A 65,454-nucleotide genomic window follows, 5' to 3' on the forward strand; every position below is an offset into this window, starting at 1 on the left:
AAGTTTGTCACTTCCTTTAGCCTGCAGACTAGGATTTCACCTCCAATATCCTCAGCATGCTAGCTACATATAACCCAAACTGCATGAATATACATGAGTTTTGCCTTCTGGCTTCATGAAGCTACAACAATACAATCTGTCCAAAAATGGGGAAATTATTCTTCAGTTAAGAAGGATTCGATTTTTTTTTACGCCCCCTGTCAGTAGTTTGGAAGTGATCGTGAAGAACAGTGATTTAAATCATACTATTGCCGGGGGGGGGTTTATCTGGTTTTACGGATAATTAGACAAACGTTAGAACACCACCCCCTCCCACAATATTTCCCTATTTATTTTTGATACTATCCTTATCTAGGGCAGTTTATTTAGCCCATTCCCCTGCAGTGTCCTAGAAAGTGTGGAAAAGCTATGGCACAGTCTCAGTGTCTAAGGATCAGGCAAGATCTCTCTGTTACTGCAGAGAAAACGAAGCTGCCCAACTTGCAAAACGTTTATGAAACTAGGAGTTTCTTCTGGCCTTTCAAATGTCACTTTTTTGAGTGTGAACCACGAGGTCATGTTTCTGGGTGAATTTAAATTTGGCTGGTGTTTGCCTTGCTCTGAACAGCCTCTGAACAAAAGCAGTGCAGACAGCAGACAGCATAGTATGAAACCAGACTATTAAATAAACTCTAATGAGAGAAAGACAGGAATTGTAACAGCTGCAATGTGTTACTAATGGCATTTAGAGAGATTTCAGTAATATAGCTATTTGTCTTAGCTAGCTGAACAGAGTAACTCACAGTATGAGAAATATGTAGCCTGGATTGATATGTATATGTATGACACATGTATGTGCATTACAATATGTTGCTTGGGTATGTGTGCAATCATTGATTATAATTTATCATCAAATATAGTTTCTGGGCCAAGTCTTGAAGAAAAGCTACTTGAGTTTGTGCAAAAAAAAAAAAAAAAAAACAAAACGTTGTGAAGGGAATAAAACGTGTCTAAAGAGTAGCCATGGGAGTCCACATGCATTTTTCATCCTCTGAATATAGGAGCATCAATACAGGCATGGGAAGACTGTGGTGAAAACCTGCTAGTAGGGAGGTACAGAAACAACAATATGTAAATAAGTGTTTCTGTTTACCTTTCCCGAGCTTCCTGCCCACACAAAAGACCAAGCAACAAAAAGCCAATCTGCTTTTCCATGCTCAAATGGCCTTGAGTTCATATAAGGAGTGGCCACCTTCCAGCTTGGCTGTGGGAACTGAGCTAACAATCTCTTTACTTAGTGCTTGTCAGATTCATCTCTAAAAGAGATAGTTTTTTACCTCCAGATTTATTTACATCAAAATGCCTGGTCCAGCTTCCACTGCCTGGAACAAGTTATTTTCATTTCAGTTTAAGCTGTTAGATTTGGAGGAGGGGTGGGGCTGACCAAATAGGAGGGAGAGTGAAAGGGTCTCTTCAGGCATTTGTGAAAGGTTCAGCTTTGCAAAGATGTTTATGCATGCTTAGACAGACAGCTTTTATGTACAGCCCTGTGTGGATGCCTATAAGCACCAGAAGCCCAAGGAGTCCCAGAAGAGCAGTACACAGGTGTGCCTGCCCGCTGCACTTACACAAACCACTCCTCCATAGAGAAGGTAGATGACCTGACCAGTAAAGTTCTTTATTTTTTTTTCTTTTCCTTTTAGGAGCTTGATACTATGTATGAAACTTGGAGGTAATCAGAGAGGTAAAGCTGAATAACAGAGAAATCCTAGAATCTTCCCTTTCCAGGAAACCTCATGGATTTAGGCTAAAATTTCTGAGATACTCCTGGCTTGGAGAATGGGGGCAGGTTCCCTCAAATTCCTCCCTGACTTAGTTTTTCTTTCCAACTGAGCCGTCAGGGATACAGAGGAGCTGCAAGCTGCTACAGAAACCCAAGACCTACCATGGCATGTCAGTGATCCCAGGACTGTAGCTGTTGAAATTGGATTACCAAGTATTTGCACAAATAAGCACTCTCTTGAGACCAGGACACAGATCTCAGGGCTCAGACTGTTGAAGTGCCAGGCGGTTCTCTGCCACTCCCCCCATGCAGCCCTTTCACCCCTGCTTCATGGCCATAAAGGCTAACAAAGTGTCTCTGCTCTGCACCCAAATGGCTGCAGCACGGACTCATGTTCAGCTCTGACCTTACTGCAGGGGTGGTAACCTCCAGCAGAAGGGAGGAAGCGTCTTGCTATAGCCTGATTTGCCTGAGCTTATCTGGAGGCTAATGAGACAGAGCAGACACTCAGCAGCCAGCTGCTGCTGGGACCTGAGGCAGAAAATCCAGCCCAGTAACCAACTACCTGCAGACTGATGCAGGGAATTACTCTTTTAATGAAGGGCAAGTGAGGCACAAAGCCTCACAGGGACCCTCATCTCAAAAAATTATATTCATCCCTGAAGTGCATATTAACTCTTTAGCCATTGAACCCTTACACAAATTCTAAATTGCTTTTTAATGCAGTTTTTTTGAAGCCTCTTCATTAGCCAGAGGCTGCTTTGGACTAATCTAGAAGTGAGACAAATATTAATAAAAAAAGCAAGACTGTGGAACATTGAAAATATATTGATCATAGTGCAATTGTACTTGAAATGTATTAGGAGAAGTAGCTAAAACAATCTCCACTCTGAAAAAGATGATTTAGGAGCATACAAGAGGGCCTCAGGGAAGCTGCCTCCAATTCTGATGAGAAATGGTCAGTCTGCTTTGGAGTATGTAAGGAAAAGGTACTTGAGTGAGCATGCAATGACAAATGTGATAATTACTATCCCACACATTTCACTTTCTAAAGCTTAAGCAAGCTCCATCTACATGAATACCAAGAAGTGAGTGAAAGAAATGCAGGAAGAAGCAAAATAATGTGGTAAGACTCACTTGTGTCTGAGAATTAAAGAACAGTTTCTGGACTTAAGATGTAACAGCAGGCAGGGAATAAAGGAAATCTACAGTTTGCCTTGGATACTGGTGATATAAAAAGCATGAATGTATTATATTTAGAATTAAAATGGCTTTTGCTTTGAATCTTGGAAAAGATATCTGAGAGCTACAGCTCCTAAGTGGAGGATCTTGTTTCATGATATAATAAAAGCCAGGGTCTGGGTGAGATAGTAATAGAATCCCTAATTAAGAGCCAGGATACTTTAAGCTTGAACATGAGCCTCTTGAAGGAAGAATCCAAAGAACCTTTCCATCCAAAATGTTAAGCTCTTCATTCAACAAGCCAAACATACTTTGGATGGTAATTAAAGGTGTGCTTCAGTCAAACTAGTGGATCTGCATTTGGGCCAAATTAAACCTTAGGTGCAAGCCTTCACTACTTCTCTTTATGTTTTAACATGTTCTGATCAAAACTTTTTGGGCACTAAGTCACTATTACCAACCAACTCAAGTGCTTTGCTTGCATGTGAGGGTACATGTGAGGGAATCCTTGTTGTGAGACAGATTGTATTGGACTGGTAAAATGAGAAACAAAGTTTAAAATATTTTCTTTTCCAGATAGGAATGTTAATTTGCAGTATCTATAGATTCAGCTAACCAATTGATTTTTTTCTTCTCCTGCTGTACTCAGAATTCATAACTCCAAAGTAAACCCTACTTTTCATTAGCTCTGAAAATGGAGGTTTAGGCATCTCATGGAAGATCTAACCAAAGAAGCAACATTCAATGCACATTCCAATGTTTCCAGGGACAGGGCTTCTATAGTCACTGTGGACAACCTGCTCCAGTGTTTCACCACTCTCACTGTAAAACATTTCCTCCTTATATCTTGTCTAAATCTCCCCTCTTTCAGTGTAAACTAAACATCACCCCTTTTCTTGCTGCAGCAGGCTTTGCTAAAAAGATTGTCCCCACTTTTTCACACAAAGCCCCTTTGAGTACTGAAAGGCTGCAATAAGCCTTCTCTTCTCCAGGCTGAACAAACCCCAACTCTTCAGAAATGAACCAGATCAGCAGCTCTCTGTGCATCCTGTTTGAAACTGCAGATGCCTGAGGACAATCAAAAGTAAAGCACATCCCCAGCAGCCTGTCACCAGTGTAACTCCTAGCAATCTTTGTACTTAACAGCCTTCAACAGATTTACTGCTTTTTTTTCCCCTCATGAATTTACCTAATCACTTTCTAAATCCTGTTTCATGCAGCACCATGAGAACAATAATCTGATTTTGATCTCTAAAAGATGTAATACAAAACCAATAGGAGGTCCAGACAAAAAATGAAATAATTTTGCCAACAGATATTGCAAAAGCAGGCAACGACTCCAGTCCAGTGATGAAGAAAATCACAAACCCCACGCATTACAAAATAACTCAGCACTTCCTGCTTTGAAAAATAATCTAGTCAGGCTACTTAAAAAAATAATAATTAAATACACATATTTGGTGTGGGTTTTTCTGCATGTCTATTTTTTATTTTATGGGGTTTTTAAAAATTCTATTTAATAATTTCCAGCTGTTCAAAGTGCAAATAGCTGAGTATATTGTGCACCATTTTATAAAGCTCTCTGTAACCAGGGTGAAAATCAGCAAGACTCCACACACCTATTTATTGCAGCTTCCAGACCATGTAAATAGCAATTTCCAAATTGAAGCCAAAGTAAAATATGCTCTTAAAGGCCCTTTTTAGATGGTATTAAGATGAGCCTGGGTGTTGGGTTTTTTTCTCCTCTACCTGACAAATTTACGTAATTTCCTTTGCTCAATGCCATTTTGTTACAGAACATTTTTGCACATCCTTTCTGTATTCACGTTAACACATTTGCTGCTATTTCCCCTTTCTCTTTTATTCTTGTTGAAAATGCTAAAACATGCCTGATTCTTGCTTCATAACTTGTCATTAAGATAACACAGCTCCTGTTGAAAATGTTCCTGAGAGAGGAGAAAAGCGATTACAGAAATGAACATTTCTGAGGCTCTTCAGCTGCCATCAGGTGCACAAAATGTGCCAAATTTCCCATTCTGCTTGTTTAACAGAAAATACTCAATTGAGACATCTGCAATGTGACTTTTATTTTTTTCTTTCTCCTCCTGCTGTTCATCCGGACCCAAACCCAAGGCTGCTATTGCCTTTCTGAATATATTATTCCTTATCTGAAAAGCCATTTAGTTGCAAATCCAAAACCTTTCCATTCTTACTGTATTAGCTATGGTAAAGGCCCGTAACAGAGCAGCTCAAATGTTGGACTAATGACCTCTCTGGTATTTCTATAGAAATGCTCTGTTAAACACCCAGGCATTTCAACTTGCAGTCACAAGACCTATAAAAAATTCATAATCTGAATCTCTAGTTTCAAACCGCAGTGCTATGCCATTAAGAGCCTTTCAATCCTCTCACCCTACACACTTTATAAAGGGGAAGGGGGAAGACAGCTTTTATCTTCCCAGCATTTAAATTTCACATTTTCTTTTCCTCTTGTTTGCATTTTTCAGTAGCTCTGGAAGTTGGCAAAGAAAAAAAATCCCAAATATGTGAGCTTGAGTTTTCTTTTATTCTACTAAAAGACAATGTTATCTAAGAATATTTTAGCCAAATATTTAACTATCATTTAAGTAGCTTTTGTCTTAATTCTGACTGTCTTTCAGAAACCATAAAACTTCTGTTTCAAGACTGAAAAAAAAAAGACTAGTCCTGACAAAGGGAAGCACCTATAAAAACAACGTGTAGCTACCACAGTGTATTCTCCAGCAGTATGTACAGATTTGATCTAGCCTTTAAATGAGCTTGCTGGATTAGAATAACAGAGGTTTTGCAAGTAAGTTTGTATGTTCCAGACAAAAAGATATGGTTACTTTATAACACTTCTGTAAACCAAATTTGAATAAAATGGTTCTTTTGGATTAGTCTCAAAATGTTCAAAACCAGCTCTTCCAGAGAGTCTCTGCACCTTCTTCCCACCAGTGTAGCACTTCCTCATGCCACGTTTCCTCATTCTATCCTTGTTCATTGTTTTCAATACAGTTTCTATAAATGTTTTCTTGGTCCTCAGGCTGATCAGCTGCCACTTGCCCTGCTTCCTGCATGGATTTTGCCTGTTTGCCTCCCCTGAATGGGTTATATGCTTCCTCCTTTTCTTGTCTCTGACAAGAAAGCAATGAAGCTGCAGTCTGCCCTATGAAGAGGTGGCTGTCCTTGGTGGTTGCAGTAGTTCAGTCCTAAACACAAGACAACAGCGATCTCATGGACAGCACAGGCTGAAACATGATGCTGCTGTGCAAATTTCTCCTATTTTCTTTCTATTCCACCCTGTATTGGTTGGGGGCTTTACTTTATTTAATGATATCTTTAAAGCAGTTGCAAATAGATCAAGAGCATGGAACCATATTTCTATCTTATCACCAATGAGAGCAGATACAGATGAATGTCATCTGTTAAGTGTTCTCAGCATCTCCTATCAGCAGGAAACCGAGAAGAGATTCTAGAACTCACAGAACTCCCATGAAAACAAATGTCGGCCCTCCCCCTCTACAGAGCAATTTTACTAAATCAATTAGCATCTGTCTGCCTATTTTGGAAAGGATTAAATGTCCTTTTTCTCTCATCAATCTTATGCTCCTTGGGCAACGAAGTGCCCAACGACACCAGCCCTCTTGCCCACAGGCGGGACGTTTTCCCTCTCCATTCCCCGGCTCTGCGCTGATGCCTCAAATACCGCTGCGGGCGACGATGTCCCAGAGCCCCCGTCCCGAGTGACCGTGTCGAGGGACAGGCTTTGGAATCTCGCCCGCTCTGTCAGAAGAGAGCGGCGGTGACCCCAGCGGCTCGCCATCGCCTACATTGCCCACAACGCACCCAGACAACTCTCGCCATGCGCATGTGCCCCACACCCTGTGCCACCACCCTGAGCGGCGCCGTGACGTAACTCCCTAGCTCCTCCAATGAGGCTGCGCGGAGGGCAAAGCCGTCCCGCCGTTGGCTGGCCCCGCCCCCGCCCCGCCCCCTGGCGGCCGCCACGGAGAGGGCGGTGGGGGGACCCGGATGAGGCTGCCTGGGGCGGCCGCGGCCGTTAAACGCCGGCCTGCGGGCGCGGCCCCCGCCATGGCGGCGGCGTGGTGAGGGCAGCGCGCTCGCGGCGCGGCGCGGGGCGAGGCGAGGATGCTGGAGGTCTATGTGATCCTGCTGTCGGCGCTAGCCGGTTGCTTCCTCACCCTCCTGCTCCAGCTCCTTCTCCTCTACAGGAAGAAGCCGGAGACCCCAGGGGCGGACGGAGCCCGCGGTCGCCTCCTCTACTCCCGTGTCGCGGCTGAGTGCAGCCTCAGGGACTACCTCCAGGGCACGGAGCAGGCCGGCAACCATTCGTCTCCGGAGCCAGCCCCTGCCTCGGCCTCAGCGCCGGCCGCCGCCGCCGCGGCTCCCGCCGCTACCTCGGGCCCGGAGCCCAGCGCCAAACAGCAGCAGCAGCCAGAGCCCCCTCCGGCCCCCTCCTCCCGTGAGGAGACGTGCCACTTCCTCAATGCCATCTTCCTCTTCCTCTTCAGGGAGCTCAGGGACACGGCCCTGGTCAGGAACTGGGTCACCAAGAAGATCAAGGTGGAGTTTGAGGAGCTGCTCCAGGCCAAGATGACAGGGAAGGTGCTGGAGGGACTCAGCCTTAGGGAGGTCTCTCTCGGCGATGTCCTTCCCATCTTCAAATCTGTCAAGCTCATTCATCCGGTGGCCTGCAACGAAGAGGGTACGCCCGAGGAGCTGGGCTTTGAGGTAGACCTGGAGTACAACGGTGGCTTCCACTTGGCCATTGATGCTGACCTGGTCTTTGGCAAGTCGGCCTACCTCTTTGTCAAGATCTCCAGGGTGATGGGGAAGCTGAAGCTGGTCTTCACACGCCTGCCCTTCACACACTGGTCCTTCTCTTTCATGGATGACCCTGTGATACTGTTTGAAGTGAAGTCCCAGTTTGAAGGGCGGCCCATGCCGCAGCTCACTTCCATCATAGTGAACCAGTTCAAGAAAGTTATTAAACGCAAGCACACCTTACCCAATTACAAAATCAGGTAAGATGCCCTGCGTCCCTCAGTGGTACTTTGTGTGGTGTGCCTTAGAATTGCTCTTTTGTCTTAATAAGTAAAAAGAGCTTTCTGTTGGCATTTCTGCAGTAGAGGTACTTGTACTTTGCTTGTCTGATAGCAAAACCTTTCTGTGACAGTAAGCATCGTTCTCTGTTTATGATGGGTGAAGAAGACATTACACAGTGAGATTGTGATACGCCCCAAACTGTGTAATTAAATGACAGAATTAGTAGGCATCTAATTTTGGGAATTTCTGCCAAGTGTCCAACAATAGGACCATGATATCCCGATTTGGAAAAGGTAGAGGGATGGATTCGTGGACAGCATGTGTGTTTGGGGTCTCCTTCTGTCAAGCTTTGGACACTGGTGAGCCACCTGGGCAAGACTTGTGGCTTACCTATAGAGGCAAGATGATTGTTACTTAATGAAAGGATAAAGTTCATTTTCTTGGGAATTTTTTTGAGGTCCCATGATAGATGATGTCCTCTTCAGGTTTGTTGAATTCCTTCAGTAACTTTGGGGAAACTAAAAGTTGATAAGGGAAGTATTGCCACAATTGTGGCAAGTAAAACCACACTGGGAGACTTCTTGTTTTTTTTGGTCTTTTCTTGTTTTTTTTTTTTTTTTTCCCCTGTAAGACTTTTTTTTATATATATAAATGCACACTCTGCAGCACAGACTGCATTATGCAGTGAATGTAGTGAGATGATCAGTGATACTTCTGCAGCATTAGTAGGAAGCAGCATCTTTAGTTTGATTCTACCCCCATTTCTGATTAAAAGATGTTGAATGTCTTAATCACTCTGCAGGTACCATGTTCTCTTTCAGTCATTTGTCTTATCACTCTTTTCCTGTCTCCTTTGTTCATTCTTTGTAGCTTGCATTATGTGTTAAGTAAGGATTTTTGTTTTATTTACCACATTCCTCTGAAATTCATCAGAGATGAGTAACTGCAAATGGCTATTTCAAGGGTAATTAGCTTTGAGGTGATGTAATTTCTAAAGCTGGTTCTGCTGCAGTCTATAAGAATTCTCATGAAAGTGGATGTGTGAAGTATCCAAGATTTGGAAACCCCTGACAGGACAGTAAGTAGTATCTTCAAGTAATGTGGTAGTGCTCTTAGATGTTGAAGTACTGAATTGAGCAGCTGCTGGACAGCAGGGAATCTGTCCAGGGCAAGTTTGTTTCCATTCTCTTTACTGTGTTGGAAAGAGACTGAAGGTGTTAATTGTGGAGAACCCAAAGGAGAGGCTGGGATGACACAGTGATGGTGCAGAGTGAGTGTGGCATATTAAGGGCATGACCCCCAAAGAAGTGAGCACTCTCAGCATACCTAGGAAGAGCAGGTAGAGCAGATGCTCTTTACACTCTCTAGACAAGTTTTTAGGGTGCCTGTAGAATCGATGATGTGCTCCTCCCCTTCAGCAAAGCAATACAGAGATCTTCATTCTTCCTTTGGGAGATACCTCTGGGCAGTAGGGTGCTCTCTTTATTTAGAAGCAATGAATTTTTCACATATGTGTCAAACTTTCTGAGGCAGAAAGAATGCATGAGGCATGTGTGAGCCACTGCCATGTTAAAGGGACTGAGGGGGGAAATAAGGAAAGAAGCAAGTGGAGCACAGTGTTTGAGACAGAAATGAGTAGAAGTGGGAGGATAGAAAGTAACTGACACTGAGAACAGTATAGGAAACATTAAATTATTATAGAACTAAGAATGAACTGTTATGTTACTTTTTTTTCTCTTAAGTTAGCAGGAGCAGGGAGTTTGTGAATGCTTGAGAGGGAAATACAATGTCATGGCTGTTTTTTACACTAGATAGTAACAGAGGGTGGCAGATGTTCAGTGAAACAATGTCCCACCCTGTATATGGTGCTTTTGACCTTTGAATTTTATGCCACGTTCTGCATACGTCATTCTGACATGCTCTGTGGTGAAGGGAGAAGGCAGGACACTAAGCTTAATGCTCAGCAATCAAATTGTCTTAAGGGAGGAAGATTGAGTCATTGGTTGTCCTAGCTGCCTAGAATTTTGCCTTTAAGATTGCAAGTCTGAGCACAGACCCCTGTGTGGCAGTTCTTAGCTGTCTAAGAGCCTTTAGCTGTCAACAGTTGCCCAAGGTTTTGTGGAACACAGACTGCAAATGTGTTTTCCAGCAGCATGTCTCCAAGTTTATGCAGGTAGATCCCTAGACAGCAACACTGGGTAACAGCTGAGTAGTATGACACTCCTACGTGGTGGCATAGTTGGGAATTGAGATGTGAGGAAGAAGTTTTTCACTGTGAGAGTGGTGAGATCCTGGAATGGGTTGTCCAGGGAGGTGGTTGAGGCCCCGTCCCTGGAGGTGTTTAAGGCCAGGCTGGATGAGGCTCTGGCTAGCCTGCTGTAGTGTGAGGTGTCCCTGCCCATGGCAGGGGAGTTGGAGCTAGCTGATCCTTGTGGTCCCTTCCAACCCTGACTGATTCTATGTCATGGTTTAGATGGTATGGAGAACTAACTTGGAAAATCAAAATCCCTGCTGATAAGATGCAAAGCTTGGTGTTTTAAATAGAATACCTTGACTTGGGGTTATGGCATGTTAATATATTCCTAAGCAAAGCGTGTATAGAAAGAAGTCAGGAGAGCTTCACAACTGCTTAATAGCCTCTTACCTTTCTTAAAGCTTAACAATTTCTCATCTACAGAGAATGTGCTTATCCTCCCTCCATTTTTTTTTCATGTGGCCTGTATGGCTTTTGTTGAAGTAGAGAGTATTTACTTCCATGTGTAGTTCAAAACCTTTTTGATGTCTCTCAACTCACGCTCAAGTAACTTTGTAAATAAAGCTTTGAAAAGCGGTAATTACAACCTTGTAAACAAGCACTTGGAGCTGAGGAGTTCCTTTTCAGTTGGTTAAAAGGGGCACTTTGTTACCTTGCTGGCTTTCAGATTGAAGGCCACTAGGGAGTTTTATCTCGTTTCCGGATGCTAAGTAGCATTAAAAATTAAAATGTGCCATTTACTGTGTGCTTCGGGCAATTTCTAGAGGTTATTACTTGGTAGTGATGGGCAAAAGAAGAGGACTTTAGCCAGTAGTTGATTTTGAACATCCTACAAGTTTGTGTAAGGCAAATTCCCCCCATCTCTGTTACTTGATTGTGAAATATGTCATTAAAAAACCCATTGTAATCACGTGTGTGCTGTCTCTTGCTGCAGCCAAATTACTACTCATACACTTTTGTATTCTTTCCAGTGAAGTATAAAATTTGATACAGCAAAACAATGATTAGCAAGATCATTTTCTCTTGTATAATCTGTTGCTAGGAGTACAATGTACATAACTGTGGCTTGAATGTGGAAGAAGGTATCTTGCATCCCTGGTGTGCTCTTAGATGTCAGAGAAGTTCACCTAACATTGTTATGTACAATTTTCTTTATAAAGCCAATTGTGTACTCATTGAAAAAGGAGGGATAAACAAATAAGTGGTAATTTGCATTTTATTCTAAACTTTTCTTTGACTCTAAGAAATGTGGTTGTGTCCTACAAAACACCCTATTTGGAAGCTGCTTTGCCACTGAATGGTGATTGCTCATGTAGCAGGATTTGGTTAACTCTCTGCAAGCAAGGCTGCTGGTAAAATTCAGTGAATTGTGGACTTTTTTTTCTGTAGTCATGGATGGGAAAGGGTTTGTGCAATTAATTTGAGAGTAGCAAGAGTCACTACTATTTATAATTCACTTTAATCTTAAGGTATTTTTTGTGCCTTTGTAATAGAAATGCAAACAGCTTTTCTTTAAACTTTGTGATCTGTCAGAAGTTCTTTGTTCAGATGTGGGGAAGACCTAAAATGACTTTTTTTCTTCTTCTCCAATATATGTAAGTTTTGGTGTACTCTTGAAAAACTAGATAACTGTCAGTCAAGATTTTTTTTTTATACAACTAGCTCAAACCTCAGTAAGGTAGAAAAAATTGTAAGTATCATTTATTTGGCTCTACATGTTCCATAATTCTTGAATTAACTGTTTAATATTTTTTTTCCTAAGACCAGTGAGTAGAGCTCGAGAATGAGCATGGAAAACCTTGACTGCCTCAATGGCTGATTTTGATGTTGACTATTGGTGTTCTGCAGAGCAGCCTTAGACCCACCAGCTGTCTTGCTGTCCCAGAATCTCTAATGCTGTCATTCTCAGGAGCCATACTCAGTCAGTCTTGCCCATAGACATTACTTGACTTGATCCTTTTTCACACAGGTTTCTGTTACTAGAGCAGGATACTAGAGCAGGTCGATACTGCTGGAGAGAATCCAACAGAGAGCCACGAGGATGCTTAGGGAACTTGAGCATCTCCCCTATAAAGAGAGACTGAGAGCCCTGGGGCTATTTATTCTGAAGAAGAGAAGACTGAGAGGGGATCTGATCAATGTCTATAAATATCTGAGGGATGGGTGTCAAGTGGAGGGGGCCAGGCTCTTTTTGGTGGTTCACAGTGATAAGACAAGGAACAATGGGTTCAAACTAGAACAGAGATTTCACCTCAACATGAGGAGAAACTTCTTTCCAGTGAGGGTGACAGAGCCCTGGAACAGGCTGCCCAGGGGGGTTGTGGTGTCTCCTTCTCTGGAGACTTTCCAAACCCACCTGGATGCATTCCTGTGCAGACTACCCTAAGTGATGCTGCTCTGGCAGGGGGGTTGGACCTGGTGATCTCTTGAGGTCCCTTCCGATGTCTGATATACTGTGAGACTCTGATACTAATGATCAGCACAAAGTGGAATTTTGTCTAGTGTCCTGGATCCAGCAACAGTTCTTTAAAAGTAGTACTATAGACATTGTTCATGCTTGGTTTAGTTTTTATATCATGTCCTTTTAATAGCAGGATAGTGATTAGCACTAAGCTGTAGTTGTTAGAATTGCCATAGCATGTTTAGTGTTCACAGATGCATAATGAGGACTGTTTCAGGTGTCCATTTCCTTGCTTATGCTCTTGTTGTTGTCATGGGGTCATCTCTGTTAGGTCTCCAATGAGCTGTACCTTGCTAATTAACCTATTATTAAACTGCTTAATGGCAAGCTTGATACTCTCCCCATCATGTTAGGTATATAGGTTGTTGTGCTGTCTAGCCTGGCCTTAACAGTTAGCTGTAGTTTTGTTTTGAATAGGTCCTGATCTTGCTTTGCATAGGTTTTGGAGAGTTTTGGTTTCAGGACAGTAAAAATACACTTTGCCATAATGAAGATAGAAAGCCCTTTGTGTGTGTGAAAAGGATAAGGAGAAAGTACTTTTAGTCTAGTCTCCCTCTAGACTTTAATTTCCCAATATTTCTTAAGCAGTGTGGGGGGAAAAAAATAGTCTGGCAGCTACAGGGTTTTTTTTAAATTTAAGGTCTTGCAAGTTCATCCATTTAGCTTCAGAGCAGATTATTGCCAAAGCAGTGAGTCAGTTCTGTACATTTTAAGAACACTTGGTTTCTCAGTTTGTTTTCTCAGTTTGTTAATTAAAAAAGCTTGTAATTTGTATTGATAATAGCCTGTTTGAGAAGCTATACTTTGCTTTACTTTAATGTATGCTACCACTGAGTGGAATAGCTCTCTTTTCCTTAGAAGTAATTCACAAAGGATTACTTTTAACACTTCTCTATCAGGTGTTTAGATGACTTCCTGAGGTCCTTTCCAATATGAATTATCCTTAGAACTGATCATCTGCAATATAATTAGTCATATTAAATAGTTTTGTGCTTTATTTGGGAGCTGAGGCTATATTGAATTTCACAGGGAAGAATAATTAGACAAGCCTATTTTAATTTACCATTATAGGATGCAATTTGAGAGTTACACAGCAGTTTTTTATTTTGGCAGAACTTTAGTAATGTAAGTAGCTATTGATTTGAAGTGTGTTTTATAATAGAAATGACTTCATAATACGGTAAGAGCGGTATTGGAAAAAGTATTAAATTAAAGAAAGTGTATATATTTATATATTATTCATATGATGAGGTTATACTGAGAGAATCAGAAATAATAGTAGAGCTTGGGAATGTGAGCATGTCTTAACTGCAGAAATCAGCAGCCTGTAGATCTAGCTGCTTCCCCTACAGCTTCTCCAAAAGGGAGAGGATATGGAGATTCTTTTCTTAAGTGGATTTCTACTGTAGCTGTGATAGGAATCTCTCTTACTAGTTAAATCTGTGTAAAGCACTCCTGTTTGTGAAGTTCTCATTCCTGTTGCTGCTGAAAGAGGAGGACTTTTATATATATATATATTTTTTTATTTTTTATTTTTTTTAACTTATACTGTGCCTGGTTTAGGTGCAGCAATCTAATATTTAAAAGCATTAATGCCCTCCTCCCCAGAATCTGAGTGTTTTTTCTGCCCTGCAAAAATTGCTGCAGTGCTGCTCCTGGGTAAAGTGATAGTTGTAGATTTTCAGACTGTCCTAGAGAGGTAATGCTCTGAATGAGCCAGCACAATGACTTGTTCCACTAATGGCAAAGCAACTATACTTTGAATCAGTAGGTCTGACTGTGGGCAGATCTTTCCATGTGTAGTAGATTACATTTGTAGCATATGGACAAGTAGTTTTTCTTACTCATACAGGAGCTAGATAAACGGATCTATAGGCAATTTGACACGCAGGAAACAAAACCAACCCCCAGGACATAACAGATTTGTATTTCTTCAGTATAGAAGGAAGCTTTTTGTAATGTAGTTTGTTACTGTCTTTATTCTGGGAGTGGTTTATCTCAGATATACATTGTCTAGAGGGCTGCTAAATACATGTTTCTTCACACTAAATGAAAGTATGTGGTACAAAGTATGTATGTAAATCTCCTTATCTAGATTCAAAACCTATTTGTTCTAGGGGTTTAAAATCCTTTTAGCCATCTTCCCCAGCTCCAGCAGAGCTTCACACTGGGAAGAGCTAATTCTGAAAGAAGGCTAGTGTGACATTTGTTCCAAAGACAGATCTAATGAATGATCAGCTACATACTGGACAATTTCCAGGGTACAGGTGGAATTCTTCTCAGGTTGGGAGTGAGCCTTTTCCTATGATTAGTTAACAAATGTTCCATTTTCTTTTTGTCTGCAAGGGTAGGGAAATGACTTGATGTCATTGACTTGAGGTTGATTAGTGAAGAAACTGGGAGATCAGAGACCCAAAAATAAATTATCTCAGTTGGAGGGAGAGATGGCTGAAGACATAAAAGAATAAGTTTTGCTGATTACTCTTTGCTTTTGCTGCAGATATCAATCCGATAAGCACTGAGGTTAATTGACCTGACAGGAAGATAAAACCTCCTGCAACTTGAAACAGGATATAAAGATTCTTTGTGCAATAGTAATGAAATGAAAATCACCTCATTTAACTCATTTGTTTTGTCTTTTAAAATTATGTGATCTTAGTCCTGCAGTGAACTTCTTTCATGTGGATAATGAGTGAAAGCTCTGAAAAATCTATTAAGATTCACTTGGTACTTCATGGTGTTTTGCATGCACTAGCATTGAGACTTAACACTTCTGTTCATCTGAACCCCAATCATGACCATTTAAGCTGATCTTGCTCAGTGAGAATACTTTTTTTTATTCATTTGTCATAACTTATATAGCTTTCAGTTCTTTGTAATCTGAAACAAGCAATTGTACTTTTTATCTTTTGAAAGGTAACTTATTTCAAAGCAAACATAGGGCATGCAGGAGTTAATCTCATTACCTGAGATACTGTAGGCATCCAGTGTGTGAGTTTGGCTCTGAGCCTGTCTGTTGGAGCAGGTAAGTGTGTTCAAGCACTAGAGTTGGGCTGAATTACCTTGTACAGGCTGTATTATGGCTTTTAGTTCCTGTGGATAGTTAGTATGACTAATGTTCCCTCTACCTGTCACACAAAACTGAACACTGGATTTTCCTTGAAGGAGATTACCTCAAACAGCAGAGGCACAGAATTTACCTGTAAAAATGGGTGGCTGATACAAGCTCCCCTTAGCTTATTTGATGTCAAAATGTATGACCTATTTTATCTATATTAAACACGTGAGATAGTTAATCTTTTTTTATTTAGCAAATGATACTTGATTATAAAGCTCTTAAGCAGCTTGGGTAAGGACAGTAGGTTTTAGTAATCAGTGTGGTGCTCCGTTGGTGGTGAAGCTTAGTCTCAGGCTGCTGATTTCACTGTTGGAGCTAGTCCTTTCATGTTACAGGGTTTCTATGGGGAACTGCTTATTCTGCATTCCTGCAGAGATTGCCTGAAGTCACCCAGTATGCTCCTGTGTTTACAGTTCGTGTTCACACTTGTTTGATTAAAACTGTTTCACCATTTGGTTGTTCTTGATATTACTGTTCTTTAGCAAATAGCAAAAGGCTTTCAATTAAAAACTCCTCAAGGATTAATACATTTTATTGTCTAAAATTAGTATGTTACATACCTATGTGCTTTGATATATGAATAGATAATTTGTGCCACCCCAGTCTGCTAAAATCCATTCCTTTGCAGAACTACAAAAAACCTTTGCATGGTGTTCTTAAACTGTGCCTTTGTCCAGAAGAAAGCAGTGATCCAATACTGTAAATGTTAGCTGGGAACAATTAGTTTTCTGAGCAGATTCCATTCTGTGTGCTCCATAAATATCAGTGCTCAGAAGGCTCTTCTGAAAGTGTCTGTTTGGTTGGTTGAGGGTTGAAGAGAACTTGTTTACAACAACAGAAAAATTCTCGGTTTAGAAATGAGTGTGGATGCCACTTCCTGGGAAGAGGATTTGGGAGTCATTGTTTTAGAAACATCTGTCAGGTTAATTGTGACATACTAAGGTGAACACAGAATTTACAATTAATGTCTTTGAGTAGTTTTTGCTGGGTTTCTGGTTAAACTAGAGACATGAGTAAAACCCACACAAATCTCAGAAGCTTTTCCTGTTGGTATTTACCTTCAATGTTGAACAAATTGCAGTTGTTACACAAGCAAATCTAACCTAGGCTAGAATTCAGACCTTCAAGATGTTCAGTGATTCCAGGCAGTGTATCTAGTAAATTAGTTAAAACAAAACAAAACAAAACTAAGGAAGACTTCAATTGACAAACATGTTGCAAAGAAAATCCCCAACCAGCAGTGAAGTGGTTGTGCATATAGTGTCATGGGATGTGGGTGCTCCTAAATTGCTCTACCCAGCAAGTTAGGTATATGCTGTGCTGGGTTTAGTAGCTCAGACTTCGGTATCACACCCGCACAAAGGCATTTCAGTGCATCTGCTTCCCTGAGCACTCTTCCTGGAAGGATTCTTATTCTTGCCCTGCCTGGGCTGGAGGGCTGGAGATTGCATTTCTTGTGTACTGCAGGACCCAGCTAGAACGTGGCAGCATTTGTGACCTGTCTTTGGCCATACATAGCTATGAAAACTGCTAAGGAGGTGCTAGGTATAGCAGGGAGGAAAAGAAAGGAAAAAAACCCTCATTTTTTGTGAGATGAGAGAACGGCAGAAATTGGTTTCAATTCTAGATTGGGTTCTGGAGACCTACTTTGTTGGTTTTTTTTTTTACCCCTAGCTCAGCTGTTTCAATTCATTTTAGTCTTAAAACTACATGGGAACAACTTACCTTTACAAATTCTTACTTCTCTTGTTCAGCTTGTAGCCACGGTACAGCTGAGCAGAGCAGTCTATGAGGAGCAGTGCACTCAGCCCTCTCCCTTTAAAGCTGTTTTGTGTAGTGGAAGATAGAGGGATCCTACTACAGCAACACAGTTTTCACACTTTTGAAGACTTTCCAGATGCCATAAAAATCTGTCTGCAATAAAGAGTGTGTTGCAGAGATCTGCTGATGATAATCAGACTGTTGCACTTACTCAAAGACAGTAATTAATTGCGAGAGATGACTAGCATAAAATTGAATTAGGAGAATCATTTGGGAGTACTTTTTTTTTAAGCAATTTTGTCTTGCTTAGCTGTAAAACTTACATAATTTTACACAATAAATTCTTCATTTCCATCCACTATTTTAAGATCATCTGGGGATGTCTAATGGAAATCATAACACTTATATAGCTTGTTCCTGGCTTTTTTTAACTTGCATTGAAGCTTGACATTAAAGCTATCTTTCTGTATCAGTTTAAAAGGCAACATAGCTATGAAAAATGCCCATTCAGAAGGAAATGTGTACAAATATTAGGATCTGCTTTTGTAATGGCATTAAGTACAAGGATCTGGTGTTTGCCAGTGTCACTGAAATTCAGGCAGATGCTTATACTTAACAATAAGTAATGTCACGTGTATAAGAAGCTTTAAATGATGCTAAAACATTTGAAAAATATCTTCTCAAATACACTTTATATGTAATATTTTTTTAACTGTAAACTGCTTTGTAGCAAGAGCTAAAATGGACTTTACATGAATGTCACTTGTGTAATAAATGACTTAAACCATTATTCCTGTTTGCCAGAGCTATGCACCAGGAAGACTAGAAATGGAAGTTCATAGTCTTGCAGTGACATGGCAGAAAGCTTCGTAGTGGTGTTTGACTCTCCGCTGTGAATGATCCGGTTTGGTGAATAACTCTTTAGTAATTAAAGAGTGGAAATGATGCAGTGTAACTCTGAAAACTTCAAGTTTGGTGTTTTGGTGTTTTGTTTTGTTTTGTTTTGTTTTTTAACAACTCTGCATGCTTGCTAACACTACTTAATGCAGTATGTAAGAATACACAAAACAAATTCTAATGTTGCCAAGCGAAGAGCCCAGTGGGTTACAAGGGGAGGTGGGGTGGGAACAGCAGTGTTAGGCAGTAGTATTGTTTTAAAACAATACTACAAAACCTCAGATTTTTAATTTTTTTCTTCCCCTTTCCTGTCCCTTTTGAAAGAAGGGAAAATTTGAGAAAATATCTCAATTCATTATGTGGAGGGTAGGAGAAGATCATAGTAATTTGAGCAGCTGGTTTTTCAGCTGTAATCACAGGTCCCAACTGTAGCTTGCCATCAGTGATGCACGATTTGCAGAGTGCAGGAACCCTTCCTAGTAATTTAATCTTGCAAGACTCTCCTGTATTTGATTGTCAACAGGTTGCTTCTGTGGAAATGCTGTGACTCAAATGGTGACACATTTTGGCTTGGGGACAGTTGACAAGTATGTGCCATTATGTGTCCCCTGGCCCCCATCAGTGCCCTTCCCACCACTGAAGTCTGAATACCCGAGCTGTCAGTAGAGCAGATTTGTAATTATTGCTGTTAAAATTTTCAGGTGAATTTACTGTCAGTAATATCTGCTCTGAAAAAGGTTCTATTAATCCTGAGCTATACTATCTCCACCACTTTGGAAAGCTTTGTGTGAACTGGGCCATCTCCTGTCTTGTCAGAAGTGACTGTATAAACGTAGATTGAGGAGAAGCTGCTGTAGCTCAAGCGTTTCTAAGAGGGGTGAGGATAAACCTTGGAAAGCTGTCCTGTCTAGGATTCAGAACAGATACAAATGTTTTTTTCACTTTTGGTTTACAGCTGTTGAGAGACTGTTTTCAACAGTGAGGCAGTGGTTTTCTGTTGAAGTTGTCCAAAAGGATGCTGTTAGTTTTCATATGGATGTTGGCTAGAGTTTAGAGCAGAGGATTAAAACTCCTGAACTCAATGAATGAGTTATGTACAGAGCTTAGGTTTCTATTAGATCATCAGCATCATTTTCCTCTTAACCAGAGAAGATGTTTGTAGAGAAACTTGAGACCTTATGGGAGAATATATTGCTGTAGTGAGAAAAAACTGGCGTTTTGCTAGCATCAGTTACTGGAACCAATCTGTAGTCCAACTGGCTAAAGGTAGATGTTTGGAGTAACTTGGGTTTATTTGGTGGGGTGTGTTTTGTTAGGTTTTTATTTGTTTGTTTTTCCTGCTCTTCCTGAATGCCTAAAAGGTGGTTGCTGAACCACACCTGCCTCTCATCCAGCTCTATGTGAACAAGAGCATATTCTGCATCTTCTGTCCCATTTGGAGCAGAGCCACAATGATTCAGGCTTTCTGGTCAGACAGGGAAATTCTGTCTTGGTCCTGTCTGAGACTGAAATATAGCAGGATTTGGTCTTTTCCTCTTAACTTGAACCAACACTTGGCTTCAGCAAGGTCATATACTACTGAAAAAAAAAATCTTCCAAAACCCAACACGTCAAAACTTGGAGATCAAACAGACATTGACTGCATTGAGTTAACTATTTCAGTATTTATGCAATTTAGACTTTGGGAAACTAATATTCTTAATATGCAAAGAAAGTCTGAGCATGGTCAAATTAATCTTTGTGCTGATAAGAAAGTAGCTTTGATAAGTGTGATTCAAGCTTTCCTTCTTACCCATGGGTATTTGAATACAGACAGCAATGGCAAATCTTTAATGCACATATTTACAATGACTTCTGTCACATAAGCAGGAAAAAAGTGATGTACAGCCTTTTTGAAAGGAGCTACTTGACTATTTATGTTTTGCTCTTTTATTTGTTCTTGTAGGATGGGTCTTAGAGTGTTTAAATTGCTTGTCTTGAGTATCAGAAGTGAGATATCTCGGAGACGCTGATATCAGTGTAAGAAATGAGGCTGTAGTTGGAGAATCTGGAAATGTCTGAAACATTTTTTGAAGAAAAACCCAAATAATAAAATGCCTATTTCCGCGCCCCCCCCCCCCCCTTTTCTAAGTCTTAATTTAAGAAGTAACTGTGCATATATTGAGAACTTATGTTTATGAGCCTTTCACATGCCTGTGGCAGAATATCCTGTAACAAAGTGGGTGGAGTGCAGTTTTCCATAAAATTTCCTAGAAAATAAACTTACTATCTTAACTGCAATGATTTTCAGGTGGTTTGTAAGCCACATTTTCTTGGGTGTGGGTAAAGCTAAAACGAGTAGATTTCTATACTGAATGAGAGTATAGTTTGAGTTACCAAAGTCCCCTGAATATGAATACTGACACAGTTCTGTAGCTTTGTTCCTTGTGGAATTGGTGGGTGCCGGAGAACTGCTCTTGTAAACTCTTTTTATTTTCTTTTTAAAGTACTTTCTTGGGGTTTTAAACAAAAAGGGTTCTTTTTCAAAGGAAGGATGAGTTCTGCTATTCAATGTGAAGAATGCTACATGTGTTTGCATTGTAATGCCTAACCTTAACATAAATATTAGCTGATAAGTACTTCTAAAATCTTTAATGCGATCATGTTTTTTTATGAGTGGATTATAATGTGTTAGAATTCTTGTAGAAGAAAATATCTCAAATTCCACACAGTGTAATAGAGGACTTTTTTATAACTTAAAATCTGATGTCAGTCACTCCTTGAAGCCTCTACGTTTTACAAACACTTCTATTTGTGACTGGGATAAAAAAAAAAAATCTATCTAAAAATTACTTAAGTTCTTTTCTGTAGGTAGTTAAACCTTTGGAGTACTCCCCAAACTGAAAATTAATTCAGCAGTTACTATTTCAGAAATACTTTAGATACTAGCATCTTCCAGTAGCATGTGCTAAAGTAAACTGATGCTTACTAAACACAATCTGTTACTTTAATTTTTATGTGTGGTGGTAAACAATTCTAAGACTTGCAATGTATATAAGGCAGCCTTATTCTAAAGATATTTGTGTTTTCTAACTCGTGGACCTTTCTGAGATTTAAGATTTAAGCTTTATTTAAGCTTATTTAAGCTTTTTTAAGCTTTAAATGTTCAGTTAAGGTAACCTGATCAAAAAAGTCATAAACCTGACAGTGTTTAATCTTCATGGTAGTAGAGTAGTACTGTAATTCATATAGTAAAATTGGTTAATGTGGTACTAAACAGATACCCAATAATTTTTAGACCACAGTTTTATATGTAAAAAAATCTTAAAAAAAAAAAAAACAAAACAACAACAAACAGGGAGTAATTTAAAACTTTTCCAAGGATTTATTATAGAAATGCTTTCATTGCTTAGCAAAAGCTCTACAAAAGCCCAGCCTGCTCCTGCATTTACAAATGAAGCTGTAAGTTTCTATTTCTCCAAGTAGGAAATGGAGTTCTGAGAGCTTTTGAAGTTTGTGTTTAGCTATTACTTTTTTTTAACTGTGATTCTGGATATTCTTAACAGATGCAATGAACAGCAACACATAAGCACATGGTTTTCTTTGGAAAGATAATGAGATAAGCTTTTCATTTTCAGATAATGAGATAAACTGATATATATTTTTCTCAGTTCTTAATAGATGAACTAAAAATACTGTAGTTAGTTAAGTGAGAGCAGTTAATTTAAGTAATAGGTTAATTAAACTAAGGTCTAAAAGACTCCTGTTCTCTTCTCTGTTAAAAGTTAGCTAAAGCACCACAAAAGAATTATCACAGAATAATGAACACAAATTAATGGGACTATAGGTCAGACATATCTAAAACTAAACACTGAATTAGTGTTGTTCCAGAGTAGGTGAACTGGAAACTGGAAAGAGGAATGATATTATTCAGGGGCTGAAAACACCTAAAATGAAGGGAACAAACCTCAGTTTGTTTGGTTTGGGTTTTTTTTTGGTGGTGTTTTGGTTTTTTTTTAATGCAATTTTCATCTAGACTTTGAGGTGGTGAGAGTAAATGAGCCACTGAAGTGACTCTGAAATGTGTGGCTTTCTGAAATATGACATGAATGAAGTGTAGAAGCTTTTTGCATGAAGGAGATATACAGCGTGGTGTCTGGAGGCGTTTTTGCTGTGCTTTATCTATGGAAGAGCTCAGTATTATGCTACTTTAAATATAGCCTTAATCCTATGTATTAATTGAGTATCTTTATCTTAATTATCTTTCAGTCTAGGCATCTGACCTAATTCCTAATGTGAAATGACTTCTTTTTTTTTAGCTGTTTGCTTCTTGCAATATTTGAGAAACGCTGTTGCTGTTCGGCAGCTTCCTTTAAATATTGTTTTCATAGGCTTTTTTTTTTTTACTTGCTAAAATGTCATAGAAAGTTCACTTGATGGATATTCCTCTTCATATTCATATTAAGTTAAAATGCTGGGATTTAACAAACATTTTCTTATTAGTCTGCTGTTTGAATTATGGACCTCTGGGTAAAAAAAAATACAGATTTGTGAAAGGAGACTAACGATTTCAAAACATTGAAAACACGCTGTGAGCATTTAATACAAGGCACTTTTATTTTTTAATAGTTTGCTGTATCCAAATAGAATCTGGGGGCAGAGGTGTAAGGTGTCTGTTTTCTCGTGCAACTGTGATGTGGTGAAAAGATTAAAAGTTTGCAAAGGGTTAACACATGTGGCAGTAAAATCTCTTCCTCAGAAAAATCAAGCGTACTGCAGATAGTTTAGTTTTATTTCACAGGTTTGGAATTGAAAAGGCAGCTTTTGGAGATAGATATTTATATATATATATATCTCTATAAAAATATGCTGGTGTAATCCTGCTTTATAGGTCAAAGATGTGTGACATGAGCATGAATTTTGTCTTTCGACCTTGCTGAAAAAAGAGAGACGACAGCATTAGACTCTGTTTGAAAGGGGTCTAATATAGTTGCAATTGAAATCTAGCTTGGAGAACCTGGTGACAGCTCAGCAGTGTTCAGGATACCATTCTCATAAGTACATTTTGGTAATGTTTCTCAACACTCACACTGTCAGGAGCACCACTGTCATGGCTTAAAACCTTTTTTCCTTTGTCTGCAGCAGTGTGTGGACTGTTTGTTACGGGCTTGTTCTCCACCGATGGAGGTAAACCGATTTATGTAACTAACTTTTTTTGGTTACTGGTTAAAGAATGAACGTTTAAAGATCTAGACAGCCAAACAGAAACCACTTTTTTTTTCTGTTCTCAGTTTGCAAATTGAGAGCCTTGAATTCATAAAAACAACCTACCAGAACTCGCCAGGTCCTGGGATTGTGACTGCAGTGAGGGCAGAGACCAGCTGGGATTAACGGAGGCATTTAGCTTGATGTCCAAGTTTCTTTATAGACTTTTTGGAATAAAGTCTCCTTGGTAGACTATGCTATTTTTTTTCATTAGTGTGAATTTCTCCAAGGTGGCCTTTTGCTATTGAAAGACGGACTAAACATTAGAGGGTTAGCAAAATACACTTTAAAAGCTATTAAAGAAGTTATATCAAGGTAATTTACACAAGAACTTACACAATGCGAGTTCTCCATTATAATAATGAAGTCAGGGTGGTAGGAAACTTGCCTCTTATGTGCATAGGAAAGTTTAGGACAGGGAGATACTGAATCACCAAACATACTGTAGTCTGCAGGGCTTGGGAACAGAGTTGTATCTCTTGCCTCATTCACTGAATTGGTATTATTTGCATTATTAACTAAAAGCCTACTTTGGTACTTTAATAAGATGAAATACAGCCTTGCTTTGACATTAAGTGCTTTATTGTGCCTGCTGCAAACACTTTATGAAACAAAATTCACTATTACATTCTGTCTGGGGACATGATTGTTTTCCAGCAGGAAAATTAGATGTTGCAGAGGTGGAGAATTTGGCTTCTCTGCAGAGGAAAATGTCAGTTGCTGTTCCGCTGCGCTCCTGCCAGACCGAACAAAATTGCAGCACTGATGGTTCTAAGGACACACTGCTTAGAGTGCCCATGGTTATTGGTGCTTTAAAAAGGTGGAATAGTTCACAGGCTTTCCCTGTCTTGGGGAAAAATATGGGAGAACCTCCGATGCTGACTCGGATATGTGCATGGATTGCAGGTTGCCAGCATCTGGCTTTGCAGCACAAGGGAGCAGAGTCTCGCTGTGTTACTGACTGTTGCTTTCTGGGTCTATATTAATTTCCCAGTTCCTAGTAGGAATGCCTTTCCAGATAAATTTGGGTTACCCTTTACTTAAATAGTCTGTCAACAGTTCACTTACCTAATAGTTAATTGAAATCTATTTGAAATAGTAATTTGTCTGGTGTTTTATTTTGGAAATGCACAGACTCTCAGTAAATTACCTTAAATAGGTAAGTGCTAGGTTACAAAATTGTAAGGCTTCAGAGCAGCACTTAAACATTAAAAATGCATTTAATGTTGGGTATTTAGCTCTTTGTACAGTTCTAATGCCAATGGATATAGGTAGTATATTAGGTTATTCTGCTAAGGGTTTTGTAAATTGGTTCCAGTAGTAGGAATGCGAGACTTCAATGCTTTTTGTAAATTTCAAATGATGTTGAGACTAATTTTTAATCCTGAATTTGCAGAAAATTTAAGTAGTGCTGCACAGAGTCCAGCATACACTGAAGTTTTCCATATTATTGTATATAACTGCATTGGTATTTTACAATTTTTGTCTTCTTTAATTCATTATTGTGTTAACTAAAGTCTATTTTGAAAACAGACATGCTCATAATTTTGATTTCTTAATGTACCAAGAATAAATGGCTTGTTCTGAGGAATATTTCTTCCTTGGTGAAGCAAAAGGTTGCATTGTGTGCTGTACTCTTTCCTGAAGTTACTTGAGAGGTGACATTTTTGGTTTGAATATGTTGGTAGGTAATGTGCATCCTTCTGGGAACATTTTAAGCTGTTCTGTTGCCTTTTTTGGTTTGTTCTTATTGTTAGTATTGAAAATAGATTTGTCCAGGTTTGTGTTTTTGTTAGATTGCAGGCTGTGTTATGGTGTATGTGTGTATATATATATGGGAGGGAAAGATCTTATCAATACAAACACTTCTAAGCCTGGGCATTTGCAGAAATCCAGAGAGGTAGATGGTAACATATAGGATCTTCTTTTTCTATGATCCTCCCTCCCAGGAATCTTGTTTCAGTTGCTCACTGAGGCAGTCACCGATCGTGGTCAGCAGTTTGAAGTTCCCATGGAATTTTGTTGTTTTTTGGTTTGGGTTTGATTTGGTTTTTTTACTTGATTCTGGGAAAATACATATGGGCAGTTGCTGGTACTGACTGAAAAGTTTATTTGTGCTGAGGAAACAAACCCAAACTAACAAAACCTCCCAAAACCTCAGCAAATGACAAGTATTTATTCAGTTAAAACTTGACATTGCTTTCCAGTGTGCTTTTACCTAACAAAATCTGAGTTAAATCTGTATTTTGAAGAGGTAAAAATCATTCCTAAAAGGAACAGCATACCATCGTCTGTGTTTGGTGAAAGGCATGTGGGGTGGTTTGTATTGTGATGGGAATAGTCAGGGAGGTGGCCAGGACCTGGAGTGGCACTAAGTCTTGCAGAGTGAAAATAATGGGGTCATCTGGGTGGTATTTTCCCTACCTGTGCAAGAGCGGTGTTGGGTTGATGGTTGGACTCGATCTTAGAGGTCTTTTCCAACCAAAACAATTCTATGATTCTATTGTTTTTTTGAATTCAGGAACTATAAAGGAAGATAATGAGTAAGATGTCAGTCCAGATACTACATGCACAAGGCATATTTTGAATTGGTTTATGGTACACTCATAAGCCTAAACCGTTGCCAGCTTTGCAGTTGTCATACAGAGACTTAAAAGAATAAAGTGTTTTTAACTGATTTTTTTTTTTTTCTACTTGAACAGTTTCAAAACAGTCTTCTTCCTGAAGGAGTTAATGAGGGAGAAACTTGGAACCAAATTAAAGTTAGAAGCTGAATTGGACTTCAGGAAAATAGCTGGAGTGTTGAGTTGTATTTATTCACAAGGAGAACAAAAGAGATGTCTTTCTCATGGCTCTGTATGAGGCTGATGCTCGCACAGAAACGAAGTGTCTCGAATCAGAGCTCCCTCCCAAAGAGTGTGCTGACAGTTAAAGGCTGCTTAATTATTTATTTGGATTTCTGAAACTCTTCAGTTCAGATCCATGTGACTGTTTCCTGAACACATTGTGATCTTTGAATGTGACAAGCAGATGCCTCTGATAGTTGAGAGAACAGTACTTATGAAAGACTTCTTTCTCATGAAATGGCAGATACATCCTGCAGGCAGTGGTGCTTGTGTCCTGCTATTTGTAACTCTTCGCAACAGAAATAATCATTGGGAGGCTGTGTCAGTGACCGAAGATGGAAACCAAGGCGTGAGGCAGTGCTGGGAAATGAGAGTACTAAATAAAAACAGAAAGAAGGAATACTCTGCAAGTACTTTTTCGGATATGTGGAGAGTCCAGGATGTCTTTGCAGGGTTGTGGCCACCGCTGTTAGGATTGCATGTGCGTGTGTCTGCTTGGTGATGGAGCTGCAGCTGTGCAGCTTCTGCTCCTCTTTTCTCCCCTCAGATCATGGCTGTGTCTGACACTGAAGCACTATCACTGAAAAACGAGAATGGTATCTATAACTCGGAGTATTCTAATCAAAGAGAGAGAGTTATGTGGTGAGATAACGTGTGTCAAACACTTAGTATCTTGAACATGAACTGCCTTTCCTGTGAATCACATGCTGGATGAGGGAAATAAAGCTAAAGGGCAAATATTTAGAACACCTGTATCTATTTTAATTCCAGGAGACTGGCTGGAAAGAACAACCAACTGTTTTTCACACAGTGTGAGAAAGTGTAGGATTTATTAGGATGTATCAGTCCTCTAGATGCATCAGTGGCATAAATTTATGCTTTAGGGTCATGGTATATTTTTGCCTTTCACTGCTGTGATACTCTTTGGTAAGGGAACTTAAAAGACCTGGTAAGATATTTACTGCAAAAGGGCTCTTGTGTTAAATCATGTTTGCAATTGTAAATAAACATTCAGTGATACGATCAACTTCCCGCTTTCACAGAATTATCTACACTAGTAAATAGAACTCAAATAATCTCCAGTCCTCTGCATTCAGAAAGTTCTAGTAGCTTCTAGTTGTTCCTTTTGACCAGTGAATACCTAGGAATAGCACTGCTTCTTTTTAATACAACAGAGTTACAATGAATCTTTTAAAAAATTTGTTGTAATTCTGTTACTTTAAAGAATTTGTTAGTGTTAATTACATCATTTGAGTTAAGGTAAATCTCTTCTCTCCTTTTCAGGTTTAAGCCATTCTTTCCATGTCAAGTATTGCCACCTGATGAATATGAAGATCGAGAGCTCTCTATACAAGATATTCTGTTGACAGAAGGTCGACTAAAAGTCACATTAATTGAATGTACAAGGTATGTTTTGTGGCCTTTTGCTTATTCTTGACTAAGCAAGTACCTGTTTGTCTTAAGTTTGGAGTAATTGTAACTATAAGCCTGTTTTCATTCACTAAGCAGCAGCTTTCATGTCCTGATTGTGTCTGGATTTTTTGGAAGTAAAAACAAACAAAAAGTTGCAATAAGTTTCTGAGGTGCTTCTATATTTGTGTGTGCTCCATGCATTTGCCTTTCTCCTGAATTTTGCCTGGTTACAAAGCTAATCTTTACCTCCTGTTATTTGTTTTGTTTTGCTTCTCTGTTTGGCACACCAAATTATGAATCTCTTTCCAGGACAGTGTAAATGTAGTAATTATCCTATTGTATTTTGTTGTAAGCAAAGGCAAATAATTCTTTCACTCAGTCTTCCTTAGATTAATCCAAATAACTTTTATAAGGCATTATTTATTGTCTTTGCCTTGAACAAAATAATGGAAAGAAATCTACTTCATTCATTGAAGAGAAAATTACTCCCTTAATAGCTGGAGAAAAGGTGTGTGGGCTCTTGGTTTGTTTGTTTTCTCTTTTGTCAGACCTCTTAGTTCTTGGTTTATGTTAGATCTTATCCAAGTGGTACTTAGCCTTTGATCTAGTCATGTGCTGTTCTACTCTTTATGAACTAAACTCTGGTTTTCAGCAAGACTTTTTTTTTTTAACCTGTTCTTTTCTTTGATGTATTACCCATATGATCTCTTAGCACATTTTTTTCCTGTAGCCTTGAACTGCTCAAATTGTATTTGTTGTACTGATGTGGATTATTAGTGTCATGGATTGCCAGAAGATTCTATGAATTGTGTGGGTCACAGCAGTGATTATTTTCTGTAATAAAATTTCTGCTTACCTGTCTTCCTAATTTTTCTGTTATGTTTTCTGTGAATGATTCAAGAATATTGAATGACTCTGCACTCCTTGGCTATTAAGTGTTTCCTCTTTACCCTTGCTGAGTAAGGGAAATCTTCAATTTCAATCCAGCAGTGCGTTCATTTTTATTATAAGAAGGCCATTAAGAAGGCCAAACACCTTGAGTTGTGTGCAGTTGTTCTTGGTTGGGAATGTAATCTTTTAATGGCTGCCTTTCTTGAATCTGGAAGGTTGTGTAACATCACCGAGGTATCTGCAGCGTTGTATTTCTTTCCATTACACTTAGAAGCCAGATTGCTCAGTTTGACATCATCACTTGACCTCTCAGTATTTTCAGCTGTCACAGATGCTTATCAGATGGCTGGAAGAGGATGTAGTTGCTGGCTTGTCAGGTCTTTTAAGCTTTTCAGGTCTGACTTAATCCAACTGTTTTATGTGGCTTGGAATTTCTCGGCACACACTTGAAAATTTTGTCTCAACGGACACCTTGCAATCTAGATGTCTGACTCCTGGCCCCATAGTAATTCCTCAGATCTTCCAGATGTTCCATCCTTATTTGAACTAAACTGCAAATGCTGTCTCTGTGAGTAAATAATTCTTGCTTACTCTGCACCTGGAGATAGTGATGAGGTAGATGCTGAAAGACACAGAGAAAGGATTTGGGTGGTAAAAGAAGAAATACACAATATATGCAAAAGAAACAATGACAGAATTTCCTTTTTTCATCACCACCATATGTGAGCTGTTGTGAAGGTTGCCTGAGACAATTCTGAATGGTTCTTCTGCAGTGCAGCACTTCATGCTCAAGTACAGAGCTTTTTCACTTCTGCCTGCCATAGGGACCTGAGAAGAACATTTTTCTTTGTGTCTTTCAGTTTTTCTTAGTTCCCCAGGAGGTTTTTCTATTCTTTCTCAGTGTAGTAGCTGTTCTTTAACTTCTTACCAGAATTTGGAGTAGGATTCTTGACTGCTGATGTTCTATTCCTCCTAGTCTGGTAACAGTCCTTCTACTTCTTCTGCTTTGGTCTGAAATACAGTGATAAAGCATTTAGCAAACTTCTTGTGTTATAAATGTCCAGTTTAATTTCATTGTATTCTTATACAACCCTATTAGCTGCTCTTTTTCCACTTGCTTCTTTTCTAATTGCAGGCTTGACCATATTCACTTCCTTGCTGTCATGGTATTGAAAGAAAATGTATTTTGCACATGTGGAAAAAAAAATGAAAGAATGGAAACTTGAGTGTAAATAAAGAATGCATTTTGCAAATGTTTATTTGACCTGTTGAAAACACGTTTCTTGTACAAGTTCAATTCCCTCACAGAACTCAGTAGCTGTAAAAATGCTATTGTCTTTTATTACCTTAATTTCTTAAGGAAAAAACCAAGTAGGAAATTTATATAGCCTTTTTTCTGGAAGACTATAAGGACTTGCTGAAGTTTTTTGGCTTGCATCAAGAGTTGAGGTGACCACAGCCTCCATGCACTTCTGTTGTTCTTTGTCAGAAGACAAATCCTTCATGTCTTGGAGTCCTTGTAGCTCTCCCACTGGAAATCAGGACAGTTCTCAACAACTATTTTCATATCCACAGCAACTCTTGAATCACTCTATTTTACTTCACACTCACCTGTTGCAGGGAACCATCCACTTTACAACTGGGGAAGGAATAGCAATTCACCTCCTATATGCATATTTTAATCGCTCAGTTGGTAATTACATTTCTTTGATTTAGTTATAGCAGAGCTTTTAAACTTTGTTTCCAGTTGCCTTCCATACATCCTTTCATACTGATTTACAAGCCTTGAATGTGTAGGATATAGATACCTCCTTAATATGCAGTTGTTTTGGGTGTGTTGTGACACAATGCCAGGTTTTGTCTGTAGTTGATAGAATACAGTACCTTTTTGGGTGCTACTGGAATTATTATTAAAACAAAAATTTAAGTGTGGTAGCAATTAAACTTTCCCCTTTGTCTTTCTGACATTAGTGATTGAATTCCAAACTCCAATGTGAAGATCTCTCTAAATTGTAAATGTGTAGTTTTGCTGTCTTGTGACATATTTCAAGTTGGATGTTGGCAACCTGATGTATGGTGAAATCTCCTTATGTCTCATTGTTTTCCTTGTGACTTTTATGGTATGGTTGTAGCTGAAAACTGTTTTATTTCTATTTTGAGGTACCTCCTTTCCTTTTCAGTATTTACTGTTTAGTATAAGACAGCTAAATAGCTACTCTGCTGGTATTTTAGAGGGACAGTAAGAACTCCTGGAAAATTCCCTCAGGGTGTGTTTAGGTGGCCAGAAAATGAAATGTATGCAACCAGTTAACAGCTGTGGAAAAGCTTTAATGAGCTGTCTTGACCAGTGGGACACTGAGGAAAGAAACCTGTTACTCAAAACCAGCTACTAAAAGCAGAACAGAAAAGCCATAGAGGTTTTCTGGGGATGGCCAAAAGATAAGCAAAGAAGACATGAGTTTGTCAGTTCAAGTCACTCTGATGAAACTGAGTCTTGTCCAGACACAGTACCTAATCACTTCATTCTGAGGCGAGGTTTCTGCTCACAGTAATCAAATCAAGTGTCTAGACAAGTGAGTGCTGAAACTCACTTGCTGGAGATGAGGCTGCTGTTTGTGGTGTTCCACTAGAGCATGCAAACTTCCCACCTGAAGATGGTCTTAGAGGATACAGTGATCACTAACACTGAACCAAAGCTGACTGGCACTGTATAAAGCAGGTGGGCTGAGTACCAACCCAAATGCTATCATCTCCTGTCATCCCTGCCATGCATTCATGTGCTCAGCTGAAAACAGGGAGGGCCTTTCCCTTGGGACAGGCTGAATTTTACCAATTGTAATTGCTGGTGAAAGTTGTTTGCAATAGCTTTAACTTTCAAAGTATGATGACTTGGTATCTTCACATCTGGGAGGCTGGATGTTTTTCAGTCATAAGCATTTAACCTGGAAACATTGTTTAACAACATCAATATAAAAACAGAGAAAATTGATGTGTTTTTTTCTGACATCTTCAGTCTACATCCTCTGAAGAGCTGTGCAACGCATCACAATCACAATAAGATGCTTTGTATGAAAGCTTAGAAAAGGTCCTTGTCAAATGTATGTAAGGAAGCTGGGAAGGGGGATTAAAATCTCATCATTGTTGTGAATGAGTAACACTTATCTGCTTCCACCTACTGTGAGATAAGCTGTGCACAGCTTTATTGCTGTTCTATAACCTAAAAGGTTTTTGGTTTTCTTTTATAGTAATACCTACCCAAAATATAGCCTTCTGAAACAGTATTCTGCATGCAAAACCACTCTTTAGTTTATCAATGTTACGAAAAGCTACAAATAGGATCTCAGATCAGTGAAACAAAAATCATAAGTAGTAGTAAACTACTTGTTTGTGACTTTAATCTACAGTAATGATCTCTTGAACCAAGAAGGCCTGCAGTATATTGTAAAGTTTAGGACTAGAATTAAAGACTCTTGTGACTCTTGTTGCTTTTTAAAGAAACAAAGTTGTTATTGTTTGGAAAAATGCAAGTTTGCCAGCTGGACACTTTTAAAATAGAAAGGGGAAACACAATAGCAAAAAAAAAAAAAAGAAAAAGCAAAAAGAAAAAAAAAAAAAAGAAAAAGCAACCCCCAAATAACTCCAAACAAAAAAGCCCCTAGCTGAAAATTGTTCTGTTTGATATTTATGGAGTTCTTCCACTAGATGGTGGCAATGCCTTGCCTTTGGTGGAAGGCTGAGCCTGTGGAATCCTTTCTGTGTGGACTTCTTTGTATGTACACATTGTGATAATGAGTGTGTCACTCAAGAGTGGTGAATTTACTGTGATATCTGGCATATATGCAATAGTATTCCAATTCTTACTGTAAGCTTTTCTGTTTCAGGCTGCTTATATTTGGATCTTATGAAAGAGAAACAAATGTTCATTGCACAATGGAGCTGAGCAGTAACGTTTGGGAAGAAAAATCCAGAAGTTCTATTAAAACGGTAAAAAAAATATAGCCTTTCCATTTTGCTGTGTCTTATGCTCTTAATACACTGTCTAGGAAGAGTGTATCTTTGGAGTGATAAAACCAAAAAGCCACAAAACCTAACAGAGCAGTTATTTGTATTTTAATCCAAAGTATTTCCCTGCCAGATTGATGAATGTGAATAAAATCATTCAGTTATCACAGCTGTGCTTGAAGATATCATACATTGTCAACTGTCCACCTGGATTAAACCAAATAAGACTGTAAAATGCATGTTATATTTGGGTGGGGCAATGTTTGGAGAACAGTAAGATTCACCTGAGCAGTAGTGTGTATTCCCTTCTGGTGTGAGTGGTGAAGACATGTGGGATCAGAGGTAGCTCTCAGGACCGACTTCCTCCTTTACCCCTCAGCATTTTGTGCTCATGCAGGCAATGGCCACAGACTTTTTTTTTTTTTTTTTTTTTTAGAACATATGGGTCCTACCATCTGCTAAGAAAAATACTGGAACAAATATCTGCAAATATAGAAGTTAGTGGTGTTGGTGGTATTATGAGTTAGTCTTTTACTAATTATCATACTGGAGTTTAGCAGCATAGGGCATGCAAATTGCATTTCTTTCTGTGTGTGTGAAGATGAGGGCTACCTTTCTTTTTGCTCCTTCAAATAAGAGGTACAATGTATGGAAGAGCCTTGCAGGTTCACATTAGAGTGATATTGTGTAGTCAGCAAATTGAATTGGGCTTATGCTTATTGGGAAAAAGAAAAAGAACCAGAAGGTTTAAAGGACTTTATGTTAACAATTGGTTTCATGCAAAGAAACAATTGAAACAAAAATCTATGTCCTGCACTCTACCTTCTGCTGTCTGAGTGCACTTGTTTAAGCTTTGTGTCTTTGTATCTGTCTGGAGTTGTGTTTGGAGACCAGCATCATTTTTCCACTGGAGCAGCAAGAATCCAGAACTTCAGCATCTCATTCAGTTTCTGCAGTTAAGTTCCACTTTGTATTGTTTTTAAAACTCCTCCTTATGACAAATGCTATGATACTTGTTTTCAGCTTACTATGTAGTAGAAAAAACCCAACTAACCAAAAAAAAAAAAAACAACAGAGCACCCAAACAACTTTGGCATCTGGACCTGATCCTGCTAATACTTACTCACAGGAGTGAGCCTTTTGTTGGGATAAGCTGTGTATGACACCATAGATGGAGCTGCAGGTTTGGTGCTCTAGCAATGGAGGTGGTAGTACAGTGATCAACAGTTACACTTCTTTTCAGATAACTCTGAGTGGCAATGTTGAGATATATTCTCCTCCATTAACAAAAGAGGAAAGAAAGCCCACTGCAGACAGCATGGCACTGGTGTGTTTGTGACAGCAGATGGCAGTAGGACTAAACTGATGCAGAGTGGAATGGCTGGCTCCTTTCTAAAACTGCAGAAAAAGTAATCTGGGTGAGACTCTCAGGAACTCATCTTCTGTTTCAGCATCTAACATGAAATGGCAGGTTTCTAAAACTTCCTAAGCTTTTGGAAGTTTGGCCTGCAATATACAGAAGGGCTTTCTATGCATCTGTGTTGCAGTGCTTCATTAGGCATTGTGCAAACACTGCCTGAGAGCCAGCAGGCTCCTTGATCTCAGTTGCTGCATCTCCACCTCTGCTGTCAGTATGAAAAATTCACTGTAGTCAACCACTCTGAACTTCAGGCCCCACTAGATATGCAGCCTAATTTTAAGATGCTGCTTTTGAAAACTTTAATGTGATGGAAACTGAAAATTAGCACCTTGCAGAACTACTTTTTGCTTCTCAGCTTATGTTCAACAGATGTAGTGAGACCATGGATGGAGCGGGTCCAGAGGAGGGCCATGAGAATGATCAGAGGGCTGGAGCACCTCTGCTACAAGGACAGACTGAAGGAGCTGGGGGTGTTCAGCCTGGAGAAGAGGAGGCTCTGGGGAGACCTAATAGCAACCTTCCAGTACCTGAAGGGGGCTACAAGGATAGAGAGACACTGCTTACAAAGACCTGTGGTGATAGGACAAGGGGCAGTGGCTTCAAACTACAGAAGAGCAGATTTAGATTGGATGTTAGGAACAAGGGTGGTGGAACAGTGAAACATGTTGGGGCCCTATCCCTGGAGATATTCAAGGTGAGGCTCGACAGGGCTATGTGCAACCTGATCTAGTTGAGGATGTCCCTGCTGACTGCAGAGGGGCTTGGACTGGATGACCTTTGGAGGTCCCTCCCAACCCAGACCATTCTATGATTCTATATCTTTTTCCTTAATGCATCAGTTTAAATATGCAAGTTAAGTTACAGAGTGTTAGGACATGGCACTGGGTGGCTTTGAGTATTGCCAGAGATCCTCAACAAAAGAGGTGTTTCTACCACACTTAACACTGGACTTTAAGTTGTTTTTCTCAGGAATTGTAACTGTGTGAATACATAAGTTGTTATAGTGAGTTATTTCCAGAAAAAGATTACTTCTACCTTTAACTGTGATTTTTAGTTCTAATGCAGTGTTGACCATAAAGCAGAAATACTTAATCTCTTTCTAATATTAAACCCTTCTTTTAATGCCCACATGTAGGATAACTATTTAAGGTGAAGAAGTTGTTAGCATGAAAAACAGCTTTAGAAACTATGGAGGAGAAATGGTTAGGCTTAAATGGAAGTGAAAAGCAGCAAGAAGTGTTTAATTGATAGGAGTCTCCCACAGGCCTGACAAGACATCCTTTGATTCAGGCTGTTGTACAATGCTCCTGAGGAAAATTCTCATAACTTTCTCTACTTCCTGGCATTTTCATTTTGATTATGTTAATAGCAGTGATAAAAGCTGAGACAGGTTTAATACTTCATAATGAATTGTAGTGTGACTTTTTAATCTGATCCCATTATTTCTGGGAATATTAGGAGGTGTCAGAATTGGTTTTGAAAACAGTGCTGTGTTAGTGTCTGATACAAAGGGGTCTGAGGTTTCTGTTTATCAAATCAATCTGAAATACCAGTAAGAATTCCAGGAGGTGATTTGGCACACATTCCCATGTGACACATGTAAACATTCTTAAATATCTTAATTAGTAGTACATGCTGCTGGAATTCACATTCATCACTGCATTGCTATGTAAAACTTAATTATTCCACCCTATCCATGCATAATTAGTGTTGGCAGCTTCAGATTGCTAGACAGGTGTTCTGTGGCTGAATAATTAGGTAGATGTTTGTAGATATTGAATGGAGACTGTGTGTGTCATAAATGTGAATTGCTGTGGCTACTGAAGTGTCAGCAACACAGCTTGTTTTTTTTGTTGTTGTTTTTTTTTTTTTTACAAAGAGAATTGTTCTGGTTTTCTTTGGAACAGAGTGGAGCCCAGCTTTATTACACTTGATGAGAATCTTCCTGCTGACTTTACCTGTGCCAGCACTTCATGTACAGTGCTGTGAAAGAATAACAGAACTTTTCAGCTGAATCTGAAGTTTTTCTATGAATAAAAGGCAAAAATTATGTACCTTTTTAAAAAGGGACAGGAAAATGGACATAGACTTGATCTTGAAGTATCAACAACAGAGACTTGAGGTGGTTTTGTAATTCTAATTACCCCTTACATTGACTCTGCAGTGCCTTGACTGCTGAGTGTGGCAGGCATTGTGGAACTTCCCCCTTGTTCCAGCACTGCAGAGAGGAATGAATCAAAAGTATATTCATAGAATAGATTCGTAGAATGGTTTGGGTTGGAAGGAACTTTAAAGATCATCTAGTTCCCAACCCCCATGGCATTGATAGGGTCACCTTCCACTAGACCAGGCTGCTCAAGGCCTCATCCAGCCTGGCCTTGAACACCTCCAGGGAGGGGGCATTGAGATGAGAATCTTGTTCCTTATGAACTGCTCTGCATATCTTGGTAGTCCCTTTGCCTTTCTTTAGGTACTGATTTTTTTTGACAGATTAGTTTTCTGCAAGTTATAGAAATGATTGCAAATAGGTTTGTATCTTGTGATACTCTTATACCCATGAAGCATGTACAGACTCCAGATGGTTTGTTTTGTTTGTTGCACAGGAATGTAAGTAACTTGATGTATGTAAAGTAATGGGGGAGAGGTGCTCAACTGCAAAACAAAGTGCCTCCATTCCATGGTTTCTCTTAAGTTTTCCTCTTTTGACTAGAAATTCAGGAGCACAAGAGAATTGTTATTGATCTTTAAATAATTGTTAGATAATCTAAGAGCAATAGGAGGAAACACCTTTAAATTCTAATTTAAAGTAATACATTGTCTGAGGTGGTACTATGGGAGAAGCTACAGTTTTGTATTCCTAAAGGTAGTAAGTGCTAGGCTTTTTATTGTTGGGTTTTTTGTTTGTTTTTTTTTTTAGTCCTTCTGTAAATACAAACTTTAGCAACACAGAAACTCCATTTCATAGTCTGCAAAGTAAAATCTCCATCTAAAACACTTATAGTATTACTTCTGCAGCAGGTGTCTCAGGAGCACACAAATATCCTCTGAAGTAACCTAATAAGGGAAATAACTAAAAAATAAATCATCCCACCACTAAAGAGGAATTCAGCTTGATGTTTTCTCCAGTTCATTCTGTGATGAGCACTGGAGTAACTGAAGGGGGAGACCAGTGATGCAGTCTTTCAGTATTACACTCTGAATTTGTGTATGTGGAACACTGGAACAGGTTGCCAAGGGAGGTAGTTGAGGCCTCATCCCTGGAGATACTCAAGCTGAGGCTCAACAAGCTTGTCAGCAACCTGATCTAGTTGGGGATGCCCCTGCAGAGAGGGTTGGACTAGATGACCTTTGTAGGTCCCTTCCAACCCAAACCATTCTATGATTCTATACATACACATATATAGGCCACAATCCCCACTTCTTTGGGTGGTGAAGTCATTGCAGAACCAGAATGGTGTGGGTTGAAAGGAACCTCTGGAGATCATCTGGTCTAGTCACCCCCCCTACTTAAGCAGGGTCACCTGGAGCAGCTTGCCCAGGATCATGTCTGGGGGGTTTGGAATCTCTCTGGGCAGCCTATTCCTGTGTCACACTCAAAGGAGCTTTCCTTCATGTTCAGATGGAACCTCCTGTGTTCTTATTTGTGCCTGTCAGCCCTTCTCCTGTCACTGGGCACCACTGAAAAAGAGTCTGGCCCCTTATCTTGATGGATGTGGCTTTTTATAGGTGAATTTAATGGTAACCATGAAATTGCTGCAGGCAGGCTGGTCGGTACCTGTTTATAAAAACAAAGCAATATTTCTCAGCCTTTCATAAAACTAATTTTCCTTTATCAAGGATTAAGGGAAACCTAAAGGTATTCCAGTACCATAACATACGAATGCAAAGTGAGAAACAACACAAATTAAATCCAGCACCTTCTGAAATGAGTTGCCTGAAGATACTGAACTAGAATGTCAAAACTGAAAGCAACTGTGAAACATTAATTTGTAAATACGTGGAGTTAAACCACCTCACAGCTGGCATTTCAGTCTGCTTATTTAACAGCCTGCCATTTCAGCATTTAATCCTGTCAGAAGGAAGGAGGAGGATTAAAGCAAGAGAAGCTTTTTTGGAAATGTCACTTTTTATGAAAATTCATCATCTTGTACAAGTTGATAATATTTGTAAATACAATGGGGAATAGTTCTGAGATCTGTGCTTTACATAATATTCTGTAATCCATCTTTCAAATAAACTTGAAGGCCACCAGGATTTTTTTGTGTGTGTGTGTCTCATCCTAAACATTTTAAGCTTTTTGACTTGGGGCTTTGGAAGGCTTTTCTCTGACTTAATGAGAGACTTCCTCTGGAAAATGCACTGTAGTTCTTTACTGCTCAGGGTCTGAGTGTGAACATTGGAGGAAAAAACAAACCAACCTCCAAAAAAAATCCAAACAAGCACCAAATCCCCCACTGACTTTTTAATTTTTTTGAATGTATGTATGTTCAGATAGGGTTTGGGTTTTTTTTTCTTTTTTAAGAACTAGATATCATGGCTTTGGTCAGTCTGACCTGATACTTGTTTCCTGCTTATAAGTCATTGAGAAGCTATCCTTGGGCATACATTTCCTCACCTGGGACAGGCAGAAAGCAGAGCTTGATACACTTCTGCATTTGGCAGCAGACTAAATGAATCATGGGCAACCAAGTCTGTAGCTCCCCTTTATGTGTCCTTACTTTCTCCTTATATCCCAGTCTCACAGTATATCAGAGGTTGGAAGGGACCTCAAGAGATCATCAGGTCCAACCCCCCTGCCAGAGCAGCATCACTTAGGGTAGGCTGCACAGGAATGCATCCAGGTGGGTTTGGAAAGTCTCCAGAGAAGGAGACTCCACAACTCCCCTGGGCAGCCTGTTCCAGGGCTCTGTCACCCTCACTGGAAAGAAGTTTCTCTTCATGTTGAGCTGAAATCTTCTATGTTCAAGTTTGTATCCATTGTTCCTTGTCTTATCACTGTGCACCACTGAAAAGAGCCTGGCCCCCTCCACTTGACACCCACCCCTCAGATATTGATAGACATTGATCACATCCCCTCTCAGTCTTCTCAAGACTAAATAGCCCCTGGGATCTCAGTCTCTCAGTCTTATACCCAAGCTTGAAGTTGTGACCCTTCCCAGTCTCCACTGGAGTGCTTGCCATGAACCTGACTTGCTATGTTTCAAATTTAAAATAGCAGATGAAAAGATTAATGAATAAAGTAACTTGAGTGAGAAGAATCCTTAGTGGGCAGGGCTTAATGCTCTGTGTATACTTCTGTTTCCCCATCCCCAACTCTAAGAGCTGCCAGGAGAACTCATGCATAGTACTCAGTTAGGAAGAGAAGTTCTTCTGCAGCCAGATAATTGTGTACTGAAATAAGTTTTGAAGCTACTTAATTCCAGTCTAGATCTCCATTAGATTTTATAACTAGAGCTGTATTGCAGGTGCTGTTAGTGATGCTGTCTGTTCAGTTAGTCTTCCAGGCTGGTACTTCTCAGGGTGTTGGACTCTGTGAGAGCATGGTAGTGACCTCCTGATTCATCAGAGTCACAAAAGGGGCACAAGCCTTTTGCATGGCTGTGTTGAGTGAATTCACCTCTGTAAGGCCTCTTTAGCTGTTTGTTCTAGGGCAATCTTGCTTGCTGAGGGATTATTTCTGTTCTTTTAATGTGTCTTACAAAGCTGAAACAAGATTCATTTTTCTCTTTAATTATTTTATAGTGTTTGTTGTTTTTTTTTTTTTTTTCTTTGAAGGTTACCCATGTTACAACTAACCTGTAGTACAGATTCCTTGAGTTACCTTTTACCTGCCTCTCTGCTCTGTTCTCCTGCTGGTACCCAGTTTGGATACCAATTGTAAGATTTCCTTGTCATGCTTTTTAACATAAAACTTTGTATTTGAAAGGAAATTTAAAACTGTGAAGTAAATGTTATATCTGTTACTTAAAGATGCTTATGAAAGGTAGGATGGGCACTGGTGTAGTGTGTCACTAGATGTGGTGATGACTTTTTTTTTTTGGTATGTATTATACTTGTCATCTGTTTTGCTGAATGGCCAAATATTGGATGCAGGAAGGGGTCTTAAGTAGGTTTTAGAGCAGCTGTGTTTCTCATTTGCAAGGAAATTGGCTTAAAGTGATAGCTGATCTTGCTAAATAAATAGATGGTTGGTGCATGAAAGCTAACTTTGTATAAACAGCATGACCTGTTGTAAGGGAGAGAACAGTGTTTTATTGACCAGAGTAAACAAAGTGGTTTCTGGGTTATTTGGTGTATTTCTCCAATGACTTTTTCAATTATTCTGTTACATCTTGCAAAGTTGTATGGCCAGATGAGTCAGCAGCTCAGACTGGAGTGGAAGGGGAGGAATTTGCCTTGAACCCAGAGATCCACAACCCCTTTTGGGAAAAGAAGCAGTTTACATTCTCATTTGTTTATAGTTTGGCTTCCTTTCCCATCTTGTAGTATTCTAATAATTAGTACTGATGATTTAACTAATGAACTCATGGTTCTTTAATGTAGGTATTTGATGTCATTCAATGAGAAGGAAATTAACTTTCATACATGGCCTTAAGTTTTGTGGTTCAGTTGTCAAAATACAGCTATAAAAAATGAAGTGACTGCAAAGGAAGCCTTTAATTTTGTGGGAAGAATTCCTTTATTCTGAGTACAACCCTATGTAGTGTTGCAATTTTTATGAAGTCACATGAGTTAAGTAGTTCAGATTCTGAGCTTCAGGGGAATGCAGTGTTGTTACATGCCATGTCTTAACCTTCCTGAAATGCTGGAACTGTTTAACTGAACAGTATCTCAAAATTACTTTCTTTTTTTCTTCCATTCTCCCCCTTCAATCACAGTCTGAAGCAGAAATTAGGTGTTTGTTAGAAGTCTCTTACATGGCTAGCAGGGTGGAATCAGTACATATATTCATCAATGACCTGGATGAGGGCACCAAGTGCACTGTCAGCAGATTTGCTGATGACACAAAACTGAGTGGGGTGGCTGACACAGGAGGGTTGTGCTGCCAGTCAGCAAGACTTAGGCTGGAGACTTAGGGAGAAATTGAATGAAATTCAATAAGGGTAAGTGTGGAGTCTTGCACCTGTGAAAGAACAATCCCATGGACCAGTACAGGTTGGGGACTGACCTGCTCAAGAGCAGTGAAAGGGAGAAGGACCTGGGGGTCCTAATGGATGGAAGGTTGGCCATGAGCCAGCAATGTGCTTTTTTGGCCAGCAAGGCTAATGCCATTCTGGGATGGATTAGAAGGGCTGTGGTTAGTAGGTTGAGAGAGGTTCTCTTCCCCCTGTACTCTGCTCTGGTGAGGATGCATCTGGAATATTGTGTGCAGTTCTGGGCCCCTCAGTTCAAGAAGGACCTCAGGGAACTGCTTGAAGGAGTCCAATGCAGAGCCACAAAGACAATTAAGGGAGTGGAACATCTTCCTTATGAAGAGATTCTGAGGGAGCTCTTTAGCTTGGAAGAGAAGCCTCTGAGGGGTGACCTCATTTGTGTTTATAAATATGTAAAGGATGAGTGCCAAGAGGCTGGAGCCAGGCTCTGCTGGGTGATGCCCAATGACAGCACAAGGGGCAGTGGGTGGAGGCTGAGGCATAGGAAGTTCCATGGCAACAGGAGGAAACATTTTTTCACTGTGGCTGGAACAGGCTGCCCAGGGGAGTTGTGGAGTCTCCTACTCTAGAGATATTCAAAACCCACCTGGATGCATTCCTTTGTGATCTGGTATAGGTGATACTGGTCTGGATGATCTTTCAAGGTCCCTTCTAGCCCCTAACATTCTGTGATTTTGTGAACTGAATATCTGGAGGCAACAGGGTGAATGAGAACAGAGTATCTCTGTTGTCATTAGTGTTTTCACTACTTGCTGTGGCTGTTCAATGTCTTTGCTTTGTGGGCAAAAGTGTACATGTGAATGTAATTATTAGTACAGGATAAGTGATTCATCTTGCTGCTGCTTCTTCAGGATGACCAAGCATTTTAAGAATACTTTTAAGCAATTAAAATATTGCATTAGAAAATATTGCTTGTACAAATGCAGTGCATGGTCTCCAAATGCTGTGTAATGATGGCAGATACAAATAAGACAGGTGGGCAGCATTGCAGCTGCCCTGGAAAAGCTTTGGGGATCAAAAATGGAATTATTGCTTCCCATTATATAAGTGAAATTACTTTAAAAGGTCATTGCAGTGTATTAAGGTTAGATATAGCAGAGCAATGCTCTGCAGGGGACACCTACTAATTGGAAGTAATCAGCCATGAAACATCATCAGAAAATGGAGCATTCCCCTTAATGCAGGCTGCTAAAAAGCTGCCTCTGTTAAAATTTTGGTAAGAGAAATAAACTTTGAATTATGAAACTCTCAACTAAAAGTATCTTCAGATCTCTACTTACGTTATCTGTTTCCATTTTTAGGTGCTTCGTTTCTTTACTTTGTTGCTTTACTTTGGAGAGGTGAAGTCAAGTGCTGAGCATTGAGGAGATAAGAATTTTGAGGGTGCTCCTGAGGCTTGGGTTGGTTTTTTGGGGTTGTGCTGTCCTGTTAAAGTACAGGAAAGTAAAGGAGAGGTTGATTTGGTTGATTGGTAGGGTTGATTTTTACTGTTTCAAGGCTAATATGAATATGCCTGAATTGCAGACATGCACTTTTTCCCTGAGGAAGGCTTTCCACCTAGGTAAGATGTGTTAGGAGGGAAATAACTGCACTATGTCCAGTGTGGGAGCTTGGGAAGGTCACAGCAAGAGGCTTGCTAGTTAGCAAGGTAAAATAAGGTGCTCACAGTGTCACAGTGTATTAGAGGTTGGAAGGGACCTCCAGAGATCATCAGGTCCAACGCCCCTGCCAGAGCAGGATCACTTAGGGTAGTCTGCACAGGAATACATCCAGGTGGGGTTGGAAAGCCTTCAGAGAAGGAGACTCCACAACCCCCCTGGGCAGCTTGTTCCAGGGCTCTGTCACCCTCACTGTAAGGAAGTTTCTCCTCATGTTGAGGTGAAATCTTCTATGTTCAAGCTTGAAACTGTTGTTTCTTGTCTTATTAGTGCACACCACTGCGAAGAGGTAGTCCCTCTCCACTCTCCCTCTCCAGTGATACCCACTCCTCAGATATTGACAGACATTGATCAGATCCCCTCTCAGTCTTCTCTTCTCCAGACTAAACAGCCCCAGGGCTCTCAGTCTCTCTTCACAGGGGGAGATGCTCAAGTCCCCTAATCCTCAAGACAGACTTCAGTTAGCTGGAATTTCTTTGAAAGCTTCCAGGAAAGTACCTTAGGTGCTAGGAAGTGTATTACTTAACCAAACCAGTTCTCTAAGAAGCACTTAGAGATGTAGTACCTGTTAATTATTAAATGAGACAGCAGGCATGGCAGTGAGGGAGAGCAAATAATGACTTATTAGCTTGGTGCAGGGGGACCATGTGTGATGATGAGTAGCTGCATAAAGCAGAGGGTGGCTAACAAGAACAGTATTGCCAACAAAGTTGTAGGAGTAGTAAGGTCAAGGAAGTAGAGGAGCTGGAAATATTTGGCTAGTGTGGCATCTTTAAAATACCTGATGAATGTACCTTACAGTACAGCTTTCCTGGGAGTTTCTATCGGCAACGTTAGCCAAATGGCTTCTGCAGAAAAACTGGCTCAATTTCAAGCATTTCTTCATTAATATCTATATAACTGTGCAGAATTTCAAACAAGATTGAAGTGATATCTGGACAAGGTTTTTGGCTACAGTGTAATTCAGAATGGAATGGACCTCTGCAGGTAATCTGGTCCCAACTCCACCCAGGTCAGGGCTAAGGTGACCCAGACTGCTCAGGACCCTGTTCTGAGGGACCTTGGCAGCCAGGTAATGCTTGGTGTTAAGTCTCTTACTTCCAGTTTTAGTATTTTCCTCTCTAAGTAATAGGTGACAGACTATATACGCAGGAAGGGAGGACAGTAGTTTGCACTAATTTCAACTGCTTAAATAAAAACAATTAATAAAAAGAGTGATTTAGTTTTGAGACCAGTCTAGGGCTGTTTGTATGGGGATGGTTTCAGGTGGAGTAAAATTTCTTTGCTGGAGGCAGTTTTAGCCTGAAAACTCTGCAATGAAGTTGTATCAAGGCTATCTATGGCTCAGCTTACAGACTTATTGGAGAGGGAAAATAATGTCTATTATTTTTGCTTTGCTTATTAAGCCTCTGCAGTCTGGCTACAATGGATGCTTAAGCCAAACCACAGAAGTATCTATGATGGATTTTTATTCCAGGCAAAAACTATTTGAGCAAATAATGTTGGAGGGTTTTTTTGGAAGAAATTTTTTTGCCACATCTGGGAATTGTTTCTGTTTCTGCTACTTTTCTTTTCAATAGCTTTAGGTATTGGAAGCCACTCTGAAGGTAACATATATTGTAAAAATAGATTTGTAGTAAGTAGGATGAACTTTTGGCCACCATCGTGTGCAAAGACATTCAGGTTCTTGCCAGCTGATGCACTGAAGTGCATGAGGAACCACAGTCTTGATTACATATGGTAGGGCTAACCAAGAATTGTAATTAATTCCTGATCTTTAAAAATAGCTCCTAGGAGGAAGTAATTTTGTAAAAGGTCATTAGAGCAATATTCTCTCATGTCTAATAATTGGAATGAAAGTAAATGAGATTTACCATACAGTAAAGAATCTGCTTCTAGCTAAGGTCACACAATTTACTTTTACAGAGATTAGTTTCATTTCTGGATTTGTTTTGACAGCTGGAAGTCAAAACCTATAAAGGCAATGGAAATGTGTCCTGGACAGAGTACATTCTTCTCTGCACGTTCAAAAAACAATTTACTGGAGCAAAGAGAACTTTTTTGATCTTGCCAACCCCCCAAGATACTGTATAAGTCTTCACATGCTGAAATAAATATTTTAAAGCTGCAGTGGAAGAGAAGCAAGGAATGTTACTGCAGCTGTAGGAAGACCAGTTTAGGGAAAGATGCTATGTAATAAGGCTTGACTGATTGTATCCTGGGACTCCTCAGCAAAGCACTTGCAGAACATGAGAGCCAATTCCTTCTTCTGTCTACATCAAATCAGAAAAGAAAACTTTGATGTTGAAGCTGGGCTCTTGGTCTATTTTAAAATTTTATTGGAGAATAGAATAACTTTACCTACTCCTGAAAGGAATTCTTCAAGTTAGATTTTAGTTGGGTTTTTTTTTTTTTTTTCCTTGCCATGTACTTCTTGGTGGCTGGTGTCAGGCAGTTCTACAAATTGCTAGGTAAGCTTCATGCATCACATATTGCCAAGTGCATGAACTTTGGAGGTCCCTTCCAACCCATTCTATGAGTATAAATTCTATTGCAAATAGAATAAATTGTTTGTTTGTTTGTTTTTAAATATGGGTTTTCTGTTGAGCCAGCAGCATCAATCCAAAATCGGAGAGCAATGATTAGCCAACTATTACTTAAGACACAACATTTGCATCTTTTATCTGTAGGTATCATACATTTCATATACAGGAAGAAGAGCAGTTGAGACTGAAGGAGCAGGCAGCTAGTGTCTATCAGTTGGCCAGAAACACTTTAAAACAATGCCTTCTACAAAACGGCATGGAAACGTGAATGAGTGGGCTGTACAGGCAGGGAGGATGCTTCTTCACTATCTATTGCTTCACCCCTTCCCCTACCATGTCCTGTAGTCCCCTTCGCTGAATATTGTTGCTGTTTATCTTGAGTATTTAGTGTATCATGACTGTTAGTTTGGGACTGTAGCTAATGCAAAGATTTACCTGGTTAGTGTTAGTGTTGCTACTTGTTGGTATTTAACAACGAATCCTATTTGGTCATACTGTATTAAAGTAGTTACATGAATTCACTGAGTGTCACTGAAGTCCAGAGGCAGGAGTTTGATACCTGTTTCAAAGTGTCTCATTCATTGCAAGAGTTTCATTTTTATATGCAGTTAAGATCTCTTTTTATATGCCTGTGAGTATCTGTGTAGCTGTGTAACACTTGTCACTCGTCCTGACAGGGCAGCCTGGCTGCTGAGAGTGTCCTGCTGCCGTGGGAGTGCCAGGGGTGCTGCTGTATAACACTGAACACAAATAAGTAGTTGAAAATTGGGGTTGAAGCTGTGAGTTTCTTGGTAGTTGAAGTAAATTAATAAAGTTTAATAATTAGAGGTTGTGGGAACCAGAAAATGAGGACTATTTTGCCATGGACTTGCATACTATGGTTCTCCACTCCAGTTCTAATTTTCTTTTTCTACATCCATCCTGCTTTCCCTCCCCATCTCTATACACACAGTGGTTTTACCCTTCCCTCCCCACTCCAAAACTTTCACTGAATATAATTCCTTAAGTACATTTTTCTTAGGCTTTCTAGTGGATTGCAGAGGCTATATTTTTTTTTTTAATTAACATATCTCTTGTTCTCATGATCTATGGTGGGAGTTAAGTGACTGTATAACAAATTTGTAGCAAAGTGATGAATTAATTTGTGATCTTTGTATCCTGAAGCTTTGCTATATTTTATCTTTCACTTGTTTCCTGTAAGGTATTTAACCATTCATTGCATTGCATGTTTGTTTTCTCCATGGAGCTCTAATATCTTAAATCTATAGCTTTAAAAAAAAATTAAAAGAAGCAAATTAAAAGAAAAACCTCAGACTTTGAGTACTTGCTATAGAATTTGCCAGTTATGAATAGTGACTTTTTGGGGGCAGCTGTACCAACAACCTTACAGGCATAAGTATAGTATAGGAGATATATATGTATAGATATATATAGATATATAGATACACACATATATAGGAAAGTATAGTAGCACAGTCTAATATCAGATATCCAAATGATATCACACAGAGTGTTTTCATCAGCTTCTTGGATGAAATTGCAATTTATTTTTTTTATTAGTTTGACAAAGCTCATTCAAAAGAAGTAAACTGACTTATACTTAGGTCAAGAAATCAAAGAAACAATTAACTCACAGTTTCCATCCCTGTAATATACAGAAAGATATTTACCAACCTAGCAAATATTTATCACTTTGAGGTAAACAAGTAAGATGGAGTTAAGAACAGCTTCTGTCACTCATGTGTATTTGACAGGCTTCTTCACCTTACCCTTTGTTCAGAATGACTAAAAAAATACATATTTATTTCTCAGGCATTCTGTGGCTTTTCCCAATTCCTTGAGAGAGTCACAGTCCCAAGCAAGCTCTGTTTCTGGGGGTTGTGGAGAAGAAGGGAGGGAAGTGAATTAGAAAGGTGTGTTATGAAATCTGCTGGGTATTTTTGTATTTTTCTTACATATTTCACCAGCTATCAATAAGATCTGGTGCTGGGTTTTGAAGTTTTTCTTCTGTTATGTGTAGGGTCATGCTTCTCATGTAATCATAGAACCAGTCAGGGTTGGAAGGGACCACAAGGATCATCCAGTTCCAACCCCCCTGCCATGGGCAGGGACACCTCACACTACATCAGGCTGGCCAAAGCCTCATCCAGCCTGGCTGCAAACACCTCCAGGGATGGGGCCTCAACCACCTCCCTGGACAACCCATTCCAGGCTCTCACCACTCTCATGGGGAAGAACTTCTTCCTCACACCCAGCCTGAATCTCTCCACTTCCAGCTTTATTCCATTCCCCCCAGTCCTATCACTACCTGATAGCCTAAAAAGTCCCTCCCCAGCTTTCTTGTAGCCCCCTTCACACACTGGAAGGCCACAGAAGGTCACCTCAGAGCCTTCTCTTCTCCAGACTGAACAGCCCCAACTCTCTCAGTCTCTCCTCATAGGAGAGGAGCTCCAGCCCTCTGCTCATCCTGGTGGCCCTTCTCTGGACACCTTCCAGCACCTCCATATCCCTCTTGTAATAGAGGCTCCAGACCTGGATGCAGTACTCCAGGTGGGGTCTCAGCAGAGCTGAGCAGAGGGGGAGAATCACCTCCCTTGCCCTGCTGGCTACACTTCTCCTGATGCAGCCCAGGCTCTGCTTGGCTCTCTGGGCTGCAAGTGCACATTGACAGCTCCTGTTGAGCTTCTCATCCACCAGCACCCCCAAGTCCCTCTCCTCAGGGCTGCTCTCCAGCCAGTCCCTGCCCAGCCTGGATTTGTGCTTGGGATTACCTCCACCCAGCTGCAGGACCCAGCACTTGGTCTTGTTGAACCTCCTGAGGTTGGCTTGTGCCCACCTCTCCAGCCTGTCAAGGTCCCTCTGAATGGATCCCTTCCCTCCAGCCTGTCTGCTGCACCACACAGCTTGGTGTCAGCCACAAACCTGCTGAGGGTGCACTCAATGCCTCTGTCCATGGCACCAACAAAGATGTTGAACAAGACTGTCCCCCCTTACCCCCTTTCTTTCCTTTTAGCTGTTTCTGGAAGAGTATTTTTCTTTTAGCACTCTTGCATGTTTCAGTGTTAGTGGTTTGGGGTCTAAAATGGATTTTTGGAGACCTTTGTATGTTCTGCTGCTCCCAGATATAATGGGGAGATGTAAATTCTGGAAAGGATTTCTGCCAGAATCATGACTAGGCCTTGTGATAATGCATGATCCTACTCTCAGACATTTGACACATTTTTGTGGCATAGCTAAATGGGTTTTGTTTGTTCTGGCTTTTAGACTTCCAGTGTAATAAAGCTTTTTCCTAGCCTAGAAATAGAAGATGTTCAGCATTTTAAGCAGCTAGACTGAATTTGTTTTCTTGGCATCCAGATATCAAAATATGGGGAGAAAAAAAAACCCCTAAAATCCTATTTTTTGTTAGCCAATTATGATCACATTGATTATGTGGAGAGAAAGCTGCAACCCAGAAGTCTCTTTCAAGCCAAACTGTTCTGTGATTCTATGAAAACTTCAGACCTCCAGATCTTCATGAAGCATTTACAGAACCTAGGCTGCAGAGCTGGATATCATATTGGTTCCAATTTATAGCTATGTTGATTCCAATGTATAGCTAATGTCCAGACTCTAAATCATTCTTCAGATGTATTGGGAAGTGCTTTAGATTTGTGTTTGGGCAGGGAGGGAAATCTAGAATATTTTTCAAGTGCAAAGGAAATGTAGCTTGGTATTGATTCCTTCTGCAAAGTGAATTGTCCGTATTTGATATTGGTGTAAAGATCTTTTTCAGTTTAATAGTTGTGGCAATTTTTATAAGCGAGGGATGGTAAGGGTATGAAAATCTGGCTTCAAGGTGTGCTGTTGTCTTGGTGCTGCTAATTAGATGTGACACTGAGCTGCTGTTGCACTGCCTGGCAGCAACTTGTGCCCTGCAGCCACAAACAAATTGATTTGATGTGATGTGTTCATCAAAATAACCAGAAATAGATGTATGGTCATGGAAATCTTTACTACTTAGATAGTTGTGTGTTTATACTGCAGTGTTTTGTCCAGAACTTCATTGAAAACAAAGTGTGGTTTGGCTGCCTTTATGTAGAAGATGATTAGATACAAAAACCTTGGCCTTCTTAACAGTAATTATTGGGAATAAGCTAGAGACAAATTCCCATTTTTTCTGGTCTTGGCAATGTGGAAATTCAAAAGAAAGCTGTTGGTCTTACTCTGCCAAGCAAGTGTGGTAAATGGGGGCAGGTTTGAATGTAACAGGAACTTAATTTTGATACAGATGGATCTTCTACTTAATCTCTGCAAAGCTGTTCCTATGACAAAGCATTTTACTACATCTGCTTTAGTTCCTCTGGGTTCTGTGGGAATGTAGGAATCTTACACAACAATTAGGTTGCGCAAGGTCTTATTCAGGTTTGTGCTTTTCTTTAATAGCTGTCTAGCCATTAATATTGATGAGAAATGTTAACAGTTGTCAGGAAGATAGTAGGTGTATGCAATGAAGAAATAAACTGCAGCCCTAGGATGTTTCAAGCTGTATGTTTACATTGGTTCTAGGTACATGTGAGGTCCCTGTTGCTTAGACAGTGTTATTGATAAGGCTGTAATTCCTGTTACCCAAAAGTGTCATTGTAACAGTAAAGCTGGGGTTTTTTTACAGTTTGGGTTTTTTTTTTGCACACTTATGTAAATATTTTTTAATATATGTCACATCTTTAAGTCAAATGATACTGTTTGATTGCCTTAATTTGGTACCAAGCTCAATCTCATCATCCCAACACACATTCAATTGTATATATTAAAAGCAAGCCCATTACACCAGCTAGTAATTACTTTACTATTAACCTTGGAGGTACATAATGAAGTGATAAAATAGTTCCTATTAGTCTTTCTGTGATAAATGCAAAAGATTCATAATGGAAATAATATTCCTGGTGAAGAGCTTTCTTCTTCACACGGTAAGAAACTGTCAATTTTGACTCACACTCAGTAGCACTAAGGACCTGTTAGAACCAAAGGCAGTGTCAGGGCTCAGCTGGGGCAGCTGCAGGGAGCAGCTGCTGTGGCCTCCTTTGGGCTGTTGGTACTCCTGGCCTGCCACTGGCAGCTCCAAGCTCTTCCTCAGAGCTTGGCTGCAGTGGGGATTCTGCTCTTAGCCCGGGTCCAAAGGTTTGCTGAAGATTCCCAGGCAAGGAGTACATTTGAAGCTCCTGTGCATCTCAGAAAAGATGTACTCTGCTCCAGTGTAGCTCTGCAATTAGCATTTCTCTTGCTCTAAAGAAAAAAACTCCTCTGCTCCAGAATAAAATAAACCTATATGTAGTGCACTTATCCAGCATTTTTCCAGCAGAAATGTAACTTTTAAGCCCTTTAAAATGTGACTTTTAAGCCCATTAGTCAGTTCTAAGAGTTATGATTGATATTCATTAGGAAGTAGTGTTGTGTATTTTATTTCCATGGAAACTGGCATCTGTGATGCTCGTTCCTGTAACTGCAGTGGATAATGAATTTTCACATTTTTAGTTTTAATGGCAATATCCCTGTCACCAATCAGGTGGTTAGTGCTGCTGAGTGTGAGTCAAAATTGTTTCTATCTATGTGAAGAACTCTCTTCACCGTGAATATTGTTTCCATTATGAAGAACTTTTTACCTGATTAGACAAATCTTTTGCATTTATTACATGAAGATATAAGTAATTACTAACTGGTTTGGTGGATTTGCTTTTAGTGCATACAACTGAATGTGTTCTGGGATTATTTTTGCTTCCATTTTAGAGATGAACACCACCTTGGGTTGAGCCATCTCTGATGTGCAGTAAATAAACTCTTTTTGTACTCACTCAACTCCTTAACTGTAATTTGCATTGCAGCAATTCATGGTAAATTTACACAAAGGAAACCATTAACTAGGTAAAGTTTTTTTTTTTTTATTTGGTGGTACTATTAATGAACTTTTTGCTCTTTTTAATACCCAGTTTCAGTAACTTTAAGTATTTGCTATTAGACTTCTTGAGGTTTCTGTTAAATATTTATATGATGATTGAGTCATGCTTGAGCAATATTGGAGGAAGCCTTTTTTCCTATCAAAGACATAGATGGTGATACAAGACTTTTTAAAATCCATCTTTCCCATTTTTTCAGGGCCAAAGGGAATTATCACAGTTGGGTTTAATAAAGACTGAAAGGATGTCAGTGAATAAGAGCACTTAGAGAGCTACATTGGTGTTTGTGCTAAACTGCTCTCCAAAGAAGAGCTCCATATAAAACTGGAGGTCTGCATTTTACCTGCTTCTGAGTCAAATGCAGGTTTTCTGCTGCCTTGTTTATCTTCTACCTCCTCCATTCAACTCCTGTAATTGTTATTTAGTAAGAATGCCTCAGCAATTCCTGGTAATTGCTAAACAGTTCACTTCTTGCATGTCACACAACCTGCTTCACCACACAGTTGGAAGTTAGGCTTCCAGATGTAGCTTATTAATTTCTTCAGCTGCTAGCCTGCTCTGGATTTTGCTGATGTCAGATTTTTTTTTTTTAGGGCTCATCAGGCAGACATGCAGATGTTTAATGTTACTACCATGAATTGTCACATTTATTTCAGACAAACAGCACATGACAGTGAAGTTAAACATGTGTGCAACACTTGCTGTATTATTGTGGCCTTCATGAATTATTACTTTAAATACGATCTTGGTCCAATATGTAACTCACTTCAGAATGAAACTGCCATCATATTTTGTAACTTTTATTTTTTGGTTTATGTAAGATATTATGTAGAGTGGAAAGTAATAAGAAAACTAATCAAAAATATCCAAACTTTGTACAAGTGAGGGGAAAAAAAACCCGAACCAAAATACAACAAAAAAAGAACTAACAGAAACAACAAAAAAATCCAAAACACAACCAAAACCCAATAAACCCTCAAACCTACCAACCAAAAAACCAACCCAAGCACACACAAAAAAAAATCCCAAACTAAACATGAAAACTGAAACCTTTATCTGAGATAACTGAGTCTCCTCTACATGAACCATGACTCACATAGTTGGAAATTTAATAGCAAAAGGTCTGGCATCCCACTTCTATTTTTTCACTGTTTTATTGTCATAAAAAATTTGTTGTCCTAATATTCCACAAGTAGAGCAAAGCTGGTGACTATTCCAGACCTTGCTAAGAAAGAGTTAGTAAGTTTATTGCTTATAAGCCTGATTTCTCTTCCTGTGACATTTGCTATAAGTTGTTGGGGTTTTTTTGTTTTGGTTTTTTTTTTCACTAATAATGCTATTTGATTGTTTAAAGTGTGTGCCACACTTCATTATTCTTTCTTGGCTTTAAATTTTTCTCTTGTATTAAATGAAATTTGTATGAAATGAAACATGACTTACCCATTAATGGGGAATTCTGTCCCTTAAAAACTGCTTCCAGCATAGCTGGAGAGAATTCTTTTGTCTGCTTAAAGGCATTTGAAATGGCCAAGAATAGATTAAAACCAGTGGACAAGAGTTAGACACTCTCAAAGGAACTGGATGTAGGTCCACACTGCAGCACAGCACTATAAAGCTGATAGACCTGAAATAGGATTTAGTCCTGGCTCAACATCAGACTGCACTGATTAATCTTGTACTAACTACTTTGACATCAGAATACAGACTAAGAGGTTTAAAGTCAGTGTCTACTTTTCTGTATGCAAGTCACAGGAGAGCCTAAGAACCTGCTACTTGCTGGCCATTTCCAGGTGGCCAGTAAATGTAACAAGTCTTTTGAAGGCAGAAGTGTTTCATGTGTGTATTTGGTTTGGTCTTTATTGCTCTTAGTGATGGGGAGAAGTGGGAAAGTAGTGAGGAACTCCTGTGCCTCATCTGCTGACTGAGAGAACAGTAACAACAATTTCAAAATATTCTCTAATTCTGGAGCAGAGTTTTTCACAACTTTAAAAGGGCTCCAGTGTTTGTTTCTTAAGTTCTTTCTCTCTCACAGCTTTATTTTCTAGTGTTTGAACTTAAATTGCCTTTTGAAGTGGTTATGTTTTAATCAGTGGTTGGAACTCGCTTTGGGAAGTCTGTGGCAGTCAAACTAAAGTCTCAGAGATACTGGTGATGGTGGAAGAATGCCTGAGCCAATCCATTGCCTTAGAAGTGGCTAATTTCATAACATTCCTTTCAAGGAAATGTGAGAAGCCCACAAACTAATAATTATAGTATCCATTCAGTGACAGCCAGACAGGCACCATGGTGTAGCCTGTCCCATCAAGCTGGGTGCAGTGTGAATGATCAGTAGTCATATTGGTACCTAATTGGCCAGTTAGTAATTGGTGTTTCAGCTGGCTATGTAAACTCCAATCTGAAAGCATTTTCAGCTGATATAGAAGGAAGTGTATATAGAAAAATACAGTAATTACAAAACTGACAATGCTGAAGTAAACTTGAGCTGAAGAATGTATTTTCTGATACTGGTACTAGAAATAGGGTGTGAATATTCATTATCAAGAAGATTTTTGAATGCTAGCTGGTTGCTTTGTTGTGCTGATGAAGACTATTCTGATGGACCTGATGGAGCAGGTCCAGAGGAGGGCCACAAAAATGATCATGGGGTTGGAGCACCTCTGCTATGAGGACAGGCTGAGGGATCTGGGGGTGTTCAGCCTGGAGAAGAGAGGGCTCCAGGGAGACCTAATAGCAGCCTGCCAGTACCTGAAGGGGGCTACAAGAAGGATGCAGAGAGAGACTGTTTGCAAAGGCCTGCAGTGATAGGATGAGAGGCAATGGCTTCAAACTAGAGAAGAGCAGATTTATATTGGATGTTAGGAACAAGTTCTTTACCAGGAGGATAGTGGAACACTGGAACAGGTTGCCCAGGGATGTGGTTGAGGCCCCATCCCTGGAGATATTCAAGGTGAGGTTCAACAGGGCTGTGGGCAACCTGATCTAGTTGAGGATGTCCCTGCTGACTGCAGAGGGGCTTGGACTGGATGACCTTTGGACGTCCCTTCCAGCCCAAAGCATTCTGTGATTCTATGATTTTTATTTCTCCAAAGAACTGACCAACAATTAATAAAAAACCAAGATGTGGTGCTATTAAGGGTATAGGAAAGGAGCAAAGGCAAGAAGAGTCCTGTACTGAAGTGATCCACTTCATCTGTGGAAAGCCAATGTGCTATAAACTGAGCAAACCAACACAGCCTCAGAAGAAGAGGATCAACTCCAGACAGTTTAAACATGGACAATTGAATAGCAACAAAGTAAATGCAGGATGGAGGAAAATACTGTCTACCTAAACTCAGTAAATTGAAACCAAATAGAAAATGTCCTGTGGAGGTTTTCTACAAACAGTGTCTGTCTCTCTGTTCTTAGGAACCAAAAAAAAAGAAAATTAAATTTGTATCCTTGGAGCTGAAACAGACTATGAGTTCCTCTTTCAAACAGGCAGAACATACTTAGATGGAATGATATTAGATAATCATTTAAGACAGTTCAGAAGGAATATCCTTTAAGGGAAAAGTGCATTTTTTGAATTCATTAAGGGCCTTTGTTAAGAAACTTTTGCTAAATATCTCAGACACTGAGGTGTGTAAATAATTGACCACTACTTAGATATATTCTATAATAGGGACTTGGAAATTAGAAGGGATCTGTGCATGAGTGTGGAATTAAATTCTGCTATAGGAATTGCACCTGAGGAGGAGTAATAATAACAACATATTTGGGATTGAGTTAAATTTTGTGTGTATTTATCTTGCCAGATAAATTTAAGTAAAGGGTTCTGAGTCTGAGCTATTTTTAACTTAGATTTGTCCTAAATATACTTTAGCAACGTGTAAATATGAAAGGCTTTTTTCACTCAAAGCACCTTTTTGTAGACTACTGAACTCATAGTAACAGGTGTTATAACACAAATGTGGTATACTCAAAGTGATATCTTTGTGGTTGATGGCCCAGTGCTCCTTTTTAATTAAAGATTTTCCCAGTAGAATGGATGATGGAGTTGTGTTTGGTTGTAGCTTTGTTAGGGCTGGGCTGTTGCAGAGATGAGCCGTGTATTGCCCTTCCTATTGATTGTATTTGCACAGGGTAGCTCAAGATTGTTCTTAATTGAAGATAAATTATTGCACAGATGTGTACACACATACACTTGCTATTTATGTTCATTTTGCTGACAATTCCTTGCACTGCTTTCTAGGTTTGGCATATTTGGCTCTTCACAAGTGGTGACATTCGGTTCCATCTTGCTCCAGAGGTGTAAACTGGCTTGGCAGACATTTTATCAGTTGTGCTTAATGAAGACAATGGGTGTCCTGATGTAATATTTTTTTTTTAATAATGCCAGCTGTATAATTTTATTGAAGCATTCATTAGTTACCATGAATCCCATGCAGTCAGCCTAATCACCATACTCTTAACTTCTTTCTCTCTAGGCAGAGCTAGTGAAAGGGAATCAGCAAAGTGTTGGCCTCACACTTCGCCTTGTGCAGTCCAAGGAAGAGGATGCAGGACACATTGTCATTGAAACAGTGACTCCAAACTCATCTGCTGCAGCTGCTGATCTACAGAGGGGAGACAGAATTCTAGCCATTGGCAGTGAGTAATGTGTCAGCTTTTGAAATAGTGATCGTCTTGCAAACCTGCAGGGTGTGTCTGCATACAGCTCAACTAGACTGCCTTTCTCAACAGCTGCAGGACAGGGACCTGGAGGTCCTGGTGGATAGAAGGATGACCATGAGCTAGCCATATGTTCTTATGGCCAAGGAAGCCAATGGTATCCTGGGATGGATCAGAAGAGCTGTGGTTAGTAGGTGGAGAGAGGTTCTCCTCACCCTCTGCTCTGCCCTGATGAGGTCATATCTAGAATACTGTGTCCAGTTCTGGGCCCCTCAGTTCAAGAAGGACCTCAGGGAACTGCTTGAGACAGTCCAGCATAGAGCCACAAAGATGATGAAGGGAATGGAACATCATATGAGGAAAGGGAACTGGGTCTCCTTAGCTTGGAGAAGAAGTGATGGAGAAGTGACATCATTCATGTTTATAAATACATGAAGGGGGAGTGTCAGGAGGATGGAGCCAGGCTCTGCTCAGTGATGTCCAATGAGAGGACAAGGGGCAATGGGTGCAAGCTGGAGCAGAGGAAGGTCCATGTGAACATAAGGACAAACTGTTTCACTGTGAGGGTGACAAAACACTGGAACAGGCTGTCCAGAGAGGTTGTGGAGCTTCCTTTGAAGGCATTCAAAACCTGCCTGGATGTGTTGCTGTGTGACCTACTCTCAGTGATCCTGCTCTCACAGCGGGGTTGGACTGGATGATCTTTCAAGGCCCCTTCCAACCCCTAATGCTCTGTGATTCTGTGATTTATGGCCACTGCTGGTTATCCATTCATTTAAGTTTTCTTGCATTTTTTTTTTAAACAACAAAACAAACAAAAAAACCTCCAAAACCAAAACAAACAGTTGACTAAATATTTGAATGTGAATATGTTGTAATTGTTCCAGTAGTGATGCTGTGAGGGTCTCTATTTAGTTTCTTCCAGTGATGTTATAAAGGATGCTTAGTTTGCAGAGAAAACCATAATGTTTTACATCTTAGGTCTGTGCACTCAGCTGTGAACCTAAAGGTACTAACAGAGTATGGAGCAAGTAGTATAAACAGTCTTGACTAACAGAGAAATTGTCTGAAATACCAGAATGACCCTAGAAGATCCACTGAATATTCAGCAGTTTATTTTCAATGCTTTCAGTATCCATTTCTGTCAGCTCTGACATGTAGGAGCCTAACTATTCCCAGCTTCTCTTTTGAATTTTGCTGCTGAGAAGTTCAGACTTGCAGTAAGACCCAGGTTTAAAGTGTTAGCATAAAAGTCAGCATCACTCTTAAATTTGCAATATTAATGACAAACAGCAAACTGGAGGAATTATGTTAGTATCTTTTCCAGCTCCTGAAGTGATATGTTTGTATGAGGAAAGTGGAATGGATCCATCTGTGAGATTGCAGTTTAGCTCCTCTGATATAATTAACTCACAGAATCAGGCAGGTTGGAAGAGACCTTCAAGATCATTAAGTCCAACCGATCACCTAATCCTAACTAATCAGCTAGACCATGGCACTAAGTGCCTCATCCAGGCTTTTATTAAACACCTCCAGGGACATCAACCCCACCACCTCCCTGTGCAGCCCATTCCAATGGGCAATTTCTATTTCTGTGAAGAACTTCTAATAGCGAACAACAGTATTAGCACCACTCTTAAACATCTAAACATGTGCCAACTGCTTGTGGTTTCTTTTTTGCCACTTCCATTCTTGTAATAATTAAAATGTAGCCATTTTTGTCTTTCCTGTTTTTTAATAGGCGTTAAAGTCACATCAACTGTCCAAGTGTTGAAGCTGATCAGACAGGCTGGTGACAAAGTTTTAGTCTTTTATGAAAGGCCTGTTGGGTATAATCAGCATGGCTTAGCACTGCAGGATGGATTTGGGCAATTAGAAGACACTAATTTCTTGACACAGTCAGAAGATGACCAATCCAGTCTGTCAGCTGATGTCGACAGTAGAGACTTTGATTCAGAATTTGAGGACTTAGCCTGTGAATCACCTGAGCAAAAAGAAGATCTGCCAACAACTCCAAGTCCCAAACGTTCGGCGGTGATACTTGCTGCTAAACCCCTTGGAACTATCTCTCCCATTCTGAATCGAAAACTTCATTTAGGAGGTTACCAGACAACATCAAAAACGCAACAAAAAGATGGAGCTAAAGTGGCAGCACCCAAAGCTGCTGAGGCTTCAGATGCACCACAGCCATCGGGGAAACAATCGCAAGGATCCGGCACTAAGCCTCCTGTGCCACCTCGGCCGCAAAGTAAGCTGGTTTTGCCTGCTAGTGAAACTCAGAACGTGCTAGAAACAGGAGGTGTGTCCTCTGAAAAACCAGAGAGGCCACCTCCACCTACAAATATTGGGGATAAATGTGCAGAGAAGGTGATGAAGAACAACGATCAACTGGAAGACCCAACAGTAACAAAAGTGATAACAGTATCAAAACAAGATACGTTGAAAGATGGGCTTCCAGAAAACACTCGTGGGGATGACCATCAAATATGGGAATCGCCAGAAATTCCTTACAAAGCCCGGCAAGGCCGGTGGCCAAGGACGAGAGCATCCTCCTGCCTGTTTGAAGTAGAAGGATACCAGAAGTACCTTAATGTTGCACTGTGGTGCAGAGACCCTTTCAAAGCAGGTGGTTTCATCTGCTTAGGATATGCAAGCATAAAACTTGAAGAAATTGCTTTAGATTGTATAGCTACATCCTCAATGGAGTACTTTAGAACATTTAAGCTGGACGCTCCTACCCCGAAAGCTGTGGTCACCAGGACAGCGTTGAGGAATTTGACAACCCAGAAAGGGTTCAACGAAAAGTTTTGCTACGGCGACATCACTTTACACTTCAAATATTTAAAAGAAGGGGAAGCAGAGGATTCCAGCGTTCTCCTGGAGAAAGAAAAGGAGAGTCACTCGGAGGAAGAAGCTCGTGTGCTTCAGAAAGAGGATTCTTACTCGGGGCAAGTTGTTCTTCCGGAGAACAAGCATAACTTTCAAGACACTCAGTTTCAGAATCCGACTTGGTGCGACTATTGCAAAAAGAAAGTGTGGACTAAAGCGGCGTCGCAGTGCATGCTCTGTGCTTATGTGTGCCATAAAAAGTGTCAAGAGAAATGCCTGACCGAGACACCCTTTTGTGTAGGAGCTGAAAAGAGACTTGATCGAACTGCTTGTAGAGCAGAAGGGCAGGAGCCTCCTCCCCAAGCCGCGTCCTCTCGTGTCGATTCGGAGTCTAAGTCCGTTAACAGAACGACAGGTCTGACCAGGCATATCATCAATACAAGCACTCGCCTGTTAAACCTTCGGCAAGTCCCCAAAGCTCGGCTCTCCGAGCAGGGAGCAGAGGTGGTAGAGCCTTCCCCAAAGCACACACCGAACACTTCCGATAATGAAAGCAGCGATACTGAAATCGGAGGGCCCGGCAGCCCCTCCAAACGTGCAGCGGGGACTGGGATCAAGCTGGTCCGCAAGGAGGGCGGTCTGGATGACAGCGTCTTCATTGCCGTGAAAGAGATCGGCCGGGACCTCTACAGAAGTTTGCCCACGGAGGAGCGCTTTCAGAAGTTAGAATTTATGTTGGATAAGCTGCAGAACGAGATAGACCAGGAGTTGGAAAATAATAATTCGCTCGTTAAAGAAGAGAAAGAGACGAGCGACGCGAGGAAGAAAGCCCTGATTTCCACTGCGCTGGCCAAGTCTGGCGAAAGACTGCAGGCCCTTACGCTGCTGATGATCCACTACAGAGCAGGCATTGAGGATATAGAGTCCTTGGAGAGCATGTCCCTAGACCGGCAGTCCAAAAGAGTGACTAAAGAGCTGGAGGAGCCCAGCATAGTGGAAGACACAGATAGCAAAGACGTCAGTCTGACGGAGGCTCCAACATTCAACATCAGATCAGAGGAACCGGTTGATCCACCTCAATCAGCAGACTGAGATGTGACAGATTTAGCCATGGAAGGAGCGGACTGGAAAGAAGACTTTGCACTCACTGACACACGCAGCGCCAATTAAATCAGAACACTGGTGTGACGTACGCCTCCTGCTTCTCCACGGTTATTTGCCTGTGCAAGAGTACAGCTATTAAATGGTTCTTCTCTGGCTACATACAGCACCATCATTTTTGCTAAACTGTGCTGGCTAAATTGACTCTTTTTTTTTTTTTTTTTTGGGAGGGGTGGTTTATATTGGAAATTTATTTTTAATAACTTATTTTTATTTTTTCTAATTATGGAACCTTAACCATTTCACCTTAAAGCGTGTGGTGTCCTCAAGGTATTACTTGCCCTCTTCCCCCCCTTCCCTCCCCCCCCCCTTTTTTTTCCTTTTAACTCTTTTCATCAGAAAAACAGCAAGAATTTTCAGAATGTTTAGTTTTCATTGTGTGATTGAGGAAAAATGATGAGCTTTTTGCATGTCTAAGCTGATGACTGACACAGAAGTCACTGAGGGACCAGGCTTTAAAAACGTTGATCACAGTTTTACTTTTATGTCTGCTAGGTAGTTGTGTCTCATCACCAAACATATCCTGAAAGCAGACAGAAGCTCTTTCATTTTGTCTGTTAGGAATATTTACTGAAATAATGAGGTTGCATATCATGTGTTGCCCATATTTTTTTTTTTTTGTTGGTTAAATACATAATCTTTTCATAGTTTGTATTGTAATTAACATGAAATGTAGTAATGCTATGCTAAAAGAAAAAGAAAAATCCTCTATGGAGCTTGGGGTTATCATATCCTGATTGAATAATGCTACATATCAAAACTACTTCCCAGTATCTTGGTATAATTGAATTGGGACTATTTTTGAGAGGAGAGGCTGGTTGCCTTCCAGAACAAAATTATATCTTTAAGTGTTGGTGAGTTAGCTGATAACCTGCTAAAGGAAAATTGTTCTCCCCAAGAGCTGGAGGTGTCATTGCATTCTATATTAAAATAAAATAAAAGCATGTAATGACAGTTGAGTTAAAAAAACCCAAACCATAGTGTTGCTGCAGAATTTGTTTTGATTCAGAAAGCTGAAGGTATAAATACTTTAGAAAATGTCTCAATGTGTTCTCTCACCACTTCTGACTAGTCATAGAGTGGTATGTTGCATTTGGCTTCTCAAAGAGAAGAGGCAGTCTGAGCAGAAGGATCACCTTTGTCAGGAAAAAATGTCTTCTAGTGTATATAACATATTTGATTTCAGTCAAAATAAGTGAGTCCAGTAGAGATGATGAAGAATTTCAGCCAGCAGCTGTTGAAAAGAACTTACCTGGTTTTGTGCTATGTGTAACTGTGGATCTTAGCATCACCTGGCTAAGACCATTCTTATTTATTTCCTGTAAACATGTCTCTGTTTCATCTTCTGTGTATAGAAATGCCATAGAAAGTATCACCTTTACTTTAGGTACTGTGTTAGGTACTGGTAATCATTATCACTGGTAGTAGAAAGATTAAAAAAAAAAATGGCAATGGAGTTGAATCTGAAGATGGTAAAGTAACTCATGGAAAATTTTCAGGCAGTCTGTAAATCTGCGTCTCCGTTAAATTTGCTTCTCGGTTTACTTTATGCTGGGCAAAGTAAAAGCAGCAGTGGTTTCACAGGTGGAAAAGCATCCTCGTCCTTCTGAGCAGAAGGCTTACTTCCACTCATGCAACTACTTGCACTTTTTTTAACATGCAAGTTGATACTTCCTTTGCTGATGTCTGGAAAACACTATCCATGCTAAAACAGGCATGTGACACACTTCTGGAATTAAGCTTCTGCAAATAATCGCACAAAATTAGCTTCCCTTATCGACTAAAACTTATTTAACCTATACTTGCTTGAAATGCGTAGTAAGACTTCCCCACTCCCATGTTCTCAGTGGCTTACCGTTGGTGGTGAGCTGCATTTCAATCTCCATCAGTGTTTGCTCTTCGTGACCTACTATAGAGGTTTTCAGCTATATTTCAAACCCTGGTACACGTGAAAGAGCTGTGAAAAAAAATGCAATTACCAACTTCCAAAACACATTGACTCCTGTGATAAAGTGGGGAAGAAAAGCTGAGTATAGTTTTCCTCTTCCTAGCATTGCTAATGATGATTGTAAGAGAGAATTTCAACCTAGTGCAATATTTTTAAGTATACCAAACGAGGAAAGAAAAAAAATGAAACCAAACAAAAAAAAAGGCAAATAGTTGTATTTTAGTGATAAGAAGGAAAACATGAATTCCTGTATGGCATTAATTACAATAAAGGGTGAATCTCGAGGGGGAAAAATTGTGATACTACATTCCTGATGTAATCTTTGCTTTGTGCTTAACTGTATATAGTGGAAAATAAAGAATACCACAGAAAACAAAGAATATCTTGACTTAATGATATCTGACTGGGTGGCAGCTGCACACATTTGCAGAAGTTCTGCCTCATAAGATTTTTTTTTTTTTTGTTGTTGTTGGCTATTATTTTATCCTGGAGAATAAGCTTTAATAAAATAGTTTTGCTAAATTATCAACTTCTTTGCATTGTGTTTTAATATTTAATTTTTTTTTAACCATTTGTATTGCAGTAACTAAGGCCACGGCTTAAAAAGGAAAAAAAAAATCTTTGGGAGAAAACCACAGAGTTTACATTAAATAAAACCTGCTGATTGTTGGATTATTTGGGCTTTGCATTCCTTCTATTTGCATATTCATTGATCTTTATTCTGCACAGTTTGATAGTAGATATAGAGAACTTTATAAAATGCTAAGGATATTTGTTTGGGAGTTTTTTTAAGGCCTCCAAGTACTGTACAAATAACTGACTGGCAGAAATAACTGACCACCACCAGAGTTACATTAGAGGGGAAAAAAAAAGTCCAAGAAAAATTCTTGTTTACACTTTCCTGCAGAAGATGTTAATGGATAGCAGCTAAACAAATTCTTATTGTTCCCTAGCTCACTTTTGTTGAATCAGTTTTTTCCTTGTAGTTCTCTATCCTTGGGGGGGTTGAAATAAAGTATGTATTAAAATATGTACAAAATTAACTACTGCAGGGGAGGACTAAGTAGTGTAAGCAGAACAACTAAGTGGCTTTACCACACTTACACTGACACAGATCAAAATGTACAGGATAGAACCCAAATTATTCCAGGACAGAAAGGGGTGGCAGGGGGGGGATAAGGGAGGGAGGGTGATGTATTTTTTGTGACTGAAGTTACTTCCTGACTGTTTGCAAAAATGCTTTGCTTACGTGTTCCTCCAAAACCCAAAGTGTAGAACAACTGCTGAATATCTCTTCTGGGAGGAAGCAGTGGCATAGAGACCCCAAGCATGGATGTGACCACAGCTATTGGTGTCTGGTGGACCAGGAGCAGGGTAACAGCCTGAGACAGCAAGACTGAGCTGTGTGGGTCTGCTGAGCAAACCACGGTAAGGTGCTGGGCTGTGAGGCCCCAGGTGAAACTTGGCTCTGTCTATAGAAAAGGAATGGGGTCACAGAATGGTAGGGGCTGGACAGGACCTTGAAAGGTCATCCAGTCCAACTCCCCCTGCCAGAGCAGGATCACCTAGAGTAGGTCACACAGCAACACGTCCAGGCAGGTTTTGAATCCTTCAGAGAAGGAGGCTCCACAACCTCTCTGGGCAGCCTGTTCCAGTGTTTTGTCACCTTCACAGTGAAAAAGTTTCTCCTTAGGTTCACGTGCAACCTCCTCTGCTCCAGCTTGCACCCATTGCCCCTCGTGCTATCAATGGGCATCACTGAGCAGAGCCTGGCTCCATTCTTGCAGCACTTGCCCTTCGCATCTTTATAAACATGAATAAGGTCACCCCTCAGGCTCCTCTTGTTCAAGCTACATAGCCCCAGCTCCCTCAGCCTTTCCTCATAAGGAAGATCTTCCACTCCCTTAATCATCTTTATTGCTCTGTGCTGGACTGTCTCAAGCAGTGTCCTGAGGCCCTTTCTGAACTGAGGGGCCCAGAACTGGACACAATATTCCAGATGTTGGCACCACCAGGGCAGAGTAGAGGGGGAGGAGTTCAAGAAGGACCTCAGGGAACTGCTTGAAAGAGTCCAGTGCAGAGCCAAAAAAAAATATTAAAGGAGTAGCATATCTCCCTTTGGAGGAAAGGATGAGGGAGCTGGGGCTCTTTAGCTTGGAGAGGAGCAGACTGAGAGGTGACCTCGTGTTTATGAAGGTGTGCAGGGCAGTGTCAGGAGGCTGGAGCCAGGCTCTGCTCAGTGATGCCCAATGACAGGACAAGGGGCAGTGGGTGCAAGCTGGAGCAGAGGAGGTTCCACATCAATATAAGGAGAAACTTTTTCACTGTGAGGGTGACAGTCCAGGAACAGGCTGCCCAGAGAGGTTGCGAAGTCTCCTTCTCTGGAGACATTCTAAACCTGGAATGCCTGGAAGCATTCCTATGTGACCTGCTCTGGGTGATTCTGGTCTAACAGGGTCGTTGGACTGGAGGATCTCTGAAGGTCCCTTGCAACCCCAAACACTCTGTGATCATGAAGGTCTTTTCCAACCATAGTGATTCTGTGGAATCTGTATTACTGCCTCTCTCCAAACACCTCTCTGCTTTGAAGGAAGGATTTCCATCCATTCAAAAGAATACAGCTGAAAATGCATCACTACAACCATCTCCAAGTGGATTATTCAGATCACTGATAGGATGCACTAGTTGGCCTTTCACAACTTTTAAGTCTCTTACAAAGTTTTCTCAGAATCTTCCCTCTTATTTAAAGACTACAGAGGTGTGTCACCTGGTGCAGCTCATTCTGCCCTCAGCTCCCTTCCAAATGCTGAATGTCTGACCAGCAGCCCCATGACAGACCTTAGCTGTTCCCAAATGCTGAATCTCTGACCAGCAGCCCCCATGACAGACCTTAGCTGTTCCCAAATGCTGAATCTCTGACCAGCAGCCCCCATGACAGACCTTAGCTGTTCCCAAATGCTGAATCTCTGACCAGCAGCCCCATGACAGACCTTAGCTGTTCCCAAATGCTGAATCTCTGACCAGCAGCCCCATGACAGACCTTAGCTGTTCCCAAATGCTGAATCTCTGACCAGCAGCCCCCATGACAGACCTTAGCTGTTCCCTAATGCTGAATCTCTGACCAGCAGCCCCCATCACAGACCTTAGCTGTTCCCAAATGCTGAATGTCTGACCAGCAGCCCCCATCACAGACCTTAGCTGTTCCCAAATGCTGAATGTCTGACCAGCAGCCCCCA

At 40.2% G+C, this 65,454-nt stretch overlaps 1 protein-coding gene across 1 annotated transcript; it reads left to right on the top strand.

The window, feature by feature from the left end:
- Positions 1–7,114: 7,114 nt before the first annotated feature.
- On the top strand, positions 7,115–60,201 carry PDZD8 (PDZ domain containing 8). Its single transcript, XM_054382535.1, has 5 exons — positions 7,115–8,010; positions 27,898–28,020; positions 32,799–32,901; positions 56,097–56,259; positions 58,022–60,201. Exons 1-5 carry the CDS (start codon positions 7,115–7,117, stop codon positions 60,199–60,201), a joined length of 3,465 nt encoding a protein of 1,154 aa, XP_054238510.1.
- Positions 60,202–65,454: the final 5,253 nt, after the last annotated feature.

The sequence above is a fragment of the Indicator indicator genome, chromosome 7, assembly GCF_027791375.1.
Source record: "Indicator indicator isolate 239-I01 chromosome 7, UM_Iind_1.1, whole genome shotgun sequence".
NCBI classification, from domain to species: Eukaryota; Metazoa; Chordata; class Aves; order Piciformes; family Indicatoridae; genus Indicator; species Indicator indicator.

Coding starts and splice junctions, on each gene's coding strand:
- PDZD8 (XM_054382535.1), top strand. CDS start 7,115: ATGCTGGAGGTCTATGTGATCCTGCTGTCGGCGCTAGCCGGTTGCTTC. Junction 28,021..32,798: donor ACATTAATTGAATGTACAAG/GTATGTTTTGTG, acceptor TTTCTGTTTCAG/GCTGCTTATATTTGGATCTT. Junction 32,902..56,096: donor CCAGAAGTTCTATTAAAACG/GTAAAAAAAATA, acceptor CTTTCTCTCTAG/GCAGAGCTAGTGAAAGGGAA.